Consider the following 72,089-nt stretch of genomic DNA (forward strand, 5'->3'; position numbering starts at 1 on the left):
CATCAATATTATCGGCCAAGATATCTTTAACCATAACAACACTAGCTTCAACTTTAATTTGCTCAGAGGGTGTAGGTGTTCTAGGATTACTCTTACGAACCACAGTTGAAGCTTTAGCATGATCCTTTATTCTAACAGGGAAGGGTGGTTTCTCAATATAAGCTGTAGGAACAACAGGATCAATATTATAAGTGATAGTCTTTTCTTCAACTTTTATAGGTGGAACTACTTTTACTTCAATGGGAGGATTATATTTAAACCACTTCTCCTTAGGGAGATCAACATGAGTAGCAAAGGATTCACAGAAAGAAGTTACTATCTTAGAGTCAAGTCCATATTTAGTGCTAAATTCACGGAAAACATCGGTATCCATAAAAGATTTAACACAATCAAACTTAGGTGTTATACCTGACTCCTTACCTTCGTCGAGATCCCAATCTTCAGAGTTGTGTTTAATTCTTTCCAATAAATCCCATTTGAATTCAATAGTCTTCATCATAAAAGAACCAGTACAAGAAGTATCGAGCATGGAGCGATTATTGAGAGAAAGTCGAGCATAAATTTTTTGAATAATAATTTCTCTAGAGAGCTCATGATTGGGGCATGAATATAACATTGACTTAAGCCTCCCCCAAGCTTGAGCGATGCTTTCTCCTTCGCGAGGACAAAAATTATATATATAATTACGATCACGATGAACCAGATGCATAGGATAAAACTTCTGATGAAATTCCAATTTCAATTGGTTGTAGTTCCATGATCCCATATCATCACATAGCCTAAACCATGTCAATGCCTTTAACTTAAAAGATAAAGGGAAGACCTTCTTCTTGATAACATCCTCGGGCATACCTGTAAGCTTAAATAATCCACAAACTTCATCCACATAGATTAGGTGCAAATCAGGATGTAATGTTCCATCTCCTGTAAAAGGATTAGCTAGAAGTTTCTCTATCATACCCGAAGGAATTCCAAAGTAAACATTTTCAGTAGGTTCGGTAGGTTGAGAAGCAACTCTTTGCTCTACTAGTCAGGGTGAAGATACCCCGAACAAGCCCCTCAAAGGATTATGTTCCATAGTAACAAGTGACAGTAAATTTTAGCACACTATATAAATTTTTCCTTACCAAATTCCACCTACTAAAGGCGCTTCACTCCCCAGCAACGGCACCAGAAAAGAGTCTTGATGACCCACGAGTATAGGGGATCTATCGTAGTCCTTTCGACAAGTAAGAGTGTTGAACCCAACGGGGAGTAGAAGGAAATGATAAGCAGTTTTCAGTAAGGTATTCTGCGCAAGCACTAAAATTATTGGTAACAGATAGTTTTGTGATAAGGTAATTTGTAATGGATAACAAGTAATAAATGTAAATAAGGTGCAGCAAGATGGCCCAATACTTTTTGTAGCAAAGGACAAGCCTGGACAAACTCTTATATAAAGGAAAACGCTCCCGAGGGACACATGGGAATTATCGTCAAGCTAGTTTTCATCATGTTCATATGATTTGCGTTCGTTACTTTGATAATTTGATATGCGGGTGGACCGGTGCTTGGGTACTGCCCTTCCTTGGACAAGCATCCCACTTATGATTAACCCCTCTTGCAAGCATCTGCAACTACAAAAGAAGTATTAAGGTAAACCTAACCATAGCATGAAACATATGGATCCAAATCAGCCCCTTACGAAGCAACTCATAAACTAGCACTACAAAAAAAAAGACACATCCGTGGGCCAAACGATTTTTTTCCTGTCATACTTATGACACTTCTATGATGATAATTGTGATAAAACCCGGTATCATCATAGATGTGGTGGGCTCCTACTTGTATGACAAAAAATCATGATAGAAAATGGGCTTTTCGTCCTGGGCGGGCCGGAGACGCAGCTGCATGACATTCTTTGGGCCATCCATGATGGAAAAACTATGGTAGAAGCAAGGGCATGGAAAATATCGAGGGGTCCCTGGTTACGGTGGGTGGTCGGGGGCCGAGCGATGTGCGTTTCTCTCGTACGTATGCGCGTGTGTGCGAGGCGTTGGGCTCTAACAGAACCCGAGCGAGGCGTTGGACTCTAACTAAACCCGAGTGATTGCACTGCAGGCTACGCATTACTGAACCCGAGTGATCGATCGATGGCTGTTAACTGAACCAGATCGAGCGATTCCTTCGCTACTGATGCTAACTGAAGCCGATCGATGCTGCCTCTGGATGAACAGTGAGCGTTGCGGGAGGGGGGGGTTGGATGAAAAGTTCCCGGTGGGGATGGATGAACAGGACCCCCGTGGTGTTGCCTCTGGATGAACAGTACCCCGATCGATCAAGCCGGTTGGGGCTGGATGAACAGGACCCCGTGGAGGGCAGGATGAACAGGACCACCCCGTGGAGGGCAGGATGAACAGTAGACGATGGAGGGCAGGATGAACAGTAGCCCGTGGAGGGGTGGTTGAACAGGATCCCGTGGAGAGGGCTGGTTGAACAGTAGCCGGTGGAGTAGCGCGCGATGGAGGCTGGATGAACAGGAGCCCGTGCATGAACAGTCGCAGGTGGAGGCTGTAGGAGGTCGACGGTGGATGAACAATAGCCCGTGGAGGCTAGAGGGGGTCGACGGTGCAGATGAACAGTATCCCGTGGAGTCCCGTTTTGCGGTACGCCACACCCCTCCCGATGAACATGACCCCCATTTCGACCGTAGCGCTCCAACACAAGTCCGTTTCCTCCGTTTTGCGGTACGCCACACCCCTCCCGATCAACAGGACCCCCGTTTCGACCGTAGGAGGTCCGTTTCCTCCGTTTTGCGGTACGCCAGACCCCTCCCGATGAACATGATCCCGTTTAGAACGTGGCCGGTCAAACACAAGGCCGTTTCCTCCGTTTTGTGGTATGCCAGGTCTTGTTTCCATCGGATGTTCCGTCCAAGCCCTCCTGATGAACACGACGACGCATTCCGTTCCGACCCAGCCGGTTGGCTCTCCATGAACACGGCGATGACGCTGTTTCTCCGTTCCGACCTAGCCATGTACACGAGCCCTGGCCGTACGTATGCGCGAGTAGCCGTTCGAGACCCTGCCCGTATGTATGTACGTGGCCGTATTTTTTTTCTTGCACACTGGCCGCTATACGTACGTGTACATGCTACGTGCGCGCCTCTACTACGACATGTGCGCGCCTCTACATCGACCAGTATGTATGTACACGTTCGCGACCAGAATGACAACGCTACGTACGCTTCGACCAGGTGGGTTCCGACTGTTAGGCACTTCCTTGCGTGCGAAGATGTAGCTGGTGGGTCCCAGCAGTCAGGGGGCGGATCATTTTTTTGCCCGAACGCACTTCCTTGCGTGCGAAGATGTAGCTGGTGGGTCCCAACAGTCAGGGGGATACATTTTTTCCCGAAATACGGTGGCCCGTCCGGTGGGTCCCCGCTGTCAGGTGGAGGAATAATTATTTTGCACGTAATAAGGAGGCACTTCCTTGCTGCGGCCGTGGACCCAGCTGGCATCCTCTCCACGTACCGTCCACGTCCGATGGAAGCCGTTCCTTGACTACGTTGACCACGCCGTGCCGAGAGCACCAGGGCGGTGGACGATGGCGAGGCCTAGGAAGGGGACGACGCGGAGCCGGGGAAGACGCGACAGTGGAAGCCCGCGCAAAGAGGAGTACGAGGGTTCACTGGTTCGGCTGCGGTGTGAGGCTTCCGTCGCTGCAGGGCCTGGCCAGTGGTGGGAATAGTGTTGGGGAACGTAGCAGAAATTCAAAATTTTTCCTACGTGTCACCAAGATCTATCTATGGAGAGACCAGCAACGAGGGGAAGGAGAGTGCATCTACATACCCTTGTAGATCGCTAAGCGGAAGCGTTCAAGTGAACGGGGTTGATGGAGTCGTACTCGTCGTGATTCAAATCACCGATGATCAAGTGCCGAACGCACGGCACCTCCGCGTTCAACACACGTACAGCCCGGCGACGTCTCCCACGCCTTGATCCAGCAAGGAGAGAGGGAGAGGTTGAGGAAGACTCCATCCAGCAGCAGCACAACGGCGTGGTGGTGGTGGAGGAGCGTGGCAATCCTGCAGGGCTTCGCCAAGCACCACGGGAGAGGAGAAGAACTTGGGAGAGAGGGAGGGGCTGCACCAAAGGCATAAGGGGTGTATCAAGAGGCCCTCCTACCCTCACTATATATAGGGATCCCAAGGGGGGTGCGCCAGCCCCTACGAGATCCAATCTCCAAGGGGGCGGCGGCCAGGGGAGGAGTCCTCCCCCCCCCCAAGGCACCTAGGAGGTGCCTTCCCCTGCTGGGACTCTTCCTTTAGGGTTTCCCCAGGCGCATGGGCCTCTTGGGGCTGGTGCCCTTGGCCCATGTAGGCCAAGGCGCACCCCCTACAGCCCATGTGGCCCCCCGGGGTAGGTGGGCCCACCCGGTGGGCCCCCGGGACCCTTCCGGTGGTCCCAGTACAATACCGATGACCCCGAAACTTGTCTCGATGGCCGAAACAGGACTTCCTATATATAAATCTTTACCTCCGGACCATTCCGGAACTCCTCATGACGTCCGGGATCTCATCCGGGACTCCGAGCAACATTCGGTAACCACATACAAGCTTCCTTTATAACCCTAGCGTCATCGAACCTTAAGTGTGTAGACCCTACGGGTTCGGGAGACATGCAGACATGACCGAGACGTTCTCAGGTCAATAACCAACAGCGGGATCTGGATACCCATGATGGCTCCCACATATTCCACGATGATCTCATCGGATGAACCATGATGTCAAGGACTTAATCAATCCCGTATGCAATTCCCTTTGTCTAGCGGTATTGTACTTGCCCGAGATTCGATCGTCGGTATCCCTATACCTTGTTCAATCTCGTTACCGGCAAGTCTCTTTACTCGTTCCGTAACACATCATCCCGTGATCAACTCCTTGATCACATTGTGCACATTATGATGATGTCCTATCGAGTGGGCCCAGAGATACATCTCCGTTTACACGGAGTGACAAATCCCAGTCTCGATTCGTGCCAACCCAACAGACACTTTCGGAGATACCTGTAATGCACCTTTATAGTCACCCAGTTACGTTGTGACGTTTGATACACCCAAAGCATTCCTACGGTATCCGGGAGTTGCACAATCTCATGGTCTAAGGAAATGATACTTGACATTAGAAAAGCTTTAGCATACGAACTACACGATCTTTGTGCTAGGCTTAGGATTGGGTCTTGTCCATCACATCATTCTCCTAATGATGTGATCCCGTTATCAACGACATCCAATGTCCATGGTCAGGAAACCGTAACCATCTATTGATCAACGAGCTAGTCAACTAGAGGCTTACTAGGGACATGGTGTTGTCTATGTATCCACACATGTATCTGAGTTTCCTATCAATACAATTATAGCATGGATAATAAACGATTATCATGAACAAGGAAATATAATAATAACTTATTTATTATTGCCTCTAGGGCATATTTCCAACAAATAGTAGGGGGCGGTGAGGCCTCCGCGGCAGCACAGCCGAGCATGGGAGGCACGAGCATGCGGCATGACCGGCGCTGCTTTGGGCGGCTGGAGCAACAAGACCAGAGGTTGAAGAAGCACTACAACCGTTGGATGGACATCGCATGGTCACTGGACATAGAATCGTTCATATTGACTAAGTTGACAAAGCACTCCGTCCCCGTCAACTTAGTAGGCCCACAAGTCAGCCTCCCACCAAGGTGGGTCCCAACCAGCAGGGGGAGTATTCATTTTTTTGTGCGTAATAAGGAGGCACTTCCGGTGGGTCCGAGCTGACAGCGGAGGGAACTTTTTTTTTTGCGCAATACGGTGGCCCGTCCGATGGGTCCCAGCAGTCAGGGGGCAAACTTTTTTTTTGCGAAATACGGTGTCCCGTCCGGTGGGTCCCTACTGTCAGGTGGAGGAATCATTATTTTCCGCGTAATAAGGAGGCACTTCCTTGCTGCCGTCGTGGACCCATCTGTCAGCCTCTCCACGTACAGTCCACGTACGATGGAAACCGTTCCTTGACCACGTTGACCACGTCGCGCCGAGAGCACCAGGGTGGTGGACGACGGCGAGGCCTAGGAAGGGGACGATGCGGAGCCGGGGAAGACGCGGCAGTGGAAGCCTGCGCGGAGAGGAGTATGAGGGTTCACTGGTTCGGCTGCGGTGTGAGGCTGCAGTCGCCACGGAATAACAAGGTGTGTGGGTGAGTAGAGAGATGGCCTGGCCAGCAGTGGGAGTAGTAGGGGGCGGTGAGGCCTCCGCGGCATCACAGCCGGCCACGGGAGGCAGGAGCACGCGGCACGATCGACGTTGCTTTGGGCGGCTGGAGCAAGAAGACCAGAGGTTGAAGAAGCACTACGGCCGTTGGATGGACATCATATGATCACTGCAGCTAGAATCGTTCATATTGACTAAGTTGACAGAGCCCTTGGTACGCGTCAACTTAGTAGGCCCACAGGTCAGCTTCTGAAACGGTGCCCCCCAGATGTCAGGGGGGGGGAATCATTTTTTGGGTGGGTGAAGCTAGAATATCCGAGATTGAAGAGGAAGCGCGGCATCCGTTGGATGGACATCCAACGGCCACTGCTGCTAGAACCATGTGTTGAGTATAATAAGTTCACAAAGCCTTGCATACGCGTCAACTTCTTTTTTTAGGGGCGCGTAAACTTAGTAGGCCCACAAGTGTGTGGGAAAGAACTTATAGCCCATTTGCGATTTGTAAGAATGTACAACTAATTTTTGAATTTTAATGGAATTTACTACAACCCATTTACAGTTTGTTAAAAGTACAACCTATTTTCTAGCTAGGACAACGATTAATAATTTCAACCAACCGTTCAAGATAGAACTTAATAAAATTTCCCACATTTTGATGGGATCCGAAATATTTTTATTCCGAAATTATTTCTAGTCAGATTACATATAAATTTGTATTACGTAAAAATCTAACAAAACATTGCGCGCGCAACAATTAAAAATTAAGATTTTCAAAATCCATAAACAATATTTTATAAACTAATTTCGTGCTTGATGCATTTTCTTATAGTTATTGCCCAGTTTTTATAATTACATCCCATTTATTATTTTTAAAGCTCATTTTCCTGTTAAGCCTAATGCATCCCTCCTAGGAAAGATTTGCAGCCCGGTAAGGTGGAGAATAAGGCAAGATGTCGCCGTTTCACACAGGAGGAGGTTCGCGTGGGCCGTTTCGCACAGGAGGGAGCGACAGTTCTAGAATCGAACCCGCAATCTCTTCATGTGCACGCTATGCCCTTAGCCACTCCACTAGGTGAACTACTTGTGAAAGAGAGGCAGCGCCAATATAAAAATACCAAACAGAAGTAGCACAAAAAAAACAAGTTCACAAAATTCCATAAAACATGCGGGCGAGGGATTAAACTTGCAGGTAGCATTTTTATAATTTTCAAAATAATTTTGAAAAACAGGAACCTTTTTTCAATTTGTGCACAAATTTAAAAAAACTGTAATGTTTCTTCAATATGTGAACAAATTTAGGAAAAGGAACATTTTTTTTAAATTCGCAAACATTATTGAATTTTGAACAAAAATTAAACATGACAACATTTTTTTGCATATGTCAACAAATTTTGAAACCAAAAATATTTTTTAAATTTTTGAACATATTTGAATAAAAGGAAGAATTCTTGAAATTCCTGAACATCTTTGAATTTATGACCAACAATTGGAACAATTTTTGAAATTCCCCCAAAAAAATTATGTGCGAACAAAATTTAAACATGTGACATTTTCTAAATTTGTGAACAAATTTTGAAACTGGGATTTTTCTTGAAACAAAATAATTTTTGTTTTGTGAAATAACATAAAAAGGTGAACAATTTCTGAAACGGAGAACAAATTTCGAAATGGAGAACAAATTTGGAAGCACGAACATTTTTTGAATCTTGAGAACAAATTTCGAAACAGAGAACAATTTTGAAAATCTCGAACAAAATTGGAAGCGCGAACATTTTTTGAGTGCGTGAACAAAAAATTGAAATCCGGAACATTTTTTGAATTTTGAAAGTTTTGAACTTTTTTGTGTAACGAGAACAATTTTTGAATTTTGAGAACAATTTTTCAAAATCTGAACACTTTTTGGAAACACGAACAAAATTTTAAATATTTTCAAAAAAGGAGAAGAAAATAAAATGAAAGAAAAAAACCAAAGAAAGAAAGAAACAGAAAAAACGAAAAAAAAGAAAAGAAAAAAACAGAAATAACTATAAACGAAAAGAATAAATAAAATAAAAAAGAAAACCAGAAAACCCGGTTCAAGAACCTTCTGGAAGGTTCCCAAAACCGGCCAGGAAGCATCCAGAAGGTTCCCAAAACTGGAAAGTGATCTAACGTGAAAAAGAGCTAACTGGGCCGACCCAGTTACTATCGAACCTGTGAGGTATGTCGACAATTCGCCGCAGAATGCGGCAAATAGGGTTTTCCGAGAATAACAAGTTGACCTTGCCTAGGTATGCCTCAAAAAAACGTATAGCTGGGCTAGCCATTTTCATCTTGAAAAAATAATAATATCTGGGCTGGATATCTGTCCTGGTCTAGACGGGCCACAACCCGCCTGGTTAATACCCTGCTCTCCTCTGAACAACAACGAAAACATCGCCAAGAAAAACTCTGCAGTGCTCACGCCTTAAAAACACAAAAACTGCTCGAGCTGCTTGGTCCCAGCTATCGGCCGCACCTTGTGCAATTCTCTGGTTTATTGACTACATAGGTTGACAATAGTGTGGGACCGTGATGTCAGGAAACCAGGAGGAAGCAAAACAAATATAGTTGTACATAATAAGGAGGCACATGCGTACGTAAGGCTATGGCCCTAGTGGGTCCCTAATGTCAACCAGTCAAAATAAAGTCATCTCCTGAATCCTCATGTTCATTCACCATGTTAACAATGCTCGGCGCCACGGCGAGTGCAACAACTCGAAGGACGACGGAGAGGGCCTTGCGGACCCTACGGATGGTCTGATACAGCGCCCGCTGCTCATTCAGGAAGCCAGGATCATCGAACACCTATGAGCACCTTCGAGAGACTGAGAGGACATGAAACGATAAGGCCGCGCTTGGGAGCTTTGGTTTATTTCACAACTGTATTAAGATACAAGTGTAATTTACTCGTCATCGGAAACAACGCGTAAAATACAGGCGTAATGAAACCGAGGGCCCGAGGTCTGTAAGTAAAACCGGCGGGTTACGCGTGTAATTTGAGAGGCCGGTGTATATTTTACTAGTCAAAATCGACCAACCAAGCGCTTGGCCCGAGACCATCTGCTTTTATTTATAAGCGTCAGTTTTACAAGCGGTTTTGGTTGGAAAACGACGATCCAATCACGGCCTAAGATGATGAGTTGGTCAGAAGATCATATGGTTTCACGTCTAACCTACCCGACTTGTCGTATAGGCTATGAATGAAACATAAGACGATGAACTTCTTAAGCACGGAAACAACAGAAGAGGATGATCTTCCTAACAAGCAAATCACTGGCATTAGATTGACATGCAAAACAATACGAAGCATTATTCTCAGGAGGCACGGTGAACAGCTTGTGATGCCGCATGCCACAACATTCCAAGCTCAACTTTGCAATCAAACACAAGGCCTGGCATTACATAGACAATATTCAGAACAAACTCTTATAATATCTTACATAAGTCAACATTCATGTGACTATGCATCTCAGCAAAGTAAATATTTACTTCTGAACTGAAGACAGGAATAGGAAAAAACGATCGACGTTGCTCACAACAAAGGGCGTCCCACTCAAAAATATCAAATGCATGTCTTCTGGCTAACATCAATCAGCAAAAATTGACAAGGTTTTCCAATTCCAATATATTAAACTAATGTCAACTTTGACAAGCTTTTCCCATTCAAAATATGTAATGCCTATGATTGTGGAACGGGCAGGGTTTGTCATCAGTTTGTCATGTGATAGTTCGGTGGCTCAAGGTGACGATGAATGATTAGAGAACCATTCGATGTATTGTGAACGATGAAGTATTATTATGGAGGACACAAACCATCTGAACATTTTGTGCAGTTCCACTAAAATCAAGCTGAGCATCCTTGTGGATTTCGTATTTATATGCTGTCAGAAAACAAAGACACATCAGCACACACATGAATATTGGCCCTAGTGTCAACCCACCAATCGGTGGACTAACAAACTGAAAGTACGGTAAACAGATTACCATACGCAGATGCCCCATCATTGTTGCTTAGAGTGACATTGAAAGACTTGGAGTGCTGTCCTGGCTTCTTGGTACTTGTTTGGGCACTTGTTTGCCCAGTGTTCCTCTGAACCACAAGTAAAGCAGCCATCTCTGTAGACTAGTCATGTCACTAGCATCTACTAATACTCTGTAAAGCTTCTCGATCATTCCTTGTGTAATGTAGCGCAAACAGTGACTGCTTCTTTCTGCAAAGTGGTAAGACCAACTGGACCCACTAATGCAGCGGTTTGCCTTAGGCACATTGGCTCCTTTTGTGCAGTTCAACTAAAATCAAAGTCGGAATAAAACCGAGCTTTAATTTTGATATCCCTGTAAGCAACAAAAGGTATAAGGGAAACAATTACTGAGAAATAACGGTTGATGACTTGTACTTCCAGAAGAAATAACATCTATTGATCTACCTTATCTTAATGAGAAACAAAGCAGGAGAGTAGCAATTCTCAATCAGTGTGATTCATTCATATTAACTGAGACATTATTGAGGGAGTCCTGGACTAAGGGGTCCTCGGGCGTCCGTCCTGTTATCCATGGGCCGGACTGATGGGCTGTGAAGACATGAAGGCCGAAGAATGCACTGTGTCCGAATTCGACTCTACTTGGCGTGGAAGGCAAGCCTGGCGACCGAAGATTCCTTCTTATGTGACCGACTCCATGTAAACCCTAGATCCCCTCGGTGTCTATATAAACCGAAGGGGATAGTCCGGAAAGGACACCACATATACTCATTACCATATTCATAGGCTAGACTCTAGGGTTTAGCCATTACGATCTCGTGGTAGATCAACTCTTGTAATACTCATATTCATCAAGATCAATCAAGCAGGAAGTAGGGTATTACCTCCATAGAGAGGGCCCGAACCTGGGTAAACATCGTGTCCCCTGTCTCTTGTTACCATCGATCCTAGACGCACAGTTCGGGACCCCCTACCCGAGATCCACCGGTTTTGACACCGACATTGGTACTTTCATTGAGAGTTCCACTATGCCATCGACAAAAGGTTCGATGGCCCCTTCAATCGTCAATAATGACGCTGTCCAAAGAGGAACCTTCCTCCCCGGACAGATCTTCGTATTCGGCGGCTTCGTATCGTGGGCCAACTCGCTTGGCCATCTGGAGCAGATCGACAGCTACGCCCCTGGCCATCAGGTCAGATTCGGAAGCTTGAATTACGTCACGGACATCCGTGGAGATTTGATCTTCGACGGATTCGAGACCGTGTCAACCGCTTCCCATCGCCTCGATGAACATGGCTTAAACATGTCATCGGGCCGCATCCAGGAGATAGCTCCTGTAGCAGCTTTGGCCTTAAACCCGGAGCAGATCAAGTCGCTTGAAGATGGGAAGCTCGACCCCATCACAGGGCTACCGATTCCGCGGCGCTGGAGCCGCACGCAGATTCCACTTCATACGGTATCTGCATCAACGGTACCTCGGACTCGCCTCCGATGTCGAACTCCGAACCCTGCGAGCCCACGTATACCGAACTCGATCGGTTATCGATCTTCAATTTTGGCGCGGCAGCTGTCTTCCAACACTCGCCCATGGTGACATACTAAACTCGCTAAAAAACCTATCCCTGCCAGACGACCCGTCGCCGAACTATGTTCGGTTCGAACTTTCGGCGGACGATGGAGAATTTTGTTTCCCACCCGCTACCCACTTCATAGCCACCGTTGAAGACCTAACCAACACGCCCGACCCCCGCTCCGAAGACATCGACGGTGTGGACGACGATGAGGAGCAAGGCCAGAGCTTACTACTCGCTCGACATGGGATGACCACTTCCTGGTATGATGTGTGTATAATAGACACACCTTATGGCGCTCGCGACGATGACAAGGAGGATCTAGTCGAGAATAAACTGCCTGGTACACAGCCCGGACACCGGTGCCCTAGGTCACATCGCCCAAGAGAAAACACTGCCAACACCAGAGAAGACGATACTCCGGACAACAAAAACCCTGTTGAGGTAGAATCCGAGCAGGAGGAACAGGAAGGCAGGCAAGACAACCCTGATGAGCAGACCACATATGGGGACTCGGAGGACAGCAATTATCTCCCACTCTCTGAGGAAGAGGAGATCCTCGGCAACGAGGATTTTATCATGCCCAAGGAACCTCGCGAGCAAGAGCGCTTTAAACGCCGGCTTATAGCCACTGTAAGGAGCCTAAGAAAGAAGCAGCTGCAGCTTCAAGCAAGCCAAGATTTGCTCAATGATAGATGGATCGAGGTCTTGGCCGCCGAGGAATAAGGCCTCAGCAGCCCAGTAAAAAGCCACCCCAAGAATAGGTGGCTCCCTCAATACGATGGCAGGGCGATGGAACCCATACCACCATCAAACAATGCGGCGGGCCGACCATAGTTCGGTCCAGACAAAGCAGCAGCCCAAGCAGAGCACCATACCAACCCATCCGGCCGTCAAAACAAAACAGCTCGAGGGAATACCTGCGATATCAACCAAGACACAAAGGGTAGAACAAGATTCACAAGATCGATGTACAGATCACGAAGATATACCCCGACCGACGATGATGGTCGCCTATTCGGACGCTATAAAGCCAACCATGCCCAGCCCGAACACCGTAAACGGAGCCTGCCGGAGGTGCTTCATAGTGTGGCCCAACATAGAGGAGCCGCACACCCTCTCTGCTTCACTAACGAAGTAATGGAGCACGAATTTCCAGACGGGTTTAAACCCATTAACATCGAAACATACGATGGAACAACAGATCCCACGTTATGGATCGAGGATTACCTCCTCCATATTCACATGGCCCGCGGAGACGACCTCCACGCCATTAAATACCTACCTCTCAAACTTAAAGGGCCAGCTCGGTACTGGCTAAACAGTCTGCCAGAAAATTCCGTTGACAGCTGGGAAGATTTGGAAGACACCTTTTGAGACAACTTCCAGGGAACATATGTCCGGCCATTATATGTCGATGACTTAAGTCACATTGTCCAGGAGCCCGGCGAGTCAGCCAGGGAGCTCTGGACCAGGTTCTTAGTCAAAAAGAACCAAATTGTCGACTGTCCGGACGCAGAGGCCCTTGCGGCCTTCAGACATAGCGCCCGGGATGAATGGCTAGCGCGTCACCTCGGCCAGGAAGGACCCAAATCCATGGTAGCCCTTAATGCTCTAATGACCCGCTTCTGCGCGGGAGGAGACAACTGGCTTGCTCATAAAAGCAACGACGCCAGCGGCCCGGGAACTTCCGAAATCTGAGATGGCAATGGCAAGCCACAACGAACTGAACACAACAGTCGCAGTAATATACGCGACACAGCAGTGAACGCCGGATTTCACAATCCGAAGCCCGGTCAACGGAAGAAGCCACTAAAGGCAAACCAGGATGGACCATCCACCCTTGACAGGATATTTGACCGACCTTGTCAGATTCACGGTCACCCTGATATGCCAGCTAATCATACCAACCAAAAAACTGTTGGGTCTTCAAGCAGGCAGGCAAGCTCAACGCTGATCACAAGGGGAGGAGGCCACCAGGCGATAAAGACGATGGATCGGCTCGCCAACAGAACGCCAGGGGCTAGAAATAGTTTCCCTCCGATGTTCGATCACTCCGGGAATGCGAATAGTAGTTCGTCTTCCGCCACCCACATATTGTACTGGCAAAATTTGCACCACCCGCGCATCACTATGCACTCAAGATACCATGGGCATCGGCGGAAGCACAATATAGACAACCCTGCAAGCATCCCCGTAACGTTTTTTATCTGTTCACCTTATTTTTCTGTATCATCCCTAAAGAACAGGTGACCAGCTGGACAACATCTACAACGGACTCTATCAGAGTTCGGATCCGTATGCTCACCTAAGGGGCTACTTCCGTTAAGCATTCCCCTCCCCGAGTATGGGCGACGCAGACATGCGACAGGTGGTCCAAAATAACTTTTTGTGGACCACACTGTCTATTCCAGGCCTGTACTATGCCCTCTTTCCTCTGATCCCGACCCCGAGCATGTCAAATAGCCGGGTTCGCAGTTTCTTTACACACACACACACATAAATTTATCAATGGCACATCGCTCCGTTCTCAGTAAGTCTCATCCGAACCGATCTTTCGTACTCTTTCAAATAATAAGTATGACCTTAACGGCTGCTCTGCAGATACACCTTGGCATACCCTGCCAGGGGCTCGGCATGGGAACGAATGAGCTGCCAGTAAAAGTACGAATAGCTCTATAGCGTACTTCGGCGTCGCAAGTTTGGCCTTATATGCATCAGCTCCGAATCATTGTCTTGGGTCAATAGTTGGGTTGCCCAGCTCCTGTGTTTTCTACCCTACGTTCCGCTCTATCAGCTAGGGTAGTAAAGGGAGAACTACTGCGATTGTGCCCTGGCCTAGACCACTTGACAACTTATTGGAATCTTTAGCCATTCTCCGTGTAAGATGAGGGATCTTTTTCAGATCAGATATGTAAAGCACCACACACCGCATACACACCAGGGGCTATGTCGTAGCCCCACCATAAAACTCCTATGGTTAAGTGAAAGTGTTAACGCCTTATAGTCCGATTGCCTAGTTCGCCGCATTATCACCTCCTTCATGGACCAAGACATTGGCTAAAGAGTGATTAAATTCTTTTCCGAACACCCCGTACTTCCTACGAGGGGGCTGAAGCCGATGACTGGAAAAATTTCATATTATATTAAAATGACCGCACAGGAGGAATTCAAGCTTTTTGAGCAAAACATAAATAGATTAACTATAAAGTTGTCTTCTACAATCATCATACACCTCACTCGAACATTATGTTTTTTGAGCATTGACCCTCTATCAAGCGGGAGGCCTCCAGGACGTCTTCAAAATAACTCTCTGCTTCCGGATGGCCCCTGCCTTCAGGCGGACCCTTCATGGCGACGTCGATGGCCTTCATCTTTCCCCAGAATGTCTTGACTCGGGCAAGGGCCATCCGTGCACCTTCAATGCATGCCAATCGCTTCGCAGTATCGATTCGCGGCACCACGTCGACAAGCTTCTGCACCAAACCGAAAGAGCTACTCGGCGCAGGCTCGATTGGCCACAACCGGATTATAACATCCTTCATGGCAGCGCCAGATACCCTATGAAGTTCGGCCCATTGGGACATCTGTTCATTGAGCAGCAGCGGGCGCTTCGACGCACCGAACTGTGACCAAAAAAGCTTCTCTGTTGCATATCCAGCTCGCGCTTGGTAAAACTGCGCTGCATCGGAAGAACTCTTCGGCAAGTCCAAATACTCGTCCAGAGAACTCCACACTTGGTTCAGCTGAGCATAGTCCGGGTCGCCCAACTTAGTCTGCAGCAGAAAAGGCTTTCCAGCCACTATCTCTTTCACCTGCCGAACCTCCTCAAGGAGTGCTCTAGACTCTGATCGCGCTTCTCTTGCCTCATGTCGGGCCTTGTCCAGTTCAGCCGCTAAGGCTTTATTCTCCTTCTCAAGAAATTTGCAGCGGCCAGTAGCATTCTCCAAAGCAAGTGTCATCATAGATACCTTCTCCTCGCCCTGGCATCGCGCAGCTTGTTCGGCCTTCAGTTCAACCGATGCCCCTTCGGCAGCAGCATCACTAAGCCGGGCCCGCTCCTTGGCCCGGACTAGCTCCGCCCAGAGAGCCTCCACGGGGGCAGCACCATCTGCATTTCATATAAAGGAGGCCTTAATATCCCTTAGTTTCCAATAGGACCCCGCTGCCACGGGAGGGTAGGACAAAAGATGTCATGCAAGTTCTTTTCCATAAGCACGTATGACTATATACGGAATACATGCCTACATTACATTGATGAATTGGAGCTAGTTCTGTGTCACCCTATGTTATGACTGTTACATGATGAACCGCATCCGGCATAATTATCCATCACTGATCCGGTGCCTACGAGTTTTCCATATACTGGTTTACGCTTATTTACTTTCCCGCTGCTACTGTTACAATCACTACAAAATACCAAAAACATTACTTTTGCTGTCTTTACTTTTGTTGCCGCTACCACCACTATCATATTACTGTGCTACTAAACACTTTGCTGCAGATACTAAGTTTCCAGGTGTGGTTGAATTGACAACTCAGCTGCTAATACTTGAGAATATTCTTTGGCTCCCCTTGTGTCGAATCAATAAATTTGGGTTGAATACTCTACCCTCGAAAGCTGTTGCGATCCCCTATACTTGTGGGTTATCAAGACCAATTTCTGGCGCCGATGCCGGGGAGCATAGCTCTATTCTTTGAGTCACTTGGGATTTATATCTGCTGGACACTATGAAGAACTTGAGAGATCCAAAAACCAAGATCTATCCCTCAACTACGAGGGGAGGTAAGGAACTGCCATCTAGCTCTGCACTTGATTCACCTTCTGTTATGAGTAAGTTAGCGACACCTACACCTGCTTCTGCTATTCGTTCTGATATGACGCATGTTATTGATGATGCCACTTCTGCTATGCATGATACTTATGATGAAACTGCTTCTATGCCTGATACTACTGTGCCCCTTGGTGAATTTCTTGATGAAAAAATTGCTAGGGCTAGAGAAAAAGAAATTATTGAATCTGAATACGATGATGACAGTGATGATGAAAATATGCCTGTTATTCCTGAGGGTTATCTTTTTGATATGGAATCTTCTTCCGCTATTTTAGCTTGCAAAGATAGATATGAGCTTAAGAGGTTATTAATTAAATGGAACAAAGAATCACTTAGATATAAAATGAAACCCGACCCTGCTTTTGCTACTTCACCTATTTGTGTTCCTGATAAGGATTATGAATTCTCTGTTGATCCTGATATAATTACTTTGGTTGAATCTGATCCGTTTTATGGCTATGAATCTGAAACTATTGTGGCACATCTTACTAAGTTAAATGATATAGCCGCCCTGTTTACTAATGATGAGAGATCGCGTTACTTTTATATACTCAAAATATTTCCGTTCTCATTAATGGGTGATGCTAAGATAGGATTTAATTCTCTTGATCCTGGTTGTGTGCGTAGACCCCAGGATATGATTTATTACTTCTCTGCTAAATATTTCCCTACTCATAAGAAACAAGCTGCTCTAAGGGAAATATACAACTTCGTGCAAATTAAAGAAGAGAGTCTCCCACAAGCTTGGGGGAGGCTTCTCAAGTTACTTAATGCTTTGCCTGATCATCCTCTTAAGAAACCTGAAATACTTGATATCTTTTATAATGGACTAACCGATGCTTCCAGAGATCACCTGGATAGTTGTGCTGGTTCTCTTTTCAGGGAAAGAACACCGGATGAAGCTGAAATTCTATTGAATAATATGTTGACAAATTAAAATAATTGGGCACCTCCTAAGCCAGCTCCTGAGCCAACTCCTGCTCCAATTACTGAGCCTATTCCTAAACCAACTCCGAAGAAGAGAGGTGTTCTGTTCCTTAGTCCCGAAGATATGCAAGGGGCAAAGAAATCTATGAAAGAAAAAGGTATTAAAGCTGAAGATGTTAAGAATTTACCTCCTATTGAAGAAATACATGGTCTTAATTCACCACCTGTTGAAGAAACTTAATACCTCAATTCTTTATTTATTGAAGAACCTCCAGATCTCGATATCCCGACACAGGTAGTAAAGGTAAATTCTCTCTATAGATATGATAAAGCTGAAGTCCCTCCTACTAAAATTGCTAGTCAGTGCTTGGATGAGTTTGATAACTTTATGTTTAAGCAAGACGACTTGAATGCTTATTTGGGTAGACAATTAAAAGAAAATCCTTATATGATTAGACGCTTGCGTGATTATATGGATAATATTAAAGGTGAACTTAAACTTATTAGCAAACATGCTTCTATGGTTACCACTCAAGTAGAACAAGTACTTAAGGCTCAAAAAGAAGTGCTTGATGAAATGAATAGTAAGAAAAATGATTATGTTGTTAGAGTGGCTACTAGAACTGGTAGAATGACTCAGGAACCCTTGTATCCTGAAGGCCACCCTAAGAGAATCGAGCAAGATTCTCAAAGAAATAATATTGATGTTCCTAGTTCTTCTAAAGAGAAGAAGAAAAAAAATGATAGAACTGTGCAAACTTCTAGTGAACCTATTGTTGAACCACCTGATAATCCAAATGATATTTCTATGTCTGATGCTGAAACACAATCTGGTAATGAATATGAACCTAATGAAAATATTAATGATGATGTTCATGATGATGCTCAACCTAGTAATGATAATGATGTAGAAGTTGAACCTGCTGTTGATCTTGATAACCCACAATCAAAGAATCAACGTTATGATAAAAGAGACTTTGTTGCTAGGAAACATGGTAAAGAAAGGGAACCTTGGGTTCAGAAACCCATGCCTTTTCCTCCAAAACCATCCAATAAAAAGGATGATGAGGATTTTAAGTGTTTTGCTGAAATGATTAGGCCTATCTTTTTGCGTATGAGATTAACTGATGTGCTCAAAACAAATCCTTATGCTAAATATATGAAGGATATCATTACTAATAAAAAAAAAATACCGGAAGCTGAAATTTCCACCATGCTTGCTAATTATACTTTTAAGGGTGGAATACCAAAGAAACTTGGAGACCCCGGAGTACCTACTATACCTTGCTCCATTAAAAGAAATTATATTAAAACTGCTTTATGTGATCTTGCAGCCAGTGTTAGTGTTATGCCTCTCTCTTTGACTTGACTTGAATAAGCTGACACCTACCGAAATATCCTTGCAAATGGCTGATAAATCAACTGCTATACCTGTCGGTATTTGTGAGGATGTGCCTGTTGTGGTTGCAAACGTTACTATTTTAACGGACTTTGTTATTCTTCATATTCCCGAGGATGATAGTATGTCTATTATTCTTGGAAGACCTTTTCTTAATACTGCAGGGACTGTTATTGATTGCAACAAAGTCAATGTCACTTTTCATGTTAATGGTAATGAGCATACGGTACACTTTCCGAGGAAACAACCTCAAGTTCACAGTATCAACTCTATTGGAAAAATTCCATCGATTATATTTGGAGGTTTTGAATTTCCTCTTCCTACTGTCAAGAAGAAATATGATATTCTTATTATTGGGGATGTGCATATCCCCATTGAAGTAACTTAGTATTATTCGAAATTTCTCCGGTTTCATGATTATCGGAATGCGTTTGTTAACAAGACTTGATCAACCTTGTTAGTGGATTCTTTTTGATAAGCATGAGATGGATGAAACTAGAAGCACAAACCTCTGTACCCCACTTTTACTTTCTGTTATTTATATTGAACAAAGTAAAAATAGTATTTTTCTGTCTGTTTCCTGACTTATCCGTGCAATATAAAAATATCCCGAAAATAAAAGTCCTCAGAATGACATGCCAATTTAATATGATTTTTTCGGGAATATTTGAAGATTTACTGTGCAAAAATTACCGCGGGAGGAGCTGCCACCTGGCCACGAGGGTGGTGGACGCCCCCCCCTCTAGGTCGCGCCCCCGGCCTCGTGGGCCCACGGTGGCCCTCCTCCACTTATCCTAACACCCATCTTCTTCCTCCGTCTCACACAAATCCGAAAAACCAACTCAAGCACGAGTTCCAGCCACTTTTGCTGTGATTTTCGATCTCCTTGCTCAAAGCACCTCTTGCAAAACTGCTTGGAGAGATTGTTCCTTGGTATGTGACTCCTCCATTGGTCCAATTAGTTTTTGTTCTAGTGCTTTATTCTTTGCAAATTTGTGCTGCATAGGTGACCATGTTCTTGAGCTTGTATGTCAAATTTATATGGTTCCAAGTGGTTCTAATGCTTGATATAGGCTCTAAGCACTTGTAGGAGTAGTTGCTATCAATATTATTTAAGTTGGTTCATTTTTATTTGAAGTTACTAAGAATTTCAGATTATTTCAGAAAAATAATGAAGAGATTTTTGAGGGGCTCATCGAGCCAAAGCTCGAAGGAAAAGGCACCGAAGCCTAAGTATAATTTGCCGCGCACCGCGGAGATTCGGGCGTGTGAATGGCCTTCTGATGATTTCTTGAGAGCAGCCGGTATCTATGAAGATTTTCATGAATTGGCTCACAATGCAGGCCTCACCGCTTTCCTCCACGACCAATGCGATAAGTATCTCTTACTAACAAATACTTTTGTGCAAAACTTTTATTTCATTCTATGAACTCACCACCTACGGTGGAGTTTCATTTATATGATGAGCATAAGGAGATGTCACTTTATGATTTCTGTCGGATTTATTTAGTCCCTTTTGAAGGCAAGACAGAAGAACCACATTATGATGATGTGGCTGGGTTTATTAATACTATCACTGTAGGAGAAACTAGGAAGGTTTCCGATGCACGAATCACTAGCATATATTTTCCTGTTTTACGTTACTTTGCATTATTTGCTAGTCGTTGTTTAATTGGACGCGGAAACTGTGGAAACCTTAGTATCCCTGATATAAGGTTGTCCCGAGCTTTTCGGACGAAGGAAGTAACACACACACAAAGCAAAGCACATGTGCCCCACCGGAAGCCGCCAACTCGATGTCGAGCATGAGCACAGTCGCACCCCAAAAAGAAGCACTCGAGACTACTGACAAGAGAGAAACCACGTCTCCGTGGAAAAGCACCGGACATCATCGCACCGCACACATGAAGATGCATGTCAACGGAGAGTGCCCACCTCCCTCTTGCTCCGGACGGAGGAGCACCCATCCTGCTTGCGAACAACAAGGACCGAGAAAGGTGACAAACAGATCACGTGTAAAAGGTTGGAGGCAAACTAGAGCGTCCCACGTTAGAGCCCAAGAAGCTTTGAGCCAGGGTCCAAGCTTGCCCGATGACGCTGACGGTGCAGCCCGAAGGTACCCGAGCTCCATGATGGCGCCTGCAAGAATGTGAGTACATAGTCCACGAGAAATCTCACTCGTGCCACACCGACAACGAACCGGTAAACGCTGGATATGATGGAGAGTCGAACCACATTCAACCGGAGGCAAGACAAGCTAATCAATTCAGGTCGATCAGCCACGAGTACATGAGTCGATGGACCATACTATCTAGCTACTAATTAATCCAAATCCAAGACACACGGTAGGACATTCTTTGTTAGAGGGTTATCATTCAGGTCTGGTACGCTGCCTCCCCCTCTCCACTGCTAATATAAAGCTTGCACGGTCACCGCGCGCTTCCTTCAACTTTCTCGGAGACATGCACGCACGCACGCACGCATGCATGCATAGGATATCAGCGAGATGCACGCACGCATGGTGGTGGATCGGTGAGATTAAGAGCTTAGGTGTGAGGGGCGGCCTCCAGCTGCTGGTCCTGCGGCGCCATCCTGTTGCGGTTGACCCAGAAGGAGCTGAGCACGCGGAGGCGGTGGAAGTAGTCGGAGACGGCTAGCAGCGACCGCGCCATCTGCCGCGCCGTCAGCACCTGGTGCAGCCGGTGGAGCATCTGCTGCCTCAGCTTCTCCGCCTGCACCCATCCATGAAACAACGACGATCATCAGTGCCAGATCAAAGCATACACAAACGGCACATGCAGAAGCAAGGCATACATATTACTGATGAGTTGACAGTAGCTTAGTTCTCATATCAGCATTTGACGTTCTGCCATCGTCACGCCAGGATCAGCCAGCAGCAGTTGATTAATTACAGTATGTGTACATGCGACGGCAGGTGGCCTTAATTAACAGTAAGCATATCATATGATGCGTGTGGTTCTGTTTGTGGAATCCATGAGAGAGCAGGTGAAGGGCGGCCTAAACAATGCGTGCACCTACTATACCCAACAAGGAAATCAAGAGGTCGGTGAACTAATTAGCTAGTAGATCCTACTAGTGTTTGTTAGCTAATCACTCGTGTCGATCCTAACTACTACCTCAGTGTCCATTTTCGGGATGGCGACAGTCGGGTGCTTTTCTAAAGTTCGGAACCTAATCCATACACACACATATATATACATGCATCTGGACTGTCAGTGATAGTATAATCTAGCCGCCTGCACGCTGACTAATTAATCTAATCAAACGCAGTCTCGACCGATCTAAATTAATTAGGTGAACCATAGGTTGTACCCTGTCAACTAATCAAGGAATATGTATGTATATTTGACTCGATCGATGGATGGGTCGCACGCAGCTCTAACAGAAACACTAGAGCGACATGAAATGCAAAGTAATATGAAGAGTGATGGAAAGCGATGGTGACCTGTCTGACGAAGCCTTCGAGGGTGGTGAGCTTGTGGACGGCGAGGCCCATCTGGCCCATGTAGTTGGAGACGTTGGGGGTGGAGCAGCAGGTGAGCGCGTCGGAGACGACGGTGTCGGAGAGCGCCTGGTAGAGGGTGTCCAGGCCCTGGCTCAGCGCCTCCTCCGTCTGCACCGCCGACTGCTGCAGCCCGTACACCGCCACGATCTGCTGCTCCGTCAGCGGGTCCACGTGCGAAAGCACCATCTGCCACCACCACCACCCGAATTAAATCAAGATAAGAGATCGATCAGCATAAGAGAATAATTCAGTTACAGTTAGATCGAGTCGATATGCATGGCATTTCCACAAACAGGAGGAAGCACAGAAGGAGACGCCATTTAATACTGCCCCAGAGTGCGTCGCGAGCCATCGATCGTGCCCGCCGCACGCGCCGCGGAGACGGCGGGGCATGCCTGCATGCGCGGCGCAGCGGGGATCGAGGGCCGGCTGGCTAAGCTCTTCAATGCGCGCGGCGGGAGGGAATCGCCCGGCCGGCCCGGATCCATGGCAGGTTCCCTCCCCCTTACCTAGGCCCCTAGCTGCTGAAAACGAGAGGATTCTTGCAGGCTCGCGTCACCCGGCGCCGAAATGCGCATGATGATGGACTATGCAGGCAAGGCGAGTTCACCATACCGAGTACCGACTCCTCTTGCACGACTTGAATGCCGCGAGACATGCATGCATGGCTAGCTCTATACCTACCTACACGACCAAGTCTCTCTCAGACATGTTTTTTTTTTTGGGAATTGTTTGAATTGCTTACCACATGTGTCACGTGGTCTCTCTAAAACATATGCAGCGTTTGGTTTTGGTGTATGCATGCATGTCGCAAATCTTATCAAACACCTGCTAAGTATAGGCCATAACTTATAGAAAAATTTCAGCAAAAACCTGGAGTAGTATTTTTCCCCCTCATGAAACAAGAATTAGATTGACTCATGCATCTCCACTGCAACTCTCCAATCACACTAATGTTCATCTATTTTTATGGTAAATCACTCAAATATTTTGCAAATAAATAAATTTGCCCACATTTCAGACCATCTTTTCAAACTCAGTGATTTGAAGATTTAATTGGGTGGTGAAGTTCTATAAAATTTTGTAACAATTGAGAATGAGCAAAGCCAGAAAGGTAGAAGAACTTGAACAAACATGCACTGCCTTTGTTCCAAGTAAAGAGTACGCTCATAATTCCCGCAAAAAAAAAGGTACGAGTACATGATTTTCCTAGGAAGCGTGTATGAAAACCTCTCTATATTTGACCACTAATTAATAATACTAGATGTCATTGCCACGGGAACATTGTTAAAATAATTGTATTAATAGGTGCTGGAAAAAACTAAAACAAATGCAAGAGTGTTCTTGATTCACATTAAGTTAGCAGAATATCATTTTCTGTATAAAAAATGTGAACCACGAACTGCGAAATTATGCTCCAAGTATCTAACACATATACCGTATATGGCAATAATAAAATTAATTAAAAATATATAATTTATGAGTGACATGCAAGGCTTGCTAATGTGGTATGGTTAAACAAAAAAGTGTAACTTATGATTGCCATGCATATGTGCTGATGTAGGGACATGCTTGAAAAATTAGGTGGTGGATTGCATGGAAACAAATGTAACTTATGATTTTTGATTAACATGCATAGGTGCTGATGTGGCATGACTGCATGCATGCTTAAAAAAATTTGGTAGAGGGTTGTATGTAGCTATTTACGAATATATAGGATGTTGTTTTCTTTTTTCTTAATTTGTACCATTAGATTCATAACAAAAAATATCTCAAATATTTTTATAACCAAATTTTATATAATCATACAAGGATTAAATGGTCAAAATGGCTCATTTGGTTCTAAATTTAAATGGTCAGCGTTCAAAGATGCTGTTATTCCTGAATTACTATTTGACAAAAGTTCAAATCCCTTGCCTTTTTTAGTTGAACTGAAACCATTTGCCTTTTTTACCTTAAATAGAAAGCAAAATGTATCTCAATTAGAAAAAAATTAAAATGGTACGATGGTTTCAGTGAACTATACTTCTTTTTTAAGCAAGGGATTTGGTACAATTATACGTGTTCAAAATAAACCTTTGTAGCTAGCTAGCGAACTCAATGAAAACTGAGGTACTATGGGAGGATTTAACTATGGTGTGTACTATGTGCGTCCTTGCAACCACACATCATATTCATAGGTGGTCTAAGAACAAAGTATTTTTGGTTCCAGAAAATTACAGATAAACATTTTTCAGATGTTGAGAAGGACACCCACTTTAATATGTCTTATTTATGTTTCCACAGAAAGCAAGGAAATTCACGCCATGATGTTAGGCCGGCAAGAGATGCTGCAAACCGAGGTGGTGACTGCGACCGACACTAGCTAGATCTAGGGCTAGGGCTAATCCGATCTGAAGAAAGAAACGCGCGCCATGTGAAGAGAGAGACGAGTACCTTGATGACCTCGGAGGGGCGGAAGCCGCCGAGCCAGAGGAAGCAGCGCTCGGCGGGGCTCCTCCAGACGCCGGAGATGAGGTGGAAGACGTCGCCCTTGATGACGGCGTCCTTGATGGCCAGCACCTCGTCGTGGTGCGCCAGGCAGCTCTCCACGTACATCTGCAGCTCCCCCTCCGGCAGGTGCTGCTGCAGCGCCGCCCGCAGCTCGTACATCAGCCGGTTGTGCTCCTCCTGCCACCGCGCGTACTCCACGTCGAACATCGCCGCCTCTGCTGGCCAATTGTTTCGCGCGAATTAGTAGTAGCGCGACGACATGCATCTGAAGTTCTGGATTGATCAAGATGGAGATGGGGATGGATGGATGCGTGGGGTACCTGAGCTGAGGCCGTCGATGCCGCCGAGACCTTTTCCGGCGATGCCTTGCTCGGCGAGGAGGCTGCTGCCGGGGTAGAGCACTCCCTGTGCACACATACACACATGAATGTGCGTACAGATTGGGCAGAAAGTGAGGAGAGATCGGCTTTGATTTTCCTTGCAAACAAACGTACCTGAGCTCTTGCGCTGTGGAGTTCTTGCTCGATCTGAGCCAGCCTGATCCTGCTGGACTCGAGCTGCTGGATATAGGCCTGTTGAATAGAGAAATTTAACAGTAATTAATCAGCATTGTGCAAAATGAGGCCGGCATTGATCATAGAGAGAAGAATTGGAATGTTAACTAATTAAGGTTCGTTTTTCATCTAGTATACTAGCATAAATATTTTGCCTTTTCTGCCACTCGTGTTCTTGCCATTTGGGTGTTATAAAACTGTTCCTTGACTCACTCACCTTCTTCCTCAGCCTGCTCTTCCTTGCCGCCTCCCTGTTCTGGGCTAGCCTCCTCAGCGTCTGCATTTCGTCAATTACCAGAAATTGAGTTGCATGTCCAACACAACTACAGAAAGAAACACTAGCTAGTAGCACTCCCTATGCTTTGATTTTTCATGAAGGAACAAGTTTAGTTAGTTGTTACTTTTGGGTCGCGTTCGCCGGTGGATAAGCCCCTCTTGTGCTCCTTCTGCAACCACGCCAAAGGAGATCAATAACATATTAACATATATCGTCAGTCAATTAAAACAACAATATGACACGGGGCCGGCAGCCGAATTAACAACAAATCTGGCTAGCTACAGACAGTTGGGTTAGTTAATTAGGTGAGGTTAACTGATAGTGTAGCTGCTCTCCCACGGTCAGACTCACCTTTGTCAGCGGCTTGACATCCTTGTTGTTGCTGACCCCTGCGGACTCGGCGGTGGCGAAGGCGGGTTGTTGTTGCTGGTGCTGCAGGTGGAGGTGGTGCTCCTGCTGCTGCCTCCTGCTCCCCGCCGCCAACTCCTCCATGGCCGCCGCGGCCGCCTGCTGCTGCTGGTGGTGGTGATGGTGGTCCGGCGACGGCATCTTCGACCCCACGGGCGCTGGCGACAGGACTAGGCCAAGCTCCCCCTGCACGCCAATCACACCACAACCACAACGACAAAAGGATGTTAAACAAGGGGCCAAACATCAACAACAAAATCAATCATGAGCAGGTAATAGGATGTGAGATGGATGGAGTTGTGGCGTATTACGTACCTTTGGTGATGGCTCCACATGCATCGGCTGGGAGGGGAAGATGTTGAGGGTCTCTGCATCCATGAACAAGATGAAGAGAGGGGCAAATGAGTGAGCTGATGGAAGGAACCGAGCTTGCTAGCTAGCTAGAGGTTGATGCTTCACATATACAGGAGGTCGCTCGCCCGCCACTGGAGCTGTGGAGGTTGCTGTCGTACGTTCTCGTGCGGACAGGAACAAAATAATCATGGCAGGCGCGTACAGCGGCAGCGAGATCGCTGGCACTGGCAGTGGCGCTCTGGCGGTACGAGCTGGTGGTCTGGCCGGCCGTCCTGGCGCGCGACACACGAGAAAGCTGGGCTGGGCACTGGGGTACGGGGAGATACGGGGCAGCGGAGCGGGGCCGGGGCAGGAGGGATGCGCACAGGCACAGCTTAGGCATGCATGCTGCTGTCCTGCGCCCGAACCGGAAGAGAAGCGGGCCGGGGAGTGGATAGGGCTCGGATCGGGTCAAACAAACGCCACAGATGCGGACGCACGCCATTGCAGGCGCAGCGGTGGTGGTAGAGTCCGGAGGCGGAGATCACCCCCTCTGCGTGCATGTGTCTGCGCCCCGCTGCCGCGGCCACATGCGGCATGCGGCAGCCCCGTCGCGGCCCGCGCTCGCCGCGAAATGATTGAGCGGCGTCTGTTACATGTCGCACTCACGGTCCGACCGCCCAAACCGCAAAGGAGGAGAGAGAAAGGGGAGATGAGAGAGAGTTTTGTTGGGTTCCATGGACGACTTTGAGCAAGCGAGCAAAGCAAAGCATATGTGTTCTTGGAGGGATTCTCTCCACAGCACACCACATGGTCCTCGCCGATGGCAGGCCGGGCACCGCAGATTTGCAGCGGCAGATCGATCCTGGTCAAAATGGGGTACCTGCCTGAGAATCTGCCGCAGGCCGGCCGGCCGGCCATACGATCGTCTTCCCTAAAACTCCGGAAAAAGATGCATGCGCCTTTCTGCATGCACCAGATCAGAGCTAATCGCTGGGCGGCATCTCTGTCTCTCTACAGTCCACACCCATCACATCTATATTCCTCTTCCTATATGCGCCAAAGTCCTTTTCTTTTTCATGGAATATACTTATTGTATATGTGATGTGCCAAAGTTGACACATCAGTTTCTGAGCCTTACCTACACCGCCCCCCCCCCCCCCCCCCCCCATTAACTACCGCTCCCGATTAAGCGCACAAATTAAGAAAGCGCCAATCAACTTTAACCGTCACTTCATCATCATAACACTACACGAAAAACACCTGCATTTAACCCCTGCAAAACTGCAAAAAGAAACTGAAATTGACCCCGTTTTCCCGCAAAGATTTCGTGCGTGCACTTACGGCGCTGCTCCTGCTGCGTGGAGGCGTGGCCGTGGTCGAGGTACATGAACAGGGCCTGGTCCAGCTCCCCCAGTTGGTCATACGCGCCTGATGCCTCCTTGCCGCTCCTGCATGCATGGTTGTGGTGCAACACAAACTCATAAGAATATATATCAGTATTCAGTAATATGGGCGGTGAAAAGAAACAGGTGATCGATGAGCTGAAGCATGCATGCATGCAAGCACGGGGTTTGAGGAACCAGCTAGTAACCACACGCACATCATCATGAAATCATGCGCGCGCGCTGCTGCCATGAGCTAGCCTATGAATGTGTGATGCTATTATTGTGGCCTGGTCCAACTCCAGCCCCTCCTCCTCTCCGCTCTGCGCGCGCCGCAGGAGGAGTGGGAACTGGAGGGTGTTGTGGAATCTTCTCTAGCCTTGCAGCACTACCACTAGTAGGAGTAGCAGGCGGCATTTATTTGGCAGCCCAGGAAATGTGCTTGCATGGCATGGCTGGCCCCGGAATTTCTTGTGTGCAAGATATGCTCATTGAAAATTATGCATGGACTGGTAGTGCATACTACTAGATGTATGTATTGCTAGTGCATGTATAGAGTGTATGTATGTTTGGCACTTAGTACTATGTATAAATAATATTTTGTCCTAACCAATTAATTAATTGCAAGTGTTCTTGTTGTCATTTGGAAAACAATTAGTGCTAATTAGTGTACCTAATGTCCAAAGGGAAGACTAGTGGGTTGTTAATTTCCACAACAATTCAACTATCTGAACCGAATTAACAAGCCCTGACAATTCAGCGATCCGGCACCAATTATGAGAACGCAACAATTCAACTATCTGCACCGAAATATTGAAAAGAGGCGCCGATTTAGAACCGAAACTTGTTTCGCGCATCGTCTAGAATTTCTCCTCCTCTTGGAGTAAAATACAATGAAATAAAGAAGCGATAAATTTGTCAAAGTACTCGGATCTGTCATATCACAACCATGCATGTGACTAATCTAAGAATCATCACTTGACTTTCCGAGTTTACATTGGCAAAGAAAGGCGGAGCGAATGGACATGGATGAAAAAATTCAGTAGAAGAAGACAGGTTCCCTAGCCTTTCTATCATACTTCATGTTTATCAGGAAACAAAAGGAAAGAAACAAAGATGGAAACCAATTAAGACGGGCAAGATCATCAATTATGTACAAGAACCACACAAATCAACAAGCAAATTAAAGAACAAGTGAAGAAAGAATCAGAGAAAACTTGGAAAACATAAAATTCAATCGAATTCCAGATCAAAACGAATAGATCAAAGGCACGCGAGAACAGACGGGGGAAGCAAATTAAAAATTGAATTGGATTCAAGTGAATTGAGAACCGTACATGAAGCTCGCGGCGGCGGCGTGCATGGAGGAGGAGGAGGACGAGGAGGGAGGGGCATGGTGATGTTGATGGCTGCTCATCCCGAAGGTGATGTCCATCTCCAGCGGCTGTTGCTGTTGCTGATGTTGCTGGGTGATGATCTCCTGCTGTTGCTGCTGTCCCTGGCCTTCACGCATCATCATCTCGAGGGAGACAGACGCCGCCGACGACGGAAGAAACACACGCACACAGGGAGGGGGCTACAGCTTCCTCTCTCTCTCTCTTTCTTTCTCTGTGTCTGCGTCTACGTATGTATATCTCCGGCCGGGCCGAGACCTAAATACGGCTGGGTTTGACTCTAGGGGGGGCTAGCTGCCAAGGCACCACCTCTCTATCTATCTACACCTAGCAAGCTATCTTCTCCGCACCAGCAAACTACCCCGCAGCCGGCCGGGCGCCCGGCATGACCTCGGTCGATCTATCTATCTCTCTATCTCTCTATCTATCCGGGGAGTCTAGCTCGTGATGGCGCCTTGGAGCCTAGCTAGCCACTGCTTTGCCAACAAACCACTACCAGTTCTCCTCCCCCCTTCGCCTCTCTCTAATGACGCTCTTGTCTACATGTAGTATCTCCTTTTGCTTGCTTGTGTCTTGTGTGTGGGTCTGACTGTGGGTCGTCTATGGGTTCCAGAAGGGCTGAGAGGCCATTAATGGCGAAACAGACTTTCTGTTCGGCTCCATGCCCTCTTGCAACTAATGGCGCGCTTGCAAACACCCCGCTTTTCTCCCTCTCTTCCTCTCCCTTCTTTGCTTTGCTTTAACCACCCCCCGCAACAACAACAAAAAAAACCATGGCTAGCTCTCTCTGGTCTCTCCACGGGGAGGGGGGCAGGTGAAACACAACTGCACAATTGAGTTGCCACTTTTAGCTTTGTTTCTCCACTACACGTTTTTGCGCCCAAATCGTTTCGTTTCCGCCCATTTCGGTACATCGATCTCTCCGCGTGACATGCTACTATGGTGTAGCAAACTTTGTTGCTTTTTTCGACGACGCAGATACTAATTAGCCCGAAATGAACACCTCTACTTACCTATTAATATTGTCAAGTTGCATACATACCATATATTTTTGGGAATTGATTGTGTTTTATGAAACTTGGGTCCTGGGTTTTAAAGAGAGCTTTGTGGGGAGAACTTCTTTTTGTGAATGTGGGTGCTTCACCTTGGTCAATGTGGCTATGTCAAAAATTACAATTTCTACGAAAAGAAAACTTCCAGGCGACCGTATGTTATATTGTTGCATGTCAACTTGCTTCAACTTCAGTATTTGTTACGATGCGATTAGGCGGGCGGTTGGTGGTACTATGTCCAACCATAGGCGGTGATCATGTTATAAACTGCGCGCAACTTTTTAGACGACGTGTTGTCAGTCCGTTTGATCGATTTGTCATATTTCACGCAAGAGTTCATAGTCGATTTTGGGTTTTGTGATTCACTAGACGCAAAGGTCAAACATGTACTCAATTAAGTTTCTCGGAAAAATCCAATCTGCATATAGCAACTAGTAATTAAAGAATATCTTCCACACTCTAGATCTTTTTTTTTTTCAATTCTTAGACGATGTGTTGTCAATCCGGTTGATCGATTTGTCATATTTCGCGCAAGAGGTCGTACCCACTATTGGATTTGCGCTTCACCTAGACACAAAGGTCAAACGTGTATATCAATAAAGTTTCTCTTGAATCTTTGCAATTAAAGATAATCAGTACGCAACCTAGCGATCGATCGAGGATGCTGGCATATTATTGTGAAATGAATACGACAAAGCTATTTACGATGCTAGATTGTTGGTCCTGAATTTTGGTCAAAGATAATATCATTTCCAGCAGTGCATAATCAGTACGCAACCGAGTGATCGATCAAGGATGCTGGCATATTATTGCGAAATGAATACGACAAAGCCATTTACGATGCTAGATTGTTGTTTCTGAATTTTGGTCAAAGATAATATCATTTCCAGCAGTACATAATCAGTATACAACCGAGAGATCGATCGAGGATGCTGGCATATTATGGCGAAATGAGTATGACAAAGCTATTTACGATGCTAGATTGTTGGTTCTGAATTTTGGTCAAAGATAATATCATTTCCAAGTTGCATACATACCATAGATTTTGGGGAATTGATTGTGTTTTATGAATCTTGGGTCCTGGGTTTAAAGAGAGCTATGTGGGGAGACCTTCTTTTGTGAATGTGGGTGCTTCATCTTGGTCAATATGTGGCTATGTCAAAAATTACTTTTTTCTATGAAAAGAAAACTTCCAGACAATCGTAGTTTATATTGTTGCGTGTCAACTTGCTTCAACTTCAGTATTTGTTACGATGCGATTGGGCGGGCGGTTGCCGGTACTATGTCCAAGCATAGGTACGGTGGTGATCATGTTATAAACTGCGTGCAACTCTTTAGACGATGTGTTGTCATTCTCTTTGATCGATTTGTCATATTTCAGGCAAGAGTTCATAGTCACTTTTGGGTTTTACACTTCACTAGACGCAAAGGTCAAACATGTACTCAATTAAGTTTCTCGGTAAAATCCAATCTGCATATATATAGCAACTAGTAATTAAAGAATATCTTCCACACTCTAGATTTTTTTTCAATTGTTAGACGATGTATTGTCAGTCTAGTTGACCGATTTGTCATATTCCTCACAAGAGGTCATAATCACTATTGGATTTGCGCTTCACCTAGACACAAATGTCAAACATGTATATCAATAAAGTTTCTCTTGAATCTTTGCAATTAAAGATAATCAGTATGCAACCAAGATCGATCGAGGATGCTGGCATATTATTGCTAAATGAATACGACAAAGCTATTTACGATGCCAGATTATTGGTCCTGAATTTTGGTCAAAGATAATATCATTTCCAGCAGTACATAATCAGTACGCAACCGAGCGATCGATCAAGGATGCTGGCATATTATTGCGAAATGGATACGACAAAGCTATTTACGATGCTAGATTGTTGTTTCTCAATTTTGGTCAAAGATAATATCATTTCAGTACATAATCAGTATACAACCGAGCAATCGATCGAGGATGCTGGCATATTATGGCGAAATGAGTACGACAAGTCTATTTACGATGCTAAAATTGTTGGTTCTGAATTTTGGTCAAAGATAATATCATTTCCAGCAGTACATGATAAATTTTGTAATGAACTTAGGCCCCATGCATTGAGCTGCAATTGTGATGATCACGCTTTATAAACTACTATGTAACTTTGTAGATGATGTATAGTATTGTGCTGCCTCTCTTTTTATTTTATTGATTTGTTGTTTCGAGTAAGACTTCATATTATAGCTTTTGGTTTTGCGCCTCATCTCAAGCAAAGGTCAGAAGAGGTAATAATAAAGTAGCTCCTTTATAACAAATCCCCATGGCAATTACCTCATGCATATCTAGTGCACTCTAGATTTTCAAAGCATTAGAGGTCCGCATGACAATAAAGGGAAGTGTATCTGATGTATTCACAATATCGTTTTAAATCTCTAGAATTAAATACAAGAATTATGCACTCAAGAGCAAACGGGCGACGATAGGGATATTTTACTGTTCTAGCGTTACAAGATGCAGAAATCAAGTGTAATGAAAGCCTCTATTTTGAAAAGGAAAAAAGTTGCGAAAGAAAAAGAAAACAAATGTTGCCCGGAAGGTTAGTCAAAATGACACAACTATATATTTGGTGCTATGTCCCAACACATGTGGTTATGACATTATACAACACACAACATTTTAAATGGTGTGATGTCAGTCTGTTTAGTTTATTTTTCATATTTCACGCAAGAGTTCATAATAACTTCTGGGTTTTACACGGCACCTAGACTCAAAGGTCAAAAGCATATACCAACAAAGTTTCTCGGAAAAAAAGAATCTGCCTATCAATTAGGAATTAAAGAAATATCTTGTATACTCTATATTTCTAAATTGTTTGAGGTCCACATGATAATAAACAAAAGTTTGTTCGTTGCATTCACAAATTTCATTTGTATCTATACAATTAAAGATAATCGGTGCATAACCAAGCGACCAGGCTATGATGCGGGCATATTACTGCGAAACAATATGGCAAAGCTATTTATGATGATAGATTTCTCCTTCTGATTATGGATGAAGGTAATTTTGGTTCCAGCATTACACGATAAATTGTTGTAGTAAACTTAGGCCCCATGCATACAGTACGCCGTTATTATAGTTTTTGCAAGAGTAATGTTGGGAGCTGAGCAATTGCCAAAGTATGTATGCCATGTTTGTAAATAATGTTTACATTTCTGTGCTATAACTGTGGTGGTCATTGAATATGTGATTCAGAGGAAACCCCATTTGTATATGTGGAAACATAAACGCCAAATTGTTCCCTAGTCAAGCCTCTAAGGCTAGCTCATGTGTTGCACGATGACCCCATTTTACTGATCATAGGGCATTATTACAGTAACAAAGATGCCGGCAACAATGGCAGCACATTGTCAATAGAACAATGGTATTGGACAGACCCAACAAAATAATATAGAGGTCACACCGTCACCTTGTTATAAGTATAACCATGAAAGTGTTAACGTATACTCACGTGCATAGACCATGAGAATGTCAAGTACCTTCATGACACACATTTGCTTGGGTGTTGTCAAACATTACCCGTAACAGAGTGATTATAACAGCAACTTTCGGGTACATCGGAAAAGCATGTCTGGGGACTCGATAGTTCAAGAATGAGATTTGACCCTCCGACAATGGAGAGATACTCTCCGGGCCCTCTCGGTATTATGGTATCCATCATCATCTGGCCAGCCACGATGTGTTATGATACGTCTCCGTCGTATCTACTTTTTCAAACACTTTTGCCCTTGTTTTGGACTCTAACTTGTATGATTTGAATGAAACTAACCCGGACTGACACTGTTTTCAGCAGAATTGCCATGGTGTTGTTTTATGTGCAGAAAACAAATATTCTCTGAATGACCTGAAACTCCACGGAACATCTTAGAAAAAATAATAAAAAAATCCTTGCCAAAGATAAAGACCAGGGGGCCCACACCCTGTCCACGAAGGTGGGGGCGCCCCCTAGGGTGCGCCCCCTACCTCGTGGGCCCCCTGGATGCCCTCCGACGCCAACTCCAACTCTATATATTTGCTTTTGGAGAGAAAAATCAGAGAGAAGAAATTATCGCGTTTTACGATACGGAGCCGCCGCCAAGCCCTAAAACCTCTCGGGAGGGCTGATCTGGAGTCCGTTCGGGGCTCCGGAGAGGGGGATTCGTCGCCGTCGTCATCATCAACCATCCTTCATCACCAATTTCATGATGCTCACCGTCGTGCGTGAGTAATTCCATCGTAGGCTTGCTGGACGGTAATGGGTTGGATGAGATTTATCATGTAATCGGGTTAGTTTTGTTAGGGTTTGATCCCTAGTATCCACTATGTTCTGAGATTGATGTTGCTATGACTTTGCTATGCTTAATGCTTGTCACTAGGGCCCGAGTGCCATGATTTCAGATCTGAACCTATTATGTTTTCATCAATATATGTGAGTTCTTGATCCTATCTTGCAAGTCTATAGTCACCTACTATGTGTTATGATCCAGCAACCCCGAAGTGACAATAATCGGGACCACTCCTGGTGATGACCATAGTTTGAGGAGTTCATGTATTCACTATGTGCTAATGCTTTGTTCCGGTTCTCTATTAAAAGGATGTCTCAATATCCCTTAGTTTCCAATAGGACCCCGCTGCCACGGGAGGGTAGGACAAAAGATGTCATGCAAGTTCTTTTCCATAAGCACGTATGACTATATACGGAATACATGCCTACATTATATTGATGAATTGGAGCTAGTTCTGTGTCACCCTATGTTATGACTGTTACATGATGAACCGCATCCGGCATAATTATCCATCACTGATCCGGTGCCTACGAGTTTTCCATATACTGGTTCTCGCTTATTTACTTTTCCGCTGCTACTGTTACAATCACTACAAAATACCAAAAACATTACTTTTGCTGTCTTTACTTTTTGTTGCCGCTACCACCACTATCATATTACTTTGCTACTAAACAATTTTGCTGCAGATACTAAGTTTCCAGGTGTGGTTGAATTGACAACTCAGCTGCTAATACTTGAGAATATTCTTTGGCTCCCCTTGTGTCGAATCAATAAATTTGGGTTGAATACTCTACCCTCGAAAGCTGTTGCGATCCCTATACTTGTGGGTTATCAAGACAAATTTCTGGCGCCGTTGCCGGGGAGCATAGCTCTATTCTTTGAGTCACTTGGGATTTATATCTGCTTATCACTATGAAGAACCTGAGAGATCCAAAAACCAAGATCTATCCCTCAACTACGAGGGGAGGTAAGGAACTGCCATCTAGCTCTGCACTTGATTCACCTTCTGTTATGAGTAAGTTTGCGACACCTACACCTGCTTCTGCTATTCGTTCTGATATGTCGCTTGTTATTGATGATGCCACTTCTGCTATGCATGATACTTATGATGAAACTGCTTCTATGCCTGATACTACTGTGCCCCTTGGTGAATTTCTTGATGAACAAATTGCTAGGGCTAGAGAAAAAGAAATTATTGAATCTGAATACGATGATGATAGTGATGATGAAAATATGCCTGTTATCCCTGAGGGTTATCTTTTTGATATGGAATCTTCTGCCGCTATTTTAGCTTGCAGAGATAGATATGAGCTTAAGAGGTTATTAGTTAAATGGAACAAAGAATCACTTAGAGATAAAATGAAACCCAACCCTGCTTTTGCTACTTCACCTATTTGTGTTCCTGATAAGGATTATGAATTCTCTGTTGATCCTGATATAATTACTTTGATGGAATCTGATCCGTTTTATGGCTATGAATCTGAAACTGTTGTGGCACATCTTACTAAGTTAAATGATATAGCTGCCCTGTTCACTAATGATGAGAGATCGTGTTACTTTTATATACTCAAAATATTTCCGTTCTCATTAAAGGGTGACGCTAAGATATGGTTTAATTCTCTTGATCCTGGTTGTGTGCGTAGTCCCCAGGATATGATTTATTACTTCTCTGCTAAATATTTCCCTGCTCATAAGAAACAAGCTGCTTTGAGGGAAATATACAACTTCGTGCAAATTAAAGAAGAGAGTCTACCACAAGCTTGGGGGAGGCTTCTCAAGTTACTTAATGCTTTGCCTGATCATCCTCTTAAGAAACCTGAAGTCCTTGATATCTTTTATAATGGACTAACCGATGCTTCCAGAGATTACCTGGATAGTTGTGCTGGTTCTCTTTTCAGGGAAAGAACACCGGATGAAGCTGAAATTCTATTGAATAATATGTTGACAAATGAAAATAATTGGGCAGCTCCTGAGCCAGCTCCTGAGCCAACTCCTGCTCCAATTACTGAGCCTATTCTTAAACCAACTCCGAAGAAGAGAGGTGTTCTATTCCTGAGTCCCGAAGATATGCAAGAGGCAAAGAAATCTATGAAAGAAAAAGGTATTAAAGCTGAAGATGTTAAGAATTTACCTCCTATTGAAGAAATACATGGTCTTAATATACCGCCTGTTGAAGAAACATATGATCTCAATTCTTTATTTATTGAAGAACCTCCTGATCTCGATATCCCGACACAGGTAGTAAAGGTAAATTCTCTCTATAAGTATGATAAAGCTGAAGTCCGTCCTACTAAAATTGCTAGCCAATGCTTGGATGAGTTTGATAATTTTATGTTTAAGCAAGACAACTTCAATGCTTATTTTGGTAGACAATTAAAAGAAAACCCTTATATGATTAGACGCTTGGGTGATTATATGGCTAATATTAAAGGTGAACTTAAACTTGTTGGCAAACATGCTTCTATGGTTACCACTCAAGTAGAACAAGTACTTAAGGCTCAAAAAGAAGTGCTTGATGAAATGAATAGTAAGAAAAATGATTATGCTGTTAGAGTGGCTACTAGAACTGGTAGAATGACTCAGGAACCTTTGTATCCTGAAGTCCACCCTAAGAGAATCGAGCAAGATTCTCAGAGAAATAATATTGATGTTCCTAGTTGTTCTAAAAAGAAGAAAAAGAAAAATAATAGAACTGTGCAAACTTCTAGTGAACCTATTGCTGAACCACCTGATAATCCAAATGATATCTCTATGTCTGATGCTGAAACACAATCTAGTAATGAACATGAACCTAATGAAAATATTAATGATGATGTTCATGATGATGCTCAACCTAGTAATGATAATGATGTAGAAATTGAACCTGGTGTTGATCTTGATAACCCACAACCAAAGAATCAACGTTATGATAAAAGAGACTTTGTTGCTAGGAAACATGGTAAAGAAAGGAAACCTTGGGTTCAGAAATCCATGCCTTTTCCTCCAAAATCATCCAAGAAAAAGGATGATGAGGATTTTGAGCGCTTTGCTGAAATGATTAGGCCTATCTTTTTGCGTATGCGATTAACTGATGTGCTCAAAACAAATCCTTATGCTAAATATATGAAGGATATCATTACTAATAAAAGAAAGATACCGGAAGCTGAGGTTTCCACCATGCTTGCTAAGTATACTTTTAAGGTTGGAATACCAAAGAAACTTGGAGATCCCGGAGTACCTACTATACCTTGCTCCATTAAAAGAAATTATATTAAAACTGCTTTATGTGATCTTGGAGCCGGTGTTAGTGTTATGCCTCTCTCTTTATATCGTAGACTTGACTTGAATAAGCTGACACCTACTGAAATATCTTTGCAAATGGCTGATAAATCAACTGCTATACCTGTGGGTATTTGTGAGGATGTGCCTGTTGTGGTTGCAAACGTTACTATTTTAACGGACTTTGTTATTCTTGATATTCCCGAGGATGATAGTATGTCTATTATTCTTGAAAGACCTTTTCTTAATGCTGTAGGGGCTGTTATTGATTGCAACAAAGGCAATGTCACTTTTCATGTTAATGGTAATGAGCATACGGTACACTTCCTAAGGAAACAACCTCAAGTTCATAGTATCAACTCCATTGCAAAAATTCCATCGATTATAATTGGAGGTTTTAAATTTCGTCTTCCTACTGTCAAAAAGAAATATTATATACTTATTATTGGGGATGTGCATATCCTCGTTGAGGTAACTTAGTGTTATTTGAAATTTCTCCGGTTTCATGATTATCGGAATGAGTTTGTTAACAAGACTTGATCAACCTTGTTAGTGGATTCTTTTTGATGAGCATGAGATGGATGAAACTAGAAGCACAACCTTCTATACCCTCTCTATATTTTCTGTTAATTAGTAGAAATAAAGTAAAAATAGTATTTTTCTGTCTGTTCCCTGACTTATCCGTGCAATATAAAAATATCCCGAAAATAAAAGTCCTCAGAATGTCATGCCAATTTAATATGATTTTTTCGGGAATATTTGAGGATTTACTGTGCAAAAATTACCGCGGGAGGAGCTGCCACCTGGCCACGAGGGTGGTGGGCGCCCCCCCCCCCTAGGGCGCGCCCCCTGCCTCGTGGGCCCATGGTGGCCCTCCTCCACTTATCCCAGCACCCATCTTCTTCCTCTGTCACACACAAACCCGAAAACCCAACTCAAGCACGAGTTCCAGCCACTTTTGCTGTGATTTTCGATCTCCTTTCTCAAAGCACCTCTCGCAAAACTGCTTGGGGAGATTGTTCCTTGGTATGTGACTCCTCCATTGGTCCAATTAGATTTTGTTCTAGTGCTTTATTCTTTGCAAATTTTTGTTGCTTAGGTGACCCTGTTCTTGAGCTTGCATGTCAAATTTATATGGTCAAAGGTAGTTTTGATTCATGATATAGGCCCTAGGCACTTGTAGGAGTAGTTGCTATCAATATTATTGAGTTTGGTTTACTTTTATTTTGAAGTTGCTAAAAATTTCAGACTTTTTCAGAGAAAAACAATATGCTTAGGAAGATGTTCCAAGGTGGTTATTCTAAGAAGTAAGGACCCAGGATTGCTATGCGCGATGCTGATGAGGATCCACCAAGACCGCTCCAGTACGGCCTTGCGAATGGCCGCAGAAAATTTCATGGACCGTGCGGGAATTAAAGAAGAATTCAAAGCATATTTGCGCAATGCCGGTCTTGAGGATTTTGAGGCTAACAAATGCCCCCGGTATCATGATCTCACAAGTTCATTTGTGAGGAGGTTTGAGTATTCATCTTCACGTAATTCTCCTTCAGTCATGTTTGATCTCTATGACAAATCTTATACCATGGACTTAGAGGATTTCACTTCTGCTTGCAAACTTCAATCATGGGGTAGTGTTAGGGATCCCCCTAAATCTGAATTTAGAAACTTTCTTGCTAGTATAACTGTGGGGGAATCTAGAGATATAACGCAGGCTACCATAGGGAGCATTCACTTTCCTCCTATACATTATTTTGCTCTCTTCATCGGTAGATGCATAAATGCTAAGGATGAAGCATGTCACATGTGTGTCCCTGATCTTAGCATTCTTAGGAATGCTGTGTTAGGAGACCAATCTTATCATATGGGAGCCATTGTAGCTCGTAGTTTGCATCACAATAGACATAATGGAGATTTCTTTGGAGGAATTTATGCAACCCGCTTAGCTCATTTTATTGAAATAGAAATTCGTGAGGGTGTTACGGAGTTGCCTCCTGCATATTTAGATTCTGACTCTATGGCTTCGCACCAGTTTGTCGAGAGGCCTGAATCACCTCTCTTATATCGTTTAATTTTTGATAAACGACGTGTTTTCCGTATTACTCTCCCTGCTCCTGCCTTCTTTGATTCACAGACAAAAAGAAGATATGTTATTACCAGAGAGGAGGCACAAGAGTACGAGAGGAGAGCGGAGGTAGCTCGACTCCACGCTGCAGCTCAACAGGCGATAACCGCTGCACATCAGTATGATCCCAACTATTCCTCATCACAGTACGACCCCAACAACTATTATTATGGATATCAGCCAGGCCAGCCGTGGCAATAGACCAACTTAGGCCAAAAGCCTAAGCTTGGGGGAGTACGTATTTCTCACCGACATTACATTTATGTTCACACACACTCATTGCTAGATGTCGGTGCTCATACTCTTTCACTGTAATATCCATGCTAGTTTATTTTCTTTTTCCTGCCTTCTTCTTGTGTGTTTGTTAAACTTTAAGAAAAACAAAAAAAATTAGTAGTAGTTTATTTTTCTGCTATAGTAGTAATAATTAAAAAGAAAACCCAAAAATATTTCCCGTTCTTCTTTTGCTTGTTGGGAGCTTTCCCGTGTAAATAGTTTTATTTCTTTTCTTTGGGGGTCAGTAGGAGAAGACCATAATTAAATTGTTGAAGTGACCCTTATATGCATTATTGTTGATTTAACCAAGAGCCCATATTGCCTTGTCTTCTCCTGTTTATTGAATGCTCGCAGATTCCAGCTTAGTCCAATGCACGTGCACTATTGTTATTATTCACACCGTTTGGTCGTCAAGTGAAAGGCAATTATGATGATATATGATGGACTGACTGAGATGAGAAAAACTAGTACGAACTCGACCTCTTTTGTTTTTGTAAATATGATGAGTCCCTTGTTCTTGACTCAGCTTATTATGAATAAACATGTTTGCAATGACAATTAGAGATCGTAGTTGCTTGTGCCATGCTTGATTAGCTATGAGTTATAATGATTTACCTTGTGTGACCAACATGCTATTGCGATGATTATGATGTGGTATGATGGGGTGGTATCCTCCTTTGAATGATTTAAGTGACTTGACTTGGCGCATGTTCACGCATGTAGTTGAAACAAAATCAACATAGCCTTCACGATATTTATGTTCATGGTGGATTATATCCTACTCATGCTTGCATCCAATGTTTATCAATTTTAATGCATGTACATGGCTGTTGTCGCTCTCTAGTTGGTCGCTTCCCAGTCTTTTGCTAACATTCACTTATACTAAGCGGAAATACTGCTTGTGCATCCAATCCCTTAAACTCCAAAGTTATTCCAGATGAGTCCACCATACCTTCCTATATGCGGTATCTACCTGCCGTTCCAAGTAAATTTGTATGTGCCAAACTCTAAACCTTCAAATAAACATTCTGTTTTGTATGCTCGAATAGCTCATGTATCAACCAAGGCTGTCCTTACCTTCCGTGTTAGGAGGGTTATTCTCAAGAGGAGTGGACTCCGCTCCTCACTCACGAGAAAATGGCTGGTCACCGGGATGCCCAGTCCCATGCTTTATGCAAACTAAATCAAAATTAATTACAAACAAAACTCCCCTGGGACCTGATGTATGTTGGAGGCACTCGTTGTTTCGAGCAAGCCATGGATTGATGCTTGTTGGTGGAGGGCGAGTATAAACTTTACCATTCTGTTTGGGAACCGCCTATAATGTGTTTAGCATGGAAGATATCGCCATCTCTTAGTTGTTACGTTGACAATGAAAGTATACCGCTCAAAATACAATTTATCTCTATTTCAAAACCGAGCTCTGGCACCTCTACAAATTACTGCTTCCCTCTGCGAAGGGCCTATCCATTTACTTTTATGTTGAGTCATCACCCTCTTATTAAAAAGCACTAGCTGGAGAGCACAGCTGTCATTTGCATTCATCACTATTAATCTATGTTGGGTGTGACTATGATTGGATCTCTTTTACCATGAATTACAATGTCTAGTCAGTCCTTGATCTTTAAAGGTGCTCTGCATTTATGTTTTGCGGTCTCAGAAAGGGCTAGCGAGATACCATCTTGTTATATCATATTATGATTGTTTTGAGAAAGTGTTGTCATCCGAGATTTATTATTATGGCTTGCTAGTTGATCATGTTATTGATATGAGTAATTATGAGACCTGAGAATTATTGCAAATGTGGTTAGTTATGATCTATGCTGAAAACTTGAATGCTGGCTTGACATAGTTACAACAATAAGAGCAAACAGAGTTTGTAAAAGTTTTTCTTTCTTTCTTTCAGTTTCTCAACTAAATTGCTTAAGGACAAGTAAGGGTTTAAGCTTCGGGGAGTTGATACGTCTCCGTCGTATCTACTTTTCCAAACACTTTTGCCCTTGTTTTGCACTCTAACTTGTATGATTTGAATGGAACTAACCCGGACTGATATTGTTTTCAGCAGAATTGCCATGGTGTTGTTTTATGTGCAGAAAACAAATATTCTCTGAATGACCTGAAACTCCACGGAACATCTTAGAAAAAATAATAAAAAATTCTCGCCAAAGATGAAGACCAGGGGGCACACACCCTGTCCACGAGGGTGGGGGGCGCCCCCCCCCTAGGGCACGCCCCCCCAACCTCGTGGGCCCCCTGGATGCCCTCCGACGCTAACTCCAACTCTATATATTTGCTTTCGGAGAGAAAAAATCAGAGAGAAGAAATCATCGCGTTTTACGATACGGAGCCGCCGCCAAGCCCTAAAACCTCTCGGGAGGGCTTATCTAGAGTCCGTTTGGGGCTCCGGAGAGGGTGATTCGTCGCCGTCGTCATCATCAACCATCCTCCATCACCAATTTCATGATGCTCACCGTGATGGGTTGTTGAGTGCGTGAGTAATTCCATCGTAGGCTTGCTGGATAGTGATGGGTTGGATGAGATTTATCATGTAATCGAGTTAGTTTTGTTAGGGTTTGATCCCTAGTATCCACTATGTTCTGAGATTGATGTTGCTATGACTTTGCTATGCTTAATGCTTGTCACTAGGGCCCGAGTGCCATGATTTCAGATCTGAACCTGTTATGTTTTCATCAATATATGTGAGTTCTTGATCCTATCTTGCAAGTCTATAGTCACCTACTATGTGTTATGATCCAGCAACCCCGAAGTGACAATAATCGGGACCACTCCCGGTGATGACCATAGTTTGAGGAGTTCATGTATTCACTATGTGCTAATGCTTTGTTCCGGTTCTTTATTAAAAGGAGGCCTTAATATCCCTTAGTTTCCAATAGGACCCCGCTGCCACGGGAGGGTAGGACAAAAGATGTCATGCAAGTTCTTTTCCATAAGCACGTATGACTATATACGGAATACATGCCTACATTACATTGATGAATTGGAGCTAGTTCTGTGTCACCCTATGTTATGACTGTTACATGATGAACCGCATCCGGCATAATTATCCATCACTGATCCAGTGCCTACGAGTTTTCCATATACTGGTTCTCGCTTATTTACTTTTCCGCTACTACTGTTACAATCACTACAAAATACCAAAAACATTACTTTTGCTATCTTTACTTTTTATTGCCGCTACCACCACTATCATATTACTTTGCTACTAAACACTTTTGCTGCAGATACTAAGTTTCCAGGTGTGGTTGAATTGACAACTCAGCTGCTAATACTTGAGAATATTCTTTGGCTCCCCTTGTGTCGAATCAATAAATTTGGGTTGAATACTCTACCCTCGAAAGCTGTTGCGATCCCCTATACTTGTGGGTTATCATGTTATGATCATGGGGATGCCGGAATAAGAAAACGAGAAAAGAAAAGAAAACCACGAGGATAACTTAGTATTGTGATCAAGTTGTTCTTCACAAGGATAATGACAAAAGTCTTGCCTCATTTTTGTTAAGTATCGCGAAGCAAAGGGAATTGTGTACACAAAAAAAGCTTCATTCAATAAATTTATTCGTGTATATGCAAGGGTCAATATGTTGGGTTTCGTAGTAATTTCAAAAAAATTCCTACGCACACGCAAGATCATGTGATGCATATCAACAAGAGGGGAGAGTGTTGTCTACGTATCCAACGCAGACCGACTGCGGAAGCGCTCACACAACGTAGAGGAAGTAGTCGTACGTCTTCACGATCCAACCGATCAAGCACCGAAACTACGGCACCTCCGAGTTCGAGCACACGTTCAGCTCGATGACGATCCCCGGACTCCTGTCCAGCAAAGTGTCGGGGAAGAGTACCGTCAGCACGATGGCGTGGTGACGATCTTGATGCACTACAGCAGCAGGGCTTCGCCTAAACTCCGCTACAGTATTATCGAGGACTATGGTGGCAGGGGGCACCGCACACGGCTAAGGAATAGATCACGTGGATCAACTTGTGTTGTTTCTGGGGTGCCTCTGCCTCAGTATATAAAGGAGCCAATGGGGAGGGGGCCGCCGGCCAGGAGGAGGGCGCAGGAGGAGTCCTACTCCTCCCGGGAGTAGGACTCCCCCCCCCCAATCCTAGTTGGACTAGGATTCCCCGAGGGGGAAAGAGGGAGAGGGGGGCCGGCCACCTCTCCTAGTCCTAATAGGACTAGGGGAAGGGGGGAGGCGTGCGGCCACCTTGGTCTGCCCCTTTCTCCTTTCCACTAAAGCCCATTAAGGCCCATATGGCTCCCGGGGGGTTCCGGTAACCTCCCGGTACTCCGGTAAAATCCCGATTTCACCCGGAACACTTCCGATATCCAAACATAGGCTTCCAATATATCAATCTTTATGTCTCGACCATTTCGAGACTCCTCGTCATGTCCGTGATCACATCCGGGACTCCGAACAACCTTCGGTACATCAAAATGCATAAACTCATAATATAACTGTCAATGTAACCTTAAGCGTGCGGACCCTACGGGTTCGAGAACAATGTAGACATGACCGAGACACGTCTTCGGTCAATAACCAATAGCAGGACCTGGATGCCCATATTGGCTCCTACATATTCTACGAAGATCTTTATCGGTCAGACCGCATAACAACATACGTTGTTCCCTTTGTCATCGGTATGTTACTTACCCGAGATTCGATCGTCGGTATTCCAGTACCTAGTTCAATCACGTTACCGGCAAGTCTCTTTACTCGTTCTGTAATACATCATCCCGCAACTAACTCATTTAGTTGCAATGTTTGCAAGGCTTAAGTGATGTGCATTACCGAGAGGGCCCAGAGATACCTCTCCGACAATCGGAGTGACAAAACCTAATCTCGAAATACGCCAACCCAACATGTACCTTTGGAGACACCTGTAGTACTCCTTTATAATCACGCAGTTACGTTGTGACGTTTGGTAGTACCCAAAGTGTTCCTCCGGTAAACGGGAGTTGCATAATCTCATAGTTATAGGAACATGTATAAGTCATGAAGAAAGCAATAGCAACATACTAAACGATCGGGTGCTAAGCTAATGGAATGGGTCATGTCAATCAGATCATTCAACTAATGATGTGACCTCGTTAATCAAATAACAACTCATTGTTCATGGTTAGGAAACATAACCATCGTTGATTAACGAGCTAGTCAAGTAGAGGCATACTAGTGACACTTTGTTTGTCTATGTATTCACACATGTATTATGTTTCCGGTTAATACAATTCTAGCATGAATAATAAACATTTATCATGATTATAAGGAAATAAATAATAACTTTATTATTGCCTCTAGGGCATATTTCCTTCAGTCTCCCACTTGCACTAGAGTCAATAATCTAGATTACACAGTAATGATTCTAACACCCATAGTTCACATCGATATGTGATAAACACTCAAAGGGTTTACTAGAGTCAATAATCTAGTTCACATCGCTATGTGATTAACACCCAAAGAGTACTAAGGTGTGATCATGTTTTGCTTGTGAGATAATTTTAGTCAACGGGTCTGTCACATTCAGATCCGTATGTATTTTGCGAATTTCTATGTCAACAATGCTCTGCACGGAGCTACTCTAGCTTATTGCTCCCACTTTCAATATGTATCTAGATCGAGACTTAGAGTCATCCAGATCTGTGTCAAAACTTGCATCGACGTAACCTTTTACGACGAACCTTTTTGTCACCTCCATAATTGAGAAATATTTCCTTATTCCACTAAGGATAATTTTGACCGCTGTCCAGTGATCTACTCTTAGATCACTATTGTACTCCCTTGCTTAACATAGTGTAGGGTATACAATAGATCTGGTACACAGCATGACATACTTTGTAGAACCTATAGCTGAGGCATAGGGAATGACTTTCATTCTATTTCTATCTTCTGTCGTGGTCGGGCTTTGAGTCTTGCTCAATTTCACACCTTGCAACACAGGCAAGAACTCTTTCTTTGACTGTTCCACTTTGAACTACTTCAAAATCTTGTCAAGGTATGTACTCATTGAAAAACTTATCAAGCGTCTTGATCTATCTCTATAGATCTTGATGCTCAATATGTAAGTAGCTTTACCGAGGTCTTACTTTGAAAAACTCCTTTCAAACACTCCTTTATGCTTTGCAGAATAATTCTACATTATTTCCGATCAACAATATGTCATTCACATATACTTATCAGAAATGATGTAGTGCTCCCACTCACTTTCTTGTAAATACAGGCTTCACCGCAAGTCTGTATAAAACTATATGCTTTGATCAACTTATCAAAGCGTATATTCCAACTCCGAGATTCTTGCACCAGTCCATAGATGGATCGCTGGAGTTTGCATATTTAGTTAACACCTTTAGGATCAACAAAACCTTCTAGTTGCATCGTATACAACTCTTCTTTAGTAAATCCATTAAGGAATGCAGTTTGGTTTATCCATTTGCCAGATTTCATAAAATGCGGCAATTGCTAACATGATTCGGACAGACTTAAGCATAGATACGAGTGAGAAAATCTCATCGTAGTCAACACCTTGAACTTGTCGAAAACCTTTTGCGACAATTCTAGCTTTGTATATAGTAACACTACTATCAGCGTCCGTCTTCCTCTTGAAGATCCATTTATTTTCTATGGCTTGCCGATCATCGGGCAAGTCAACCAAAGTCCATACTTTGTTCTCATACATGGATCATATCTCAGATTTCATGGCCTCAAACCATTTCGCGGAATCTGGGCTCATCATCACTTCCTCATAGTTCGCAAGTTCGTCATGGTCTAGTAACATGACTTCCAGAACAGGATTACCGTACCACTCTGGTGCGGATCTCATTCTGATTTACCTACGAGATTTGGTAGTAACTTGATCTGAAGTTACATGATCATCATCATTAGCTTCCTCACTAATTGGTGTAGTAGTCACAGGAACAGATTTCTGTGATGAACTACTTTCCAATAAGGGAGCAGGTACAGTTACCTCATCAAGTTCTACTTTCCTCCCACTCACTTCTTTCGAGAGAAACTCCTTTTCTAGAAAACTCCGAATTTAGCAACAAAAGTCTTGCCTTCGGATTTGTGATAGAAGGTGTACCCAACAATCTCCTTTGTGTATCCTATGAAGACATATTTCTCTGATTTGGGTTTGAGCTTATTAGGATGATACTTTTTCATATAAGCATCACAACCCCAAACTTTAAGAAATGACAACTTTGGTTTCTTGCCAAACCACAGTTCAGATTGTGTCGTCTCAACGGACTTACATAGTGCCCTATTTAACGTGAATGCAGCTGTCTCTAATGTATAACCCCAAAATGATAGTGGTAGATCGGTAAGAGACATCATAGATTGCACCATATCTAATAAAGTACGGTTATGACGTTCGGACACACCATTACATTGTGGTGTTCCAGGTGGCGTGAGTAGTGAAACTATTTCACATTGTTTTAATTGAAGACCAAACTCGTAACTCAAATATTTTACCTCTGCGATCATATCGTAGAAACTTTTATTTTCTTGTCACGATGATTTTCCACTTCACTCTGAAACTCTTTGAACTTTTCAAATGTTTCAGACTTATGTTTCATCAAGTAGATATACTCATATCTGCTCAAATCATTTGTGAAGATCAGAAAATAATGATACTTGTCGCGAGCCTCAATATTTATCGGACCACATACATCAGTATGTATGATTTCCAACAAATCTGTTGCTCGCTCCATTGTTCCGAAGAACAGAGTCTTAGTCATCTTGCCCATGAGGCATGGTTCGCAAGCATCAACTGATTCATAATCAAGTGATTCCAAAAGCCCATCAGCATGGAGTTTCTTCATGCGCTTTACACCAATATGACCTAAACGGTAGTGCCACAAATAAGTTGCACTATCATTATTAACTTTGCATCTTTTGGTTTCAATATTATGATTATGTGTATCACTACGATCGAGATCCAACGAACTATTTTCATTGGGTGTGTAACCATATAAGATTTTATTCATGTAAACAGAACAACAATTTATTCTCTTACTTAAATGAATAACCGTATTACAATAAACATGATCAAATCATATTCATGCTTAACGCAAACACCAAATAACACTTATTCAGGTTCAACACTAATCCCGAAAGTATAGGGAGTGTGCGATGATGATCATATCAATCTTGGAACCACTTCCAACACACATCGTCACTTCACCCTTAACTAGTCTCTGTTTATTCTGCAACTCCCGTTTCGAGTTACTAATCTTAGCAACTGAACTAGTAGCAAATACTGAGGGGTTGCTATAAACACTAGTAAAGTACACATCAATAACATGTATATCAAATATACTTATGTTCACTTTGCCATCCTTCTTATCTGCCAATCACTTGGGGTAGTTCCGCTTCCAGTGACCAGTCCCTTTGCAGTAGAAACACTTAGTCTCAGGCTTAGGACCAGACTTGGGCTTCTTCACTTGAGCAACTTGCTTGCTGTTCTTCTTGAAGTTCCCCTTCTTCCCTCTGCCCTTTTCTTCAAACTAGTGGTCTTGTCTACCATCAACACTTGATGTTTTTCTCGATTTCTACCTTCGTCAATTTCTGCATTACGAAGAGCTTGGGAATCGTTTCCGTTATCCCTTGCATATCATAGTTCATCAGGAAGTTCTACTAACTTGGTGATGGTGACTAGATAATTCTGTCAATCACTATCTTATCTGGAAGATTAACTCCCACTTGATTCAAGCGATTGTAGTACTCAGACAATCTGAGCATATGCTCACTAGTTGAGCGATTCTCCTCCATCTTTTAGCTATAGAACTTGTTGGAGACTTCATATCTCCCAACTCGGTTATTTGCTTGAAATATTAACTTCAACTCCTGGAACATCTCATATGCTCCATGACGTTCAAAACGTCTTTGAAATCCCGATTCTAAGCCATTAAGCATGGTGCACTAAACTATCAAGTAGTCATCATATTGAGCTAGCCAAACGTTCATAACGTCTGCATCTGCTCCTGCAATAGGTCCGTCACCTAGCGGTGCATCAAGGACATAATTCTTCTGTGCAGCAATGAGGATAAACCTCAGATCACGGATCCAATCCGCATCATTGCTACTAACATCTTTCAACATAATTTTCTCTAGGAACATATCAAAATAAACACAGGGAGGCAACAACGCGAGCTATTGATCTACAACATAATTTGCAAAATACTACCAGGACTAAGTTCATGATAAATTTAAGTTCAATTAATCATATTACTTAAGAACTCCCACTTAGATAGACATCCCTCTAATCCTCTAAGTGATCACGTGATCCAAATCAACTAAACCATGTCCGATCATCACGTGAGATGGAGTAGTTTTCAATGGTGAACATCGTTATGTTGATCATATCTACTATATGATTCACGCTCGACCTTTCGGTCTCCGTGTTCCGAGGCCATATCTGTATATGCTTGGCTCGTCAAGTATAACCTGAGTATTCCGCGTGTGCAACTGTTTTGCACCCGTTGTATTTGAACGTAGAACCTATCACACCCGATCATCACGTGGTCTCTCAGCACGAAGAACTTTCGCAACGGTGCATACTCAGGGAGAACACTTCTTGATAATTTAGTGAGAGATCATCTTATAATGCTACCGTCAATCAAAGCAAGATAAGATGCATAAAAGGATAAACATCACATGCAATCAATATAAGTGATATGATATGGCCATCATCATCTTGAGCTTGTGATCTCCATCTCCGAAGCACCGTCGTGACCACCATCGTCACCGGCGTGACACCATGATCTCCATCGTAGCATCGTTGTCGTCTCGCCAAGCTTATGCTTCCACGACTATCACTACCGCTTAGTAATAAAGTAAAGCATTACATCGCGATTTCATTGCATACAATAAAACGACAACCATAAGGCTCCTGCCAGTTGCCGATAACTCGGTTACAAAACATGATCATCTCATACAATAAAATTCAGCATCATGTCTTGACCATATCACATCACAACATGCCCTGCAAAAACAAGTTAGATGTCCTCTACTTTGTTGTTGCAAGTTTTATGTGGCTGCTACGGGCTTAAGCAAGAACCAATCTCACCTACGCATCAAAACCACAATGATAGTTTGTCAAATAGACTCCGTTTTAACCTTCGCAAGGACCGGGCGTAGCCATACTTGGTTCAACTAAAGTTGGAGAGACAAACGCCCGCAAGCCACCTATGTGCAAAGCACGTCAGGGGAACCGGTCTCGCGTAAGCGTACGCGTAATGTTGGTCCGGGTCGTCTCGTCCAACAATGCCGCCAAACCAAAGTATGACATGCTGGTAGGCAGTATGACTTATATCACCCACAACTCACTTGTGTTCTACTCGTGCATATAACATCAACATAAATAACCTAGGCTCGGATGCCACTGTTGGGTTTCGTAGTAATTTCAAAAAAATTCCTACGCACACGCAAGATCATGTGATGCATAGCAACGAGAGGGGAGAGTGTTGTCTACGTACCCAACGCAGACCGACTGCGGAAGCGCTGACACAACGTAGAGGAAGTAGTCGTACGTCTTCACGATCCAATCGATCAAGCACCGAAACTACGGCACCTCCGAGTTCGAGCACACGTTCAGCTCGATGACGATCCCCGGACTCCGATCCAGCAAAGTGTCGGGGAAGAGTACCGTCAGCACGACGGCGTGGTGACGATCTTGATGCACTACAGCAGCAGGGCTTCGCCTAAACTCCGCTACAGTATTATCGAGGACTATGGTGGCAGGGGGCACCGCACACGGCTAAGGAATAGATCACGTGGATCAACTTGTGTTGTTTCTGGGGTGCCTCTGCCTCAGTATATAAAGGAGCCAAGGGGGAGGGGGCCGCCGGCCAGGAGGAGGGCGCAGGAGGAGTCCTACTCCTCCCGGGAGTAGGACTCCCCCCCCCCCAATCCTAGTTGGACTAGGATTCCCCGAGGGGGAAAGAGGGAGAGGGGGGACGGCCACCTCTCCGAGTCCTAATAGGACTAGGGGAAGGGGGGAGGCGCGCGGCCACCTTGGGCTGCCCCTTTCTCCTTTCCACTAAATCCCATTAAGGCCCATATGGCTCCCGGGGGGTTCCGGTAACCTCCCGGTACTCCGGTAAAATCCCGATTTCACCCGGAACACTTCCGATATCCAAACATAGGCTTCCAATATATCAATCTTTATGTCTCGACCATTTCGAGACTCCTCGTCATGTCCGTGATCACATCCGGGACTCCGAACAACCTACGGTACATCAAAATGCATAAACTCATAATATAACTGTCATCGTAACCTTAAGCGTGCGGACCCTACGGGTTCGAGAACAATGTAGACATGACCGAGACACGTCTTTGGTCAATAACCAATAGCGGGACCTGGATGCCCATATTGGCTCCTACATATTCTACGAAGATCTTTATCGGTCAGACCGCATAACAACATACGTTGTTCCCTTTGTCATCGGTATGTTACTTGCCCGAGATTCGATCGTCGGTATTCCAGTACCTAGTTCAATCTCGTTACCGGCAAGTCTCTTTACTCGTTCTGTAATACATCATCCCGCAACTAACTCATTTAGTTGCAATGCTTGCAAGGCTTAAGTGATGTGCATTACCGAGAGGTCCCAGAGATACCTCTCCGACAATCGGAGTGACAAAACCTAATCTCGAAATACGCCAACCCAACATGTACCTTTGGAGACACCTGTAGTACTCCTTTATAATCACCCAGTTACGTTGTGACGTTTGGTAGTACCCAAAGTGTTCCTCCGGTAAACGGGAGTTGCATAATCTCATAGTTATAGGAACATGTATAAGTCATGAAGAAAGCAATAGCAACATACTAAACGATCGGGTGCTAAGCTAATGAAATGGGTCATGTCAATCAGATCATTCAACTAATGATGTGACCTCGTTAATCAAATAACAACTCATTGTTCATGGTTAGGAAACATAACCATCTTTGATTAACGAGCTAGTCAAGTAGAGGCATACTAGTGACACTTTGTTTGTCTATGTATTCACACATGTATTATGTTTCCGGTTAATACAATTCTAGCATGAATAATAAACATTTATCATGATTATAAGGAAATAAATAATAACTTTATTATTGCCTCTAGGGCATATTTCCTTCACAATATGGGTGTCCAAATCCTGCTATTGATTATTGACCAGAAAGTGTTTTGAGTCATATGTCTTCATATTACTAAACCTGCAGGGTCACACACTTAAGAATCAACGGTTTGTAGAGTACTAAGAGGTATTCGGAATAAGGGAGAATTGCACCGGAAATGTTCCGAAAATATCAAAGTCTTTCCAAGGAAACCAGAAGTGTTCTGGTAAAACCGGGAAAGTCCCAGAGTACCCTTGAACCAATTGAAATGTCCATGGATGTCTAGAAAGCTTCTAGAGACCCTAGGGAGCACATAGTTATCAAAAACCTATAATGAACTGGCAAAAAATTAGACATGTAATGAACAAGATTTGAATAATTATTCAAAACTTGTCGTTCTTTTTTGCGTCTGGTGGAAAAAAGAGGGAGAAGCAGTTGTTCTACAGAACATTGTCCTTGTCGCACAAGCCTATGAGGCCATAACAAATTGGGCACTAGAAAAGTACCAATAACCATTTTAGTAGAAAACAAAGTAGTCAAACCTGATTGGGACGAGATTAGGAAGGATACATGGTGATTTACCTCCATTTCATGAACTGCATTGAGGTCCATTGGGGTTTTCTTCTACACCGCGAGTTGCGAGGGGAATGTAGATGACCACCAGTAGTAGTTGTAGTCCTTGTCGACGATCGTTGACTTCGGACAAGCAGCGACAATAACGTCTGGTCGGAGTTTGAAAATATCAGGTCCATGATACGTCCATTTTGCATCATATTTTTCTACTGTTATTTATTATGTTTTTGGTTATTATCTCAATTTATAATGCTATTCTAATGCCTTTTCTCTCTTACTTTGCAAGTTTCACATGAAGACGGAGATTGCCGGCAGCTGGAATTCTGGACCTAAAAGGGGTACAACGGAGATAGCTATTCTGCACAACTCCAAATGACCTGAAAATTTACAGATAATTATTTTGGTATATATATATACTAGAAGAAGAATTACCAGAAGGGGGGCCTCCAGGGAGCGACGAACTCAGGGGGCGGGCCACCCCCCTCCCCCTTGGCGTGTCCTATGAGCTCGTGGGCCCCGTGGCAGGCCTCCGGTGCCCATCTTCTACTATATGAAGCCATTTTCCCTATAAAAATAAGAGGAAGAATTTTGGGACGAAGCACTGTCGTGTTGAGGCAGAACCTGGGCAGGAGCACTTTTGCTCGCCGACGGAGCGATTCCGCCGCGCGGACTTCTCTTCGAAAGGGGAAATCGAAGCCATCGACATCACCAACAATTCTCTCGTAGTGGGGACCGATCTTCATCAACATCTTCACTGGCACCATCTTATCTCAAACCCTAGTTCATCTCTTGTATTCAATCTTTGTCCCCAAAACTTAGATTGGTACATGTGGGTTGCTAGTAGTGTTGATTACATCTTGTAGTTGATGCTAGTTGGTTTATTTGGTGGAAGATCAAATGTTCAGATCCTCAAGTATATTCAATACACCTCTGGTCTTGAACATGAATATGATTTATGAGTAGTTACTTTTGTTCTTGAGGACATGGGAGAAGACTTGTTATAAGTAATCATGTGAAGTTGATATTCGTTTGATATTTTGATGATACTCGTGTGTTGTTGCTTACTTTAGTGGTGGCATGTGAACGTCGGCTATATGACACTTTACCATATTTGGGTCTAAGAGAAGGCATTGTGAAGTAATAAGTAGTTGATGGGTTGCTAGAGTGACAGAAGGTTAAACCCTAATTTATGCGTTATTCCGTAAGAGGCTGATTTGGATACATATGTTTCATGATATGGTTAGATTTATATTAATTCTTCTTTCGTAGTTGTGGATGCTTGCGAGAGGGTTATCATAAGTGGGTTGCTTGTTCAACTAGTCCATCTACATATCAAATTATCAAAGTAGCGAGCGCGAATCAACTAAACATGATAAACGTGACTAGACAATAATTCACATGTATCCTCAAGAATGCTTTGCTTATTATAAGAGAACGTTCCGTCTTGTCCTTTGATATAAAAGGGATTGTGCCACTTTGCTGCACCTTTGTTACTATTGCTTCTTGTTACTTGTTACGAATTGCCTTGCTACCAAACTATTCGTTACCACTACTTTCAGTACTTGCAGAGAATACTTTGCTGAAAATCATTTTCTTCTGCTCCTCATTGGGTTCGACACTCTTAGTTATCAAAAGGACTACGGTTGATCCCCTATACTTGTGGTCATCGGTCCACATGATGATAGTAGAAAGTAACAAGACGAGGGGGAAAGAGTATCGAGAAAGAAGTTGAGGGGTCTGCGGAGTGCGCACCGCAAAAATAAATATTAGATAAATTGGTGGCATCACTTCTTGGTTGTGAGTAGTATAAATTATTAGAAATTGAAGCAGCAGAATGGGCACAAGTCCTACGTACAAAACTGAAGCTACTAGGTAAGTTTGCTAAAAAAAAGTCGGTTTCATATAACGTAACTTGGTAGAATGAGAACCAAAATGTTAGGACTGAAAATGAGATCAAATCATATAAAAAGCAGTGCACTTTGAAGAACATAATCAAAATGGTATCTGGTAGGGGGAAATTCATCAGGAACGCATCGAAGTCTTTCGACAAATTAATATTTCACAGTACTACCATGCAAGTGTTGAAGAATAGAAGGATGGATATTTGAGGGAAGAGAAAATCAAAAGTTAGCAAAAGGAGTGTAGCAATTTTTCACGGCATGAATTTGCGAAGGGACAGGACGAACGGATGAGTCCACATCACGTAAAGAAAAGTAATTGCCCAGAAGGAAAACAAATATATAAAGAAGAGTGGTAAACAGTACTGGAACCTAAGAGCGGAGAACAGGAACGAAGGAAGAAGAAGATGAATGGTGTAGGGAACTCGTCGAACAGGGTACGTAACAGAGAAGGGGGTGTAGCATACGCACAGGTAGAAAGATGTATAACAATGGCCCATGGAAGTATTTGTATAGAATAAACACGTATACTATCTCGTATCCAAAGGTTAAAGATTTCCATCCATTTTTCAACCAATTTCTGTGGGAACATATGTTCGGATCACGGCTGTAGATCGACGGGTGCAGATGTTTCCACGGGTGCATGCCCCGCACCTGCGTGCCCCTGCGAATTTTTGTGACTTTCATCCGGAGTTAAGGTTTGTTCTAGCATTACAAGATGCAAAGACCAAGTGTAATGAAAGCCTCTATTTTAAAAAGGGAAAAAATGTTGCCTGAAAGCTTAGTCAGAATGACAACTATATATCTGGTATTATGTCCCAACATAGGTGTGATCACGTTATAAAGTGCACAACTTTTTGAACAATGTGATGTTTGTCTGTTTGTTTGATTGATTTGTCATATTTCGCGCAAACGTTCAATATCTTTTTGGGTTTGCACATCACCTAGACAAAAGGTCAAAATTATATACCAATAAAGTTTCTCGGGGGAAAAGTAATCTACATAGAAATTAGTAATTAAATAATATAATGTATACTCTAGATTTACTAAATTGTTAGATGTCCACATGGCAATAAACAGAAGCATATTCGATGCATTCTCAAAATTCTTTTTAATCATTAAAATTAACGACAATGGGTACATAACCAAGCGATCGAGCTAGGATGACGGCATATTATTGCAAAATGAATACAACCAAGCTATTTACGATGCTAGATTATTGGTTCTAAATATATTGGCTGAATGTAATTTTAGTTCTAGCACTACATGATAATCATTATAATAAAGTTATGCCCCATGCACATATACGATGTAATTGTGGCCATTGCCACAGTGATGTTGGGAGACGAGCAATTGTTAAAGTATTTATGAAGTATGTACTCTCTCCTGCGTTCCAAAATAAATGTTGTGGTTTAGTTCAAATTTTGAAACGGAGGAAGTAACTTTTTTGACCATGTAATGTATTATGTTGCCTTCCTTTGTATTTGATTGACTTGTTGTTTCAAGCAAGACTTCATAATGACATTTGTTTTTTGCACGTCATCTCGATGCAAAGCTCAGAAAGAAATAATAATGAAATAGCTCCTTAAAAAAGTCTCCATCACAATTGATTTAAGCTTATGTAGTGCACTCTAGATTTTCAAAGTATTAGAGGTTCACACGAAATAAAGGGGAGTGTGTCCGACGTATTCACATTATCATTGTGAATCTTTAGAATTAAAGACACCAGTTACGCACTCGAGTTTGTGTGCGCAGATGTAGGTTATGAAAGGAATCCGATGAAGCTAATTATGGTGCCATATCCCTTCCGACTTTACATTTAGCTGGGGTTAATATTTGTTCCAACATTATACAATGAACTAGTGTATATTTCACGTTTTATTTTCACTACCCGTTGGGGGTTCTTTCCACCTATCCCTCACGGTACTACTTCGCTACCGGTCACCCATAATTATTTAGCCTTGCAAGGATCATCTTAGGTTGCATGCATCTTATGTTGCGATTTGTGGTCTTTGCGACAATGCCAAGAGTTGAGTGGTTGCCAAAGTATTCATGTCCTCATATAGGGGGAAATCGTGTTATAAACCACGCAGCTTTTAGATGAAGTGCCATCTGTGTTGTGTTGCCTCTATTTCTATCTAATTGGTCTGTATCGTTTCGCGCAAGCTTTGAACAAGCTTTTGGTTTTGCGTGTCGTCTGGTGTGCTGCTCAAGACAATTTCCATAGAAAACAATAAAAGCATATCTAGTCCACTGTGGGTATTATTATCTTTAAAATTATTATCGGAGGTCTACATGACAATGGACGAAAGCGTGTTCGGTTCGTGCTCTCTCGGTTTCATCTTGAATGTATACTAGAACGGAAGATAGCCGGTATAAACCCGGGCAATCGGACGAGGACGCGGACACATTATTGTGAAATGAATGTAACAAGGTTATTTATGGTGGTGCTAAATTGCTCATTTTGACTTCCGGCCCAAGTTGATGGTAACGTTTGTTCTATCGTTACAAGATATAGAGACCCCATCTCAAAAAAAGGGAAGATGCAGAGACCAAGTGTGCTGAAAGCCTCTATTTTCAAAAGGGCAAAAACGTTGCAGGAAATGTTAGTCGAGGTGACAGGACATGAAGTTTCTGCTCGCGAGCTTATATGCTCCCTCATGAACAGTAAATGAGAAAATAGTTAAAAAAGTCGGGTTTATTTTGTGCAAACAAACATTGACGAATTTTCGACATGCGTGCGAATTTACATAAAGAAACAACATTCCCAAATGCTTCCGTAAAAGAACAAAATTGATGGTCTAAAAGGTCTGTTTTTGCAAGCATTTTGAAGTATCAACCTTTTTTTACGGGAGCATCTTGAAGTACTGGGAGCGAGTAAAAGGCAGGGACGTCAAAGGTAGGAAGTTGACATGCATGGTCGTCACTCGTCACATGTAAAATGGGTGAGTTTTCCGCTTGACCGAGCGAGCGAGCGAGGTCGGTCGGCGACGAGGAGAACCGCCCCTCCCTCCCGCGTGGCTGTCCACTCCACTCCACGCTCCAAATCTGAGATTCTCGGCGGGCGGGCGGCCCACAAGGGAAGAAGGTTTGTGAATGCTCCTGGTGCCTCTCTCGAGGCACGTACACCGCCCCGCACCCCGAAACCATCGGTCTGCTCTCTGCTGGTTGGACCAACGTACGCCTCCCACGTTTACGTGGACGGACGCAACCTCGTTCTGAATCCATATCCCTCCCATGCACTCCCGTCCCCTTCTCAAGTAGGTATAGCCGCTACAAAAACAAGACAAGAACTCTCTTTCCATTTTCTTAACGTCCGAAAACCAGGCCGCCGTTACAGCATCTCTAGCAGACCCGTTTAATGCCGACCCGCAAAACTTGTTTACAGTTCGCTGAAAAATGGTTTTGTGAACCGACATGGGCTGCTAATATATTGTTTTACGGATCGGCTACGTGGGTCTGTTCGGCGCAGCTTGCGTCGGCTCGCAAACCGAAAACCCCCGATTAGCGAATTTGACAGCGATTCAGACAATTGAGTTCAAATTCAAAGAATAAAACATAATTCGTGCGCAAATAAAAGCATAGTTTCGTACGACAAACCCAAAAGGACTTCATGCAAAAGCGACGACCACGTCCATCATCATCTTGGTCGCTTTTCACCCGTCGTCATGATCTTCACTCCACACCACCGCCATCAATGTCATTGCCGCCCCCGAATCCATCACCGGCACGTGTTCCAACTCCGGCACCGAAAGCATCGCCGGACACACTAAATGCATCAGCGGCACTGGTTCCAGCTCCTGATGGGAAAACATCACCGGCACCGAAACACCCACCGGCCGCCGCTAGCATCCTCCTCTTCAAGATGTCTCTCCTTGCCATATCATGCCATTCTTTGGTGATGTCGTCCATGTCTTCACGGTTCAATGTCATGATCCTGTTCTCTTCGGCAAGAAGCTTGGCCATGGCTTTGGTCTCAGCGGCATATGCTCTTCTCTCCTCAATGGCTGCCTTGCGCAACCCCTCGTCCTTGAGCAATTGCCACTTCTCTTGCTTCTCTCGTGCCTTCTTCTCGGCCAACTCTTTCTTTGCCTCCAATGTCTTCGCCAACATCAACTTATTTGATTGCACCATGACATCTATCTTGTCCTGCAAGCTCGATGCATCGTGTTCCCTCTTGATCGTCTCCCTTGTCTTCTTGTCTCCAGCGGGCTTGTTCAAGTTTCGTGGGCCATCATTATTTTCATCTTCATCCATGTTAGTAAGTGAAACTCTCTTCGGTGGGGATTCTCTGTCAATCAACTTCCACTTGTCACACCCTTTTAGCAATTCTCAACAATGCTTTAATTTAAAAAATTTGCCTTCGGAAGCCTCCATGTCTTTGTATCTTTGTTGGGCAATTTTCTCCTACACAATTAAAACAATGTCAAATGATGCAATCACTTCAAATGGTACAAATGATTTGCACAACTTGGGACATGAAAATGAACTCACATAGTCGGATTCCATGGTTTCACTTGGAGGTGCATTGTGAACTTGTTCCAAGCAAGCAGCCCAATGGCTACAAATCGGCTTGATCACATCCCAACGACCTTGGAGTGACCAAAAGGTGCGTGGAGTCCTATTGGGATACTTTCCCATCATGCGGAAGTATTGACCTTCGATCCTTTGCCAGTGCCTCTTGGCGGTTTGAGATGTACCAGTGCAAGCATCAAGAGACACTGCACTCCAAGCCTTGATTAAGATTTGGTCTTCCAACATCGTATAGTTCTTCGATCTCGCGCCTTTTTTTGCTTGTGCTTGCTCATACACCCCCTCGTCTATCTCCTCCACTTCATCTTCACCACCGTGATCATCCACGCCACCCTCCATTTCATTGTAATCGAAATCAGCGAACGGGGCTTGATCGATGTCGACGGTGTTGGTGTCCAACAAGTTGACGAACTCGGCAGTGGCATCGTTCGAACCACCGCTACAATAAGTGACATCAAGTCACGAGCTACCACAATGGCGAAAACCGAAGCAAGTAGAAGGAATCGAAGAAGCATACCATTCGGCCATTTCATCGAACACCTCGCCTGCGGTCGAAGCGGCGCCGTTGAACGGCATCGTCGGGGTACCTCTTGCCGGGGTGGAGGGAGAGGATGAAGGCGCCGGCCTTTTCGTAGGAACCTTCTTGCGCTTCACGCCCGAAACTTTGTCCATCTTCTCCGGCAGCGGCCGAGCAGATCTCGTGTGCCTTCCCCGCGGGGCCAGCCAAATTTCCGCCCTGCACGACCACATTGCCCTACCGCTTGCGAGCAGGCGCGGTGGTGCCTTGAGCGACGGCGGAGGCGACATGGTCGACGACGAGATCTGCCAGAGGGGATTGCGCGTACGCGACATCCACGGTGACGGGGGACAGCTGGGAGGCTTCCATGGCGGCGAAGAATGGCCGGGGAAAATGGACCGGAGCGGGCCGAGGCCGAGCAATGGCGGCGAAGGGGGTGGGAAGCAGGAACGGTCGCGCGGAAATTTTCCTTGCGCCAAATCTTGCTGCGGATAGGGGGCGAGCTCAGATTGGCCTCCCACCCCATGAATCTAAAAGTTGAGAGCGAACTTTTGCTGTGTCTCCTAAAAAATTTTACAGATCCGACGTGTCTGCGGGGTTTGATCAGGCAGAACTTTTTGCGTAAGGCATTATACAGAGTCTGCTGGAAATACTCTTACTACATTCACTTTGTGGACCTGAGCCCTCCTAATTATTAGCGCTTGGCGCGGAGCGATATATCTCTGAGGAATTTAGACTCCTTGGCACTGGCAATCTCGAGATGCTAGCCCTTCTTTGCTGCTGCTCCTGTATTTTATAAGCGATTCTCCGTGTGGTGCACAAGAGATGGTCCTTTGGGAGGGAGGCCTTGAATCGATCGCTGCTGCGCATGTCAGCCGGAGACTTCAGTCCTGCTGCGACCACAAACGCACTTGCAACATGCATGCATCCATGTGACCCGGATCATATACGCTAGCTAGCCGTCAAAATGTGCTGCCTGATGCTAGCCGAGGGAGCACGAATTTCGCCGGTTTACAAGCACCCAAAAAAATAAAAAGCATCCCCGTGTGGTGCATGTGAAGCTGCGGAAATTCGATGAGAATGTCATCTATACTTGTGTTCAGTGCATTCCAAAGCCAGAGCCAAGAACAGTGCTAGCAGCAATGATGATCTCTCTGTCCGATTAGACGAAGTGAAACCTTGAGACGCGACGAAACGATCTCAGTGGATCAAGTATGGTGTACAATTCACAGGCGCTGGTATTTCTGTTTACCTGGTGTGCAAGATGAAGAGGCGTTCGATCCAAGCCTTGGCCAGGCTGCCCAAACAAAACAAAAGACCATGTATGGATGGTGTATAATACTACTACTGTACTGTATGTAGGTGCCAATATACTATAGCATCATTGCTTCTCACCTCGATATGAGCAAAGATGCCCTTGTCTCATTGGAGGGGGGGTGAAAAGGCCCTCCCTGAAAATGAGAGGACTTCACACTAGCGTCTCCCCCATACTACTTCTCGTCTTGTTCCTCTGCTCTGTCCTCTACTCTGCAGTCTGCACCCCACATCCTTGGGGTCAACCAGCCTGCCTGTTCTCCAAAAGATAGGGGCCAACAAAAAAGAGGTGCATTGCATGTGTATAGCTAAAAAGCAGTAGATGTCAAACTGAGACCGGTTTCACATGTTGATATTCACCAGAGCTTTTCACTGACCCAGTCTGCAGTCGCTCTGAATTCTGACCAGATTCTCCAGAGCTGGTATGCATGCCTGCCATGTCATACAGCTGCAGGCTGCTGCTGCAAAGAGATTAGGATTCTTGGGACCCCACAATTGTTGGCCCCTGACACTGTGCACAAGAAGCCCAGACCAATGACTTCCAGGGTCAAGAGATGATGAATCTTGCATCTTTAACACAAAAGGAAACAAAATGAATCATGGGCAGCACAGCACGAAGCTCATAGACAATCGAACCAAGCTGACAATCAAATAACAGCAGTGCTTCTAAAACACATTTGCAATCACTAAACTTGCTCCTCGATGGTGAGACGCGCGTACTATAAGCAGATCCGCTGATTTGACAGGCGGATCACGGAATTCATAAAATAAGCGGGTCAACTCAGGCACGCTTGAAAGTATGCATAGCAGACAAACTGCCTCGTATCGTATGTCAACAACCTTTAACATCCTTCATCGGATCCAATTTTAAAACGAGTAACAATCAGACCCATTGCTTTGCTTCATCTCTGAGAAGAGAACTCAGTCAAGGAAATTTACTATTCTGCATGTCAGCATCGGAAGAGGGTCTGGACAGTTTGAATGGAACGTTACAATGGTTGCAAAACTTCCAAGTAGTAAAGGGAGCAGCATATTTCTGTACTAGGTTAGCTTAACAGTACAGCATACCAAGTGATTAACAACTGACAGTTGCAGACTGCCACTATAGTTTTCCAAATAATAGACTGCTTCCACATATCCAAACATTTATGAAGGTCGTTTTGATCTCAAACACCTGCTCCGTACTTAAATGCACTTATTAGTTTAGTCCATGTCGCAATCAAAATTGTTAACAGTTTTCTCTTAGCTTTGGACTATGACATATTCAGAAGTGGAGGGTAGATCTGGTCTGATTCAGAGGCTTATTATTGAATTATAGGTGTATTAGGAGTACTACACTACACACACAAAAGAAGTGTTCAGTGCCACATATTTGACTAAGACTATACAGAAGCAATGTATCCAGACATTTTCAAACTTCAAGAGAAAAAAACATACGACTCAAAAGCAACAAATTCTAAATTATAATGCTGGAAGCTGGACGCAAAGCTAAGAAACATTGGAAAGGGTCAAATATACAGAATACGAAAATAATGTTGTCTAATCTAGACAGGCAATCAAGACGATGCAGTAATGCATGGGAAATATGCTATATTAGTAAAAAAGTTACTGCCCTTGCTCGCATATACCGCCATAATAAACTAGTAGTAATTTCAATGACAACTGCTACTTTGTTTTTACTAGTCTGTTTTTGCCCTTTTGATGATATGGATGCTTGAGATAGCTAGATTTATCACTTCCACTATATGGTATACAACTAGAAGGGTCAGCTTCAATGTCTGTCGTCGATAATGTTACCAGACAATGATTTTATAGTAAACCTTAGTTTTGCTACTGTCCATCAGTTTAGCCACCCATTTTTCAATAGCCATCAACTTCAGTGCACCCCGGAAACTTCCATTGAAAGAACTGGATGCGACACCCTTTTTCTTCCGTTGTAACTCATACGGCATTGGAGAAATTTCTGTTCTGCTAAGACCTTCCACTCGTGTTAGATCGGATATAGGAAATGGTGCTATAGCATAGGAAAGTACTCCCTCCGTTTGGAAATAACTGACGTTGTTTTAGTTCAAAATTTGAACTAAAACCATGTCAGTTATTTCCAAACGGAGGTAATATATCATAAACAGGCAGTACATATTTTTGGAAGAACAGCTGGGGTACATAAGCTGCACCTCGCAGGCATAAGGCATGCATAGAGATATGCATCACAGCCCTATCAGCGACACCAATTTTCAGGAAACTTACAAATAAATTATGTGCATCATAGCTCTAGCAGCGGCAACAATGGTCAAGAAATTTACAAGATAAGCTCCAGATAGTACAACCCAGTATCGAAGCGGAGTTGAATGATACAATGAATCTGAGATGCATGGTTCCTTAAGAAATGGAAACTGCACTAGAGCTTATTTCGATGTTTCATTCAGGAATATATCAATGAAAAAATCAAGCCGGGTCATGAGCTAGCAACTCGAATAAATTAGCTAGCAAGTGGCATAACATCGCAAGAAGCAAGATATCCACATGCTTAATGGAACTTAGGCAGACTGTGCTCTCCAGTGTAAATATACTACAGGGAAACTTCATCAGCATGTACTAGAGATATATACTGTGATAATCAACCGCAGTAAATTTAAAACTCAAAAGAATTGCACATCCGTAAAAGAGCATCCGTTCAGACTACTAGGTTATAGAATCTATGCCATCAAGTACCAGAAGGTGAGTAACAGCCTACCTATAATACAGCCTACTAGCTTATCCTTGAGATCTTCTCTTGTAAGCGGTAGACTCATATCCTTTCTTCCTAATTCATTATTCCATGATAATGGATTATTCCACGAATACCTCGAAGCGAGGCTCATCAAAATGCAAAATATAATACTACTAAAAAAATAAGAAAATGAACGATTAAATTACTACCCCCGAATATTCAACTGGCCGATTAATTTCTTATAATGCACTCCATTTTTCTTTGCCAAATAAACCAGCAAACATCGACGTTTCCACAAAAGTCTAAATAGACCTCTTTCCAATGATTTTTTTTGTGTGTGATTCCATTCCAAATGTGAATCTCAGCCATATGTCCCATACCCATATATGCAGATACCAAACAGCAACTCAACAGGAAGCCTAGTGATACAGTCATTTACCGCTTAAACCACCACTGTTGCATATCTCCAAACTTTTATCTACAATACTAGCCATTTTCAGAACAGTAGTACTGTATAACAAAGGTTTCACTTTTTTTCTTTTGGCAAGAAACAAGGGTTTCACTGTGTAACTACCATCAACCGATGACACAGTAATGAACTTAATTTTGCTCATAGAAAGATAAGAGACAGAGGGATCTCCTCAACTGATGAATATTTTATTCTTGATTGTATCTACAGACTACAATGTTGAATATTCAATGTTTCTGTAGAAAGCAAAAGGGAGGGGGGTGAGAACATGCATGAGAGCATGGCATTCATATCTCAAAGATTCGAAAATTACAAAGAACTATCCTTTCTTCACTATATATCTTCCCCGGGAAAATTAACTACTCCAAACTTAAACCCTGTAGGCATGTACACCTTTCCGGTTTACAATCCGGTCATCCTTGACAATATTTTTCAAAAGAATGTAAGTCAAGTATCATTGGGCATGCTACAGATGGTATCAGCAGCATCAGAATGAGAAGTTTAGTCTTCCATACTCAAGTTAATCTGGTAATCCTGGTGACACAAAATGGATGACCAAACAGAAAGCATAAGAGCCCTACCTAACCTGACAACCAAAAGGAAAATTGTCATCTTGCAGCAGAAAATTATGATCATGCTACAGTTCAAAGAGAGAGAAACAGCTAAGAAACAGCTATGTGATGAAATTACCTATGTTATGTTCCCAGGTATTCCATTAAATCATCATCATGCAGCAGCAAATCATCAATATCTGGGATCGGGCTGCTCATACTGATATAGTCCAAAGGTAACCCCTCAAAAGAACTGCCAACAAACTTATCTTGCTCACCGTAGAATGGAAAATCTACGAGGTGTTGCATATCTCCAGGGACAGAAGTTGAACTTCCACCACCAATCACATGATCACCATAAGGACTGTTGTCAGCTGGTGCCCTGATACCCATGGGAACCACATGATGATCCATCATAGGTAATGGCACTGATTGTTTCGGAGGTAAAGTCTGATAGTTACTGGGAAAACTATTAAAACCAGAATTGGCATGCAGTGGAAAGGGGTTTCCAGAGTTTGACCTGGCATTATCACTACTTCCATAAAGTACAGGCTGATATATGCTTACAGGAGTAGCATCCACAGGTTGGGCATTATCAAAGCCATTAACCCCAGACCCAGGAAGATAAACATGCCCTTGAGCATTTCCACTGTGTTGTAAAGCTTCACTTGTAACGGCCATCTGATTGAAGCTTGTAATCTGGTGGTTAGCCATGCCTGGAATCTCTACTTGGTCCAGTCGGTTCATATCGGGAATCAGATTTCCTGGATTTTCTGGTGCATCATCAGTCCTTTGTACCTCCTGCTCAACAGCAACGGAACTGTGACGTGCTCTTTTTCTCTTTGGTGGTTGTTTTTTTGTTCCTTCCTTAAGAACAACAGCCTGATAAAGATGTTTAGTGTTCGCCCTTTCTCTGTCTCTTCCGGAGACATGCTCCTCGCTGGATTGTGCAGCTGGAGAAAGACCTTGCTCATCATCTTTAGATGATATTGAAAGAGGAGCCTCCTCAAAACCATCAACATCATACTCGTTACTGCTGCTCTGTGCGTTCCTAGTTCCATTTCTGTCTTCTGGAGCACTGCGGTGAGTAATCTCTGAGACGCCATTGTCAATGCCAAGCACAAGCCTTTCCTCTCTCTGTAGAACTCCCAACCAAATCAGGCTCTCCTTTGCAGTCATTTTATCCTGCAAGATTTTGGATTTGCGAACATGGTTTCTGATCTTATCGAAGTTAGGGGACATGTGCTTAATAACACATGTAAGCACACCGACCTTCCAAACCTTCTTAAGATCATGAGGTTTTTTGTAAGGAGCAATCTGTCCCCTTGGAAGGCCCAAGGCAGCCCACCACTCTTCATTCCCCGCAGGCCACCATGGGGGCGGAGTGCCCTTCTCCAGGGGGTACTTGCGCTGCGGTGGATTACAGTGCTGCATCAATGACGAAAGCAGTGAGCCCAGAGTGGCGTCTTGGAGATCCATCAAGCTGTGCTCGGTCTTGACAACGCTACTCTGAGCATCAGCATCCACCAAGTGCTCGGCCTCGTACTTTGCAATCGCTGCCGGACCATTCTTATCAAACTTAACCTTCTCCTTCCACCAAGCTCTAATGTTATCCGAGGCACCGCTCACAGGCTTCCCTTTCTCAGGGATGATCCCGTACACAAACCCACGGGCATTGCACACCTCCATCAGCTTGAGCATGTACTTGAGGATCCCGTCGTGCGCCCTGGCCATCTTCTTGCGCATGGCCTGGTCGGATATCTGCTTGGGCTTGGACTTCTCCAGCTCCAGTTCGGCCTGCTGCAGGGCCAGCTTCTGCTGCCTCTCCTTGATCCTCCGGAGCCTGACCCTGTCCTTCCACATTCGCCGGGCCAGCTCCTCCGGCTCAATCTCCTCGTCGCTGACATCGTTTTCGTTGATGCCGTCGACCGCGAAGTCGGACGAATCCCCGAACTCCGTCGCGAGCAAAGCCAGCTGATCCATAAGAACTGCTATGGCCTCGCAATCCCGATCACGTCCAACCCACCCAACCCTCCTGGCCCCACCGAGCGAGGGAATCATGGAAACAGCATTCCCGCCGCCATTTTTTGGGGAAGACAAGCCGCGCCGCGCCTGAGGCTTCAGCTGAGATCAGCACTGCGCGCTGAAGAAGACAAACCTAATCGGACCATGGAAAGAAGGATCAGCAAAACAAATCGGCACGAGCAGAACGAACTCCAACAACCCACTGGACCAATCTAGGGTTTCCTTACCCGCGAGAAGAAGACGGAGGAGGAGGAGGGAGGAACAAATCCACGGCGGCCGCGGCACCGGCGGTCGTCGCTTGGTGCGCGCCGCCGCCGTCGGCGACGACGAACTGCGGCGAGGATTGATTTGGTGGAACGGCAGACTGGATAGGGAGGAGGCGGATTCGGAGAAGAATGGGCGAGAGGGTGGAGATGATTGGCGACGGGGAAATTCGCAGGTTCGGCTCGAGATTCGGTTGGTTTCCTTGTGTGGAAATTATTTATTGGAGGATGGAAAGGGGGAAAAAGGAAAGGAAGGAAACTCGAGGGAAGGGAAGGCCCAGCGCGAGGAGGAACAGAGCAAACAAACACGGGACGGGACCTCCTCCGCTCGTGTATTTCATCGGATCCTCTGCTCCTGCTCACCGTGTGAACTGCCTTGTGGCCTCTCTCCAATGTGTGCCACAGCCAAGGCGTTGTTTAATAACACCCAAAAACTATTTTCTGTATCTAGTACAGACCAAAATGTTCAGACTTGTTTTATTCACTTAACATGTACTCCCTCCGTACAGAAATATAAAAGCGTTTGTCTAAACGTTCTTATATTTCTTTACGGAGGGAGTAAGACTTGATTATATGAGGTACTCCTTTTGTTTTGACATTCTACATAACTTGTTTTCTGAATTAGATGCATGTAGACACATTTTAGTGTGTTTGTTCACTCATTTTAATTCATACGTAGTTCATATAAAAATATACAAAAATATCTGATAATAGTAAAAGGAGAAAAGATTATTGTTTTGCTGGTGGAGTTTGAGCTAAAATTTTGGTGGGGTCAACGGTAAGCTTAAATTCCTTTTTTCTGATGAAACATCAATGTTGCCCTTTGTTACGAAAATGACATGCAGAAATAGAGCTTCTAGTCTATGGTCAGGCAAGAAAACATGACAATTGTACAACTGAATTGCACACCAAACTCACTTATCATGTGGCTTATCCAAGAACTTGCTCCCTTTGTGAGAGAAATAGAGCATTAAAAAGAGAGCACAAACCTCTGTGAGTGAAAATAGTCGGTAGCGCTCAAAGATCTCATGGTGTCACCGTGGTATATGGACGAACGGAAGAGATCCCGGTGAATAGAGTTTGTGTATAAAATACTCGTGGTTGAATTACTGCATGATCATGAATAATATTTCCAAGAGGGTATTTTTGTGAAACCATGTTTTATGATTTTGAATAAGCCACGTGAGCATATTCTGTTTATCATAAATTTAGCAAGACTTCAGCATTTTTTGTGACACCGATCAGTTGTGCAAGTCAAATTTCATCATCTAAGGTCTACAAAACTTGTATTCCCCTTAACAATATTTGGTGAGAGAGTTTGTGGGGAACTGTCTATTCTCCGCAATCAAGACGAAAACATGAACATAATTCTCGACTAGCAAGGTAAGATCATCTCTAATCAACCTAGGAAAATACCCCCCCCCCCCCCATATGAACGCTGACTGTGGGCAGGAGCCGACCATCCCGTACATGTCCCCCCCTGCAACCACATCCACAATTTTTAAAGTCAAATCCATGCAAACACATGTATGCCGATCAATGAACGATAAGAATACACATAACAAAGTATAACACACAAATAATACTTATTCCAAGAGATAAATGCATAGTTCAAACGTAAAGTTTATTCAGAGTGCATAATTCAAACATAAAATTCAATGTGCATAATTCAAACATAAAATTCAATGATTTTTCGTGTGAATCCACATATGTTACACTTAGTAGTTTGCCAGTGCGCCTGTGTATCTCGAAGTTATCGATGAATCATTAAAAAGTTCACAAAATGTTGCGCATCTTATTTCGAGAGGCAGGCATGTACTCCGAACTTCATAAAAGCATGTGTGTGGGTTGCCCCTTCGCCCTCATCCCTCACAATCATGTTGCACAAGATTACATTCCATATCATTGCAGCTCCATGAATAATACCCCAACAAGATTGGAGTACTCTAGAAAACATTTTCACATCCTTCCTGGCATCTTCTTGCATTTGTGCAAAGAGATGTCATTTGTTACCTTGGGGATCAGGTATAGTCTTCACAAACGTCGTCCACCAAGGATAGATACCATTGGTCAAGCAATACCCCATATTATAGTAATGCTTGTTGATGGTGTAACACTGAAACATCCCCATCACAAAGTCTTTTGAACAGCGAAATTACATTGATGTCGTGAGAACCTGATATGCCAAACTCACAAGTACTTTGATGCCACCACTTCAAGTATTATAATGGTCTCTTTGGTGTGATCTTGGTAGTGTTTGTGCAAACCTGACAAGGCAGTTTTTCTTTTGGCAATGCATGCAACCAATTGAACCCTGAAAAACCTCTTGTTGCTCCAATTTCCAATAAAAAAATGTGTATCCTAAACATTTGTTTCTCTCAATTACTCCAGTCCCAACACATTTCACCATGGTGTCATGTATGTGCTCTCCCCATCCTGACGTACTCATCAACAACATCTGCAGCTTTACAATATGCAAGTATCCTTAGAGCAACCTTGCATTTTTGTAGAGTAGAGGACAATTGTCCGCATGAATTCTTCCTTAGCAATCATATGCATTTGTACCTCCCACAAATCCGCAAAAAAAGGGTGCTCATTCTGAAGCGATGTCGAGAAAAAAAAACTCCTGAAATATCGGGTTGGGTTTGAAGTAGTCATTGCAAGGACTCCTTGCACCACTTATCCTATCTCGGGCAATAAATAACCTACCCCTTATCAAACCCTTCAAGTAGAGAATATACTCGTCTTTCTTCTTCATTTCTTTCCGAATGCTCATATTCATCACCGTGTCAGCATTTTTGTCATTATCGATGTCTGAATCTGATGAATCGATGAACTTTGAATATATAGTCATCGAGCTTCTTGTACTCAAAATCATTATCTGATAAATTCATTGTTTGTCTACAAATGAGCAAAAGAATATAAAAGGATAGCTCAGACATTTTGTCGAACAAATGGTAGGCGAAGTGTAGGGCGCAACAAGGACGGCCAGAAACGGTTTGGGGCCGTGGTGGCGGCCATATGGTTTAGGGACGGCGGCGGAGCTAGGCAGGGGGCGGCGTGAACGAGATGGAGGAGAGAAAAAGGGCAGGTCAGGCAAGGGTTGGTGATTGTTTGCAGAAATTTAGGGCAGGTCCGGCCTGTCAGCTTCAACTTGGCAGATGCATCCGGCAAATTTAAATTCACCCCACATGTGAGCTGGGTCTCACATATGAGGAGAGTTTAAAGGGTTCGGCCATTGTGCGAGCTGCCCACGGGACATATGAGAGCGGAGCAGGAGGTTCGGTTGGAGATGGTCTCTAGCACGACACGGGCATCTCTGCTTCCGTGGCCACAGAGACGGCGGCGTTCTGTGTCTCCGCAGAAGGATCCCGTCCCCGCGGTCAGCCATGATCGATGCTGCCTCGCGGTTGCACCTAAAAAGCCAGTAGCAGTAGTAAAACAGCCGCGGGAGCTCTAGCCTCCACGGAATTCAACCATCCTATCGCTTTCCCCTCTCCCTCTCACTACCTTTTAGAGCACGTACGGCTGTGCCGAGCCGCCGGGCGAGAGCACTTGCACTGCCCACGCACGCAGCGCCACGACAACGACGAGGCCGCTCGCTCGGCGCTGGGTGGAGAGCAACAGCAGCAGCACGAACGGGCTCCCGTCAACCTCGTAAGTTCCTGATGACGGAAATAGGACGTGGGAAGTGTTGACATGGGTTATTATGGAGTGATTAGATGGGTAATTGACCTCATCAACGCAAACAGCCGAACTTGCGGCGAAAAGACGGTGTGATTAGAGAGGCTGCTGTGTGTCGGAATGTTTTGCTGCTGCTCGCTGGCTCGCTCGTTCGTTATTTGGTCGTTCGTGGCACTGATCGGCCGGGTGCCGTGAAAGGGCAGGGTCTTTTTTTTTTTTGAACTCGTGAAAGGGCAGGTTCATCGAACGTGGACTTCTGCCCAGGTTCATCGAACGTGGATGGCACGGAAAACGTCGACGTTCGAGGTGGGCACGGCCTGTGTGGTGGGCCGCGAAGCAACTCGGCTGTACCTCGACTGGGCTGGCCCAGTGATGATGCAGTGAAGAAGAAGCGAGCGGGCGCTTGTAGTAGGGATGTGGCCGAGTGTACGTTAACCAAGTTACCAACAGAAAGATCCCTCAAAAAAAAAGTTACCAGCAGAAAGAAGGCTGATCTCAAAAAAGGAAAACATAAAGAAGGCTCTTCTCAAAACAAAAAACAAAAAACAACAGAAAGACTGAAAGAAGGCAGCGTGAGGCGCGGCTTTATGCGAGACAATAGCCTTTTTTTAGTCTATAAATGCGAGACAGTTGCTCCTCTTGCCTACAGGGAGTCGGTAGTATGCCAACCCACTAGCTTGCTTCCTTCGTCTGTTTTTATTTATTTATTATTATTAATTATGGTTCTCAATGGAAAAATATTATAGTTAAACTTTTAAAAATGTTTATCATATGTATTAAAAATGTTGATGAAGTATAAAAAAATCTGTGTGCAACTTCAAAAAAAATGTTTATGTCATTTAGAAAATATGTTTATATAATCTAGGAAAAAAGATCGTGAAAAAATGTTTATGCAATCCCAAATAATTAGCGTAAGTTTTAAAAAAATGTGACATTAGAAAAGATCGCACATTAAAAAATATTGTTGTGACATTTTAAAAAATATTTCTAAAATGTAAAAAATGTTCATATAACATAAAAAATGATGTTCCATCCTATCCAAAAACATATTCAATATGTATTTGAAAAATGTTAAACATTTGTT

General features: G+C 44.0%; 2 protein-coding genes across 3 annotated transcripts; both read right to left on the reverse strand.

The window, feature by feature from the left end:
- Nucleotides 1-21,175: 21,175 nt before the first annotated feature.
- LOC125509771 (transcription factor TGA2) lies at nucleotides 21,176-30,056 on the reverse strand. 2 transcript variants are annotated; one of them, XM_048674804.2, is made up of 11 exons: nucleotides 29,273-30,056; nucleotides 27,895-28,001; nucleotides 26,533-26,585; nucleotides 26,161-26,403; nucleotides 25,934-25,978; nucleotides 25,750-25,809; nucleotides 25,473-25,550; nucleotides 25,299-25,383; nucleotides 24,922-25,196; nucleotides 22,426-22,671; nucleotides 21,176-21,691 (listed from the first exon to the last, which is right to left on the reverse strand). In XM_048674804.2, the coding sequence occupies exons 1-11, from the start codon at nucleotides 29,452-29,454 to the stop codon at nucleotides 21,506-21,508; spliced, it is 1,560 nt and encodes a 519-aa protein (XP_048530761.1). In that variant the 5' UTR covers nucleotides 29,455-30,056; the 3' UTR covers nucleotides 21,176-21,505. The 2 variants fall into 2 exon arrangements, with proteins under 2 accessions (XP_048530761.1, XP_048530762.1); XM_048674805.2 differs by having other exon boundaries at nucleotides 24,922-25,193; nucleotides 29,273-30,054.
- Nucleotides 30,057-64,647: 34,591 nt separating this feature from the next.
- LOC125509767 (ETHYLENE INSENSITIVE 3-like 3 protein) lies at nucleotides 64,648-67,603 on the reverse strand. The gene is made up of 3 exons (XM_048674800.2): nucleotides 67,286-67,603; nucleotides 65,173-67,191; nucleotides 64,648-65,068 (listed from the first exon to the last, which is right to left on the reverse strand). The coding sequence occupies exon 2, from the start codon at nucleotides 67,092-67,094 to the stop codon at nucleotides 65,178-65,180; it is 1,917 nt and encodes a 638-aa protein (XP_048530757.1). The 5' UTR covers nucleotides 67,095-67,191; nucleotides 67,286-67,603; the 3' UTR covers nucleotides 64,648-65,068; nucleotides 65,173-65,177.
- Nucleotides 67,604-72,089: the final 4,486 nt, after the last annotated feature.

This window comes from Triticum urartu, chromosome 5A (assembly GCF_056163025.1).
Source record: "Triticum urartu cultivar PI428250 chromosome 5A, HENAU_Tu73, whole genome shotgun sequence".
Taxonomy (NCBI): Eukaryota; Viridiplantae; Streptophyta; class Magnoliopsida; order Poales; family Poaceae; genus Triticum; species Triticum urartu.

What these genes read in the sequence shown, in the direction of transcription:
- LOC125509771 (XM_048674804.2), bottom strand. Translation starts at nt 29,454, where the DNA reads ATGATGATGCGTGAAGGCCAGGGACAGCAGCAACAGCAGGAGATCATC. An exon ending in GCCGCCGCCGCGAGCTTCAT is followed by an intron (nt 28,002 to 29,272) that starts GTACGGTTCTCA and finishes CCATGCATGCAG; the next exon opens with GAGCGGCAAGGAGGCATCAG. An exon ending in AGAGCAGGCTGAGGAAGAAG is followed by an intron (nt 25,551 to 25,749) that starts GTGAGTGAGTCA and finishes TCTATTCAACAG; the next exon opens with GCCTATATCCAGCAGCTCGA.
- LOC125509767 (XM_048674800.2), bottom strand. Translation starts at nt 67,094, where the DNA reads ATGATTCCCTCGCTCGGTGGGGCCAGGAGGGTTGGGTGGGTTGGACGT.